This window comes from Dryas octopetala, chromosome 1, assembly GCF_963921425.1.
Source record: "Dryas octopetala chromosome 1, drDryOcto1.1, whole genome shotgun sequence".
In the NCBI taxonomy this organism is placed as follows: domain Eukaryota; kingdom Viridiplantae; phylum Streptophyta; class Magnoliopsida; order Rosales; family Rosaceae; genus Dryas; species Dryas octopetala.
In genome coordinates, this window is record NC_141366.1 from 29671218 (window position 1) to 29729121 (window position 57904).

The 57904-nt window shown below is 36.6% G+C and overlaps 5 protein-coding genes and 1 non-coding gene across 15 annotated transcripts; 1 reads left to right on the plus strand and 5 right to left on the minus strand.

Moving 5' to 3' along the window:
- Positions 1-3042: 3042 nt before the first annotated feature.
- Positions 3043-4104, plus strand: LOC147299615 (uncharacterized). Its single transcript, XM_086229640.1, has one exon. The coding sequence runs from the start codon at positions 3043-3045 to the stop codon at positions 4102-4104; it is 1062 nt and encodes a 353-aa protein (XP_086085766.1).
- A 6016-nt stretch (positions 4105-10120) lies between these two features.
- LOC147299616 (protein FAR1-RELATED SEQUENCE 9-like) lies at positions 10121-12046 on the minus strand. The gene is made up of 3 exons (XM_086231379.1): positions 10377-12046; positions 10222-10283; positions 10121-10164 (listed from the first exon to the last, which is right to left on the minus strand). Exons 1-3 carry the CDS (start codon positions 12044-12046, stop codon positions 10121-10123), a joined length of 1776 nt encoding a protein of 591 aa, XP_086087505.1.
- Positions 12047-17093: 5047 nt separating this feature from the next.
- On the minus strand, positions 17094-17732 carry LOC147299617 (protein FAR1-RELATED SEQUENCE 5-like). Its single transcript, XM_086231402.1, has one exon. The coding sequence runs from the start codon at positions 17730-17732 to the stop codon at positions 17094-17096; it is 639 nt and encodes a 212-aa protein (XP_086087528.1).
- A 4010-nt stretch (positions 17733-21742) lies between these two features.
- Positions 21743-23773, minus strand: LOC147299618 (pentatricopeptide repeat-containing protein At2g22410, mitochondrial-like). The gene is given in 1 exon segment (XM_086231413.1): positions 21743-23773. A coding segment is annotated over 1 exon segment (2031 nt).
- Positions 23774-43742: 19969 nt separating this feature from the next.
- Positions 43743-56734, minus strand: LOC147299619 (origin of replication complex subunit 1A-like). Of its 10 annotated transcripts, XM_086229125.1 has the most exons (22): positions 56552-56734; positions 56332-56392; positions 55916-56076; positions 55704-55800; positions 55054-55149; positions 53837-54074; positions 52527-53637; positions 52289-52424; positions 49869-50018; positions 49622-49762; positions 49386-49537; positions 49203-49302; positions 48951-49073; positions 48705-48866; positions 48485-48542; positions 48093-48271; positions 47857-47971; positions 45862-45932; positions 45152-45247; positions 44761-44837; positions 44409-44492; positions 43743-44061 (listed from the first exon to the last, which is right to left on the minus strand). In XM_086229125.1, the coding sequence occupies exons 7-22, from the start codon at positions 53564-53566 to the stop codon at positions 43998-44000; spliced, it is 2748 nt and encodes a 915-aa protein (XP_086085251.1). In that variant the 5' UTR covers positions 53567-53637; positions 53837-54074; positions 55054-55149; positions 55704-55800; positions 55916-56076; positions 56332-56392; positions 56552-56734; the 3' UTR covers positions 43743-43997. The 10 variants fall into 10 exon arrangements, with proteins under 10 accessions (XP_086085251.1, XP_086085250.1, XP_086085249.1 ...); XM_086229124.1 differs by lacking the exon at positions 56332-56392 and having other exon boundaries at positions 56026-56076; XM_086229123.1 differs by lacking the exon at positions 56332-56392 and having other exon boundaries at positions 55098-55149.
- Positions 49884-49961, minus strand: LOC147299620 (small nucleolar RNA snoR28). The gene has a single exon (XR_015120151.1). It is a non-coding gene; the product is annotated as a small nucleolar RNA snoR28 (small nucleolar RNA).
- Positions 56735-57904: the final 1170 nt, after the last annotated feature.

Genomic DNA, 57904 nt, shown 5'->3' on the forward strand with positions numbered 1-57904 from the left:
AAAAAAATACAAACCGTTATCTATTGACCATTGTCTATTTACATTATTGTAGTAGTGATTACAGATATTGCCCATGTGCATGGGTATGTGTTTATAAGTGACAAGTAGAAAGGGTTGGTTCCAACCATAGAGACCCTTTTGCCTAGTGTTGAACACATAATATGTGTGAGGCACATGCATATATAACAACTTCAAGCTGAAATATCTAGACCTTGCATTGAAGAACATCTTGTGGGCAGCAACAAGGGTTCCTTGTATGCCTTGGTGGAAAGCAGAGATGCAAAAAATGAGGATTCTATATGATAAAGTTTGGGGGTGGCTGAATGATAAACCTGCAAAGAATTGGTCTAGATCACACTTTGGGACACACACTAAGTGTGGTCTACTTTTGAACAATCTTTGTGAGAGTTTCAAATCTCCAATCTAAAATTGCAGAGACAACCCAATCTTAACCATGCTTGAGAGAATTAGGACTTGGTTGATACTGAGAATGACCAATAGGAAAGCAGCTTGCAAGAATTGGAAACATCCAATTGGTCTAAGGATTTTAAAGATTGTGGAGAAAAGGAAGTTGTCCATAGGTCTATTGATTCCAAGAATGTTAGGGCCAAGTATATGACGTGGAGGATATTACAGGGTTTCAATTTGGGGTTAATCTCAATGATTGGACTTGTATTGTAGAATCTGGGAGTTGAGTGAGATACCATGTGCACACGCTACTTGTTGCATTCTGATGAGAGAGGAAGATGTTTTGGACTTGTGCATGCATGTTACAAAAAAATGCCTACCTTAAGGCATATGATCTTATGATTTATCTCATGTGTGGAATGTATATGTAGGATGAAGGTGACAATGATAAATTTCTACCTTCTCCATTCAAGAAACAACCTGGAAGGCCTAAGAGAGTATAAGAACAAATGGGCCAGATGAAGTCCAAGTTCCTACAAACAATCCACCACCAAACCCATAATCCTTTACAACCAAACCCACCAAGGTATTGAGAAGGCTATGGGTCACTATAAGGTGCAACAAGTGTGGCATTCAGGGGCACAATGCAAAGACTTGTACAAGGGTGATAGGCAACCAAGTATTGTACTTGTCATGTGTTTCATGAGTTTAACTTTCCTGAGTTTAGGTTATGACAAACTTGATAATTAATTTTGTATGGATACAAATTGCACAAGGTGAAGAGAGTGGGACAACCTTACATGAGCAATCTCAACAGGCCACAACCACAACCCCAGCTTTACTTCAAACTGCATATAGGTTATGGTTGACTACTTGTGTATAAACCAATTAACTTGCATAATGTTGACTACCTATGTATTGTTTGATAGTTAACAACAAGGAGGGGTAGATGAAGAGGTAGGGGCACAAGTGGAGGTAGAGCTAGAGGTGGAGGTAGAGGAACAAGTAGAGGTAGAGGCACAAATGGAGGTAGAGGAACAAGTATAGGTAGAGCCACAAGTGGAGGCAGAGGTACAAGTAGGGGCAAAGGCTATGTGAAACTTGATGAGATTTCATTTTTGGATGATGATGGGAGTGTCTTTTGTGTATCATGATGGAAGCCCTGTGCACTTAGGATAGGTTTTGAGTAGTTGATAATGTTTTGATCAAATTGAAAGATTATGTTCCACATTGTTGCAGATAATGTGAATGTCCTCATCAGATAACTACATACCACATTTCAAATATTTATCTCCATAGATAATCATATAATATTAGCTAGATAAATACTCATTTTATTTTCCTGTATTTATCTTAGTGATAATGTATTTATCATAAGATGTTTATCTGATGTAAATGTTTATCACTTGAAGCCTATAAATAGAGGCTCTATGGAATGGAAAAAGACACACTGTTCTCCCATCTTTTCTCTCTAAAGTTCTTTATTTTTACAACACGTTATCAGCACGAGAGCTCTGGTATAATATTATTCTTTTCTTCTATTATTATAGTTGCAATATTATGCCGATGACAATTTTGAGGCTTTTATTAATAAGAAGCAAGAGCATGTGTGCTCAACTTGATTGCTCTTATTGTTCCTGTTCGTTTCTTTAATCAATGCTACTATGAGTGAGTGTTTTCTTTAATCAATGCTACTGTGAGTGAGTGCATGCATAATGATTGCTCAAATTGATATAAGGAAATACAGGTTATTATAATCTTTTTCCTTGTTTTCGTTTATGCTTAAAAATATTACGTTTATGTTATAAATCGTACAACTTGGTGCTATGCTTTTATAACATTGTTTCTTTCAAGTATTGTTTGGCTTTTGATTAATCTAATCAATTTATAGTAAGAGATATATTAAACAAATTAATAGATCATGACACTGCTTGCATGATTATCTAATTAATCAATTAGTCTTCTCTCATTTAATATTTTCTTATTATATCTTTGGATATCTACCATCTGACAAACAATTAATTGTCTTTAATCAATTAGATGTTCACAATTATGAATATTATTCCACCTTACTCACCGAATGCTTAATTCTAGTTTTCTTTATTTGAGAATAATTTTCAACCTGGAGTATTATTACGTATACAAATAATTAATTTAATTGTTTGTTTTGTATCAAATACTGTTTGATTCAAATTTTCTGTCAAGGCCGATTGCATGAATTTCTTTACATGAGTTGTTTAATTAAATTTCTTTATGCAATTATACTCATGTTTATATATGGCTATACTTTCATACGTGACTTATCTCCTATTGTTCCTAAGTCTTTTATTTGTACCATTACTTTATCAATTATTTATTACTCAGTTAATTCATATTTTGAACCTGAAGTTCAAATCTATGCCATAGAACCTGAAGTTCTAAATTAAATTTATATGTTCTTATATCTATGAACCTGAAGTTCGAATAAGATATGCGAAGACTTTAGAACCTGAAGTTCTAATTGTATTTATGGCGTCTTTTACCTTAAACCTGAAGTTTTTGGTATATGTGTATATATATTGGAAATATTAAGAACCTGAAGTTCTATAATTATTTTTCATGAGTTCTAAATATCTCATTTTCTTTATGTAGAAAATGACGAACTTGACCAAACGAGAATTTGTTGAACTCGACATCTCTGGAAAGAACTATTTGTCCTGGGTCCTTGATACTGAGATCCATCTTGAATCCATGAATCTTGGTAACACTATCCAAGAAAGCAATAAAGTGTCCCCGCAGGACCGTGCCAAAGCCTTGATTTTTCTTCGCCATCATATTCATGAAGGGCTGAAGAGTGAGTATCTCACTGTCAAGGATCCGCTGACTCTCTGGGATAATCTGAAAGAGAGATATGATCACCAGAAAACTGTGATCCTCCCTAAGGCACGCCATGATTGGATGCATCTGCGTCTACAAGATTTCAAGACAGTTTCTGAGTACAATTCTGCACTTTTTCGAATCAGTTCTCAACTTAAATTATGTGGTGAGAAAATTACTGATGCAGAACTGTTGGAGAAAACTTTCACCACTTTCCATGCTTCAAATGTGCTCTTGCAGCAGCAATACCGTGAGCGTGGGTTCAAGAAGTACTCTGAACTGATCTCTTGTCTTCTCCTTGCTGAGCAAAACAATGAGCTCCTGATGAGAAACCACCAATCCCGTCCAACTGGGGCGGCAGCATTCCCTGAAGTGAATGCTACTTTATCTCGTAGCCGTAGTCGTGGTCGTGGTCGTGGCTATGGGCGTGGTCAAGGACAAGGGAGTGGTAATGGGCGCCGTAATGGTCAAAGTGGCCGCAATAATAACTTGGGTCTTAAAAATGTGCAAGCATCACATACCCACCAGAAGTGGAACAAGCAAGACAAAGGGAAAGGTCAAATAGACAAAGCCCCTAAAGCTTCTGAGGGTGCCTGTCACAGGTGTGGTGGGACTGGACATTGGTCGCGTGCCTGTCGCACGCCCAAGCACTTGGTAGACCTTTACCAAGCCTCTTTAAAGAGGAAGGTTGAAGTCAATTATGTTGACCAAGTTCATGACCCAATGGACACTTCAGACCCAGTGGACATAAGTCATCTTGATGTCTCTGATTTCTTCACTGACACCGATGCAAAGTCTTTTGATGCTATGATTGGTGGTGGGGTTGTCCATCCCAATTAATTTGTCATTTATTTAATCAGTTTTATTGCTTTCCTTAGGATTAGTTTCAAATTTGCATCTATTACTTTTATTTAGTTGTTTTTCAGGTTTTGCACCTGTAAGAATAATTTTTATTATCGAATAAAATGTCGTGGTTATTTCTTTAAATTGAAAGTAATTATTTTCATTTATTTTATTGGAAGGCATTAAATATGGACTGCGGTGGTCAAAGTCATGGCGAAGATATTTGTCTTGTAGACAGTGCGACTACGCACACTATACTTCGAGATAGGAAGTATTTTTTCAATATAGCATTAACAAAAGCTAGGGTAACCACTATATCAGGTTCTGCAAACCTGATAGAAGGCTCCGGAAGAGCCCATATTACGTTACCCAATGGAACTCAACTGTCCATTAGCAATGCTCTATTCTCAAGCAGATCCAGAAGAAATCTGCTTAGTTTTAAAGATATTCGTTTGAATGGATATCACATTGAAACCACAACTGAGTATAATGCTGAATATCTTTGCATTACATCCAATATTTACAGCCAGAAGCGTATATTGGAGAAACTCCCTGCTTTCTCATCTGGGTTGTATTATACAACTATAAAATTTATTGAGGCTCATGCTGTCATGAACCCGAAGTTCATTGACCCAAATATTTTCATGCTTTGGCATGACCCGTTGGGTCATCCTGGATTCACTATGATGCGTAGGATTATTTCAAATTCCTGTGGGCATCCATTAACGACTCAACATCTGGTTGAATCTAATAAAAAACTTTGCACAGCTTGTTCACAAGGAAAGTTGGTTATCAGACCATCTCCCTTAAAGCTTGATATAGAATCCCCATCATTTCTGCAAAGAATTCAAGGGGACATTTGTGGGCCCATTCAACCATCATGTGGTCCATTTCGTTATTTTATGGTTCTAGTTGACGCATCCAGTAGATGGTCACATGTTTGCCTCTTGTCAACTCGTAATGTTGCATTTGCTAGGCTATTGGCTCAGATAATTAAATTACGAGCCCAGTTTCCAGATAATCCTATCAAGTCGATTCGACTTGACAATGCTGGTGAATATACGTCTCAAGTCTTTAATGACTATTGTATGTCGGTTGGCATTGATGTTGAACATCATGTTCCTCATGTCCATACCCAAAATGGTTTAGCAGAAGCTTTTATCAAGCGCCTTCAATTGATTGCCCGAACTTTGCTTATGCAATCAAAGTTGCCAGTTTATGCATGGGGACATGCTATTTTACATGCTGCGTCATTAGTTCGACTGAGACCAGTGAATGATTATCAATACTCCCCTTTACAATTAGCACTTGGGAGCCAGCCAAATATTTCACATTTACGGACTTTTGGGTGTGCCGTATATGTACCCATTGCACCTCCACAACGCACTAAAATGGGTCCTCAACGGAGGCTGGGGATATATATTGGTTTTGATTCATTCTCTATCATTAGATATCTCGAACCCTTAACAGGTGATATCTTTACTGCACGTTTTGCGGATTGTCACTTTGATGAGACAGTCTTCCCGCCGTTAGGGGGAGAAAAGACCACCGTTCCTGAAGAACGGCGTGAATTATCGTGGAATGTATCCACTATGTCTCATCTTGATCCTCGTTCTATGCAATGTGAAAATGAAGTACAACGGATAGTTGATCTTCAAAAGATTGCTCATCAAATGCCCGATGCATTTACAGATATAGCAAAAGTGACAAAATCACATATACCAGCTATGAATACACCCGCAAGGATTGATGTCCCAGTTGGACAATCAAATGTGCCAGCAAATGATTCTTCTGTTGCACGCCTGAAGCGTGGCAGACCAATAGGTTCAAAAGATACAGTTCCCCGGAAGAGGAAATTAAAAGTAAATTCCAGCGAAAATTGCGAACCCACACTTAATGATTGTTCAGTCTTAGAACAAGACATGGTCCATAATGAGACCCAAGCCCCAGAAGAGGCACAGGTACCTAACAATAAAGAAATTTCTATAAATTTTGCATGCAATGATGAATTGTGGGATCGCGATGAAATGATCATTGATGATATATTTTCATTCGCAGTAGCTACTGAGATCATTAAAGCTGATGATAATCTTGAACCTAGATCTGTTGATGATTGCAGACATAGGCATGATTGGCCTAAATGGAAAGATGCAATTCAGGCTGAGTTGAACTCTTTAGAAAAACGTGGCGTATTTGGACCTGTAGTCCAAACACCGCACAATGTGAACCCTGTAGGTTACAAGTGGGTGTTTACGAGAAAGCGTAATGAGAAAAATGAGATTGCAAGATATAAAGCACGACTCGTTGCACAAGGTTTTTCTCAAAGGCCTGGAATTGACTTTGATGAAACATACTCTCCCGTTATGGATGCAATCACATTCAGATATTTGATAAGTCTGGTAGTTTCAGAAAAACTCGACATGCAACTTATGGATGTTGTTACTGCATACTTATACGGAGATTTGGATGCTGATATTTATATGAAAGTCCCAGAAGGACTCAAATTGCCTGAAGCAATTAAAACAAAACCACGAAATATGTACTCTATCAAATTGAGACGATCACTATATGGGTTAAAACAATCTGAACGAATGTGGTACAATCGTCTTAGTGAATATTTGATAAGAGAAGGGTATATCAATGATCCTATATGCCCATGTGTGTTCATAAAGAAGTCAAATTATGGTTTTGCCATAGTGGCAGTTTATGTCGATGATATGAACTTAATTGGAACTTCTGAAGAGCTCATAAAAACTGCCGAATACTTAAAAGATGAATTTGAGATGAAAGACCTTGGAAAAACCAAATACTGTCTCGGCCTGCAGATCGAGCATTGTGACAAAGGAATCTTTGTCCATCAATCAACATATACCGAAAAGGTATTGAAACGCTTTAATATGGATAAAGCTCATCCGTTGAGTACCCCAATGGTTGTTCGGTCTCTTGACACTGAGAAAGACCCATTTCGTCCTAAAGAAGATAATGAAAGGGTCCTTGGTCCAGAAGTACCATATCTTAGTGCAATAGGTGCTTTACTATACTTAGCACAATGTACAAGACCAGACATAGCTTTTTCGGTAAACTTGTTAGCAAGATATAGCTCCACTTCAACACATCGACATTGGAATGGTATTAAGCATATCTTACGCTATCTTCGTGGAACAACTGATATGGGCCTATTTTATTCAAGTGAATCCCCCAATGGCCCAAAGTTTGTTGGATATGCGGACTCTGGATATCTATCCGACCCGCACAAAGGTCGCTCCCAAACTGGATATGTATTTACTTGTGGAAATACTGCGATCTCATGGAGATCTACAAAACAAACGTACATTGGTTGCTACATCTTCCAATCACTCAGAAATACTTGCCCTCCACGAAGCAAGTCGAGAGTGTGTTTGGTTAAGATCAGTAATACGACATATCCATAGTACGTGTGATCTACCTCTAATAACAGATATTCCAATTATCATGTATGAGGATAATGCTGCTTGTATTGCTCAAATCAAAGGAGGATACATCAAAGGTGATAGAACCAAGCACATTTCACCAAAATTCTTCTACACGCATGAACTTGAGAAGAATCGGGAAATCGAAGTCAAACAGATCCGTTCTTGTGACAACCTTGCAGATCTCTTCACCAAAGCCTTACCAAAATGTTCATTTCAGAAATTTGTACATGGTATTGGACTTCGTCGATTTTCTCAACTATCAAATTAATGGATGCAATCATCAGGGGGAGCATCCAAGTATATCGGACATATGTGCGTTGTACTCTTTTTCCTTCGACTAGGTTTTTATCCCACAGGGGTTTTCCTAGCAAGGTTTTAATGAGGCAACATAAGCACGCCAACGCTATTTCAATGATCAAGACAAGGTTGTACTCTTTTTCCTTCGCTTAGGTTTTATCCCACTGGGTTTTCCTAGCAAGGTTTTAACGAGGCAGCTTATCATTGATTTGCAGACATCCAAGGGGGAGTGTTGCAGATAATGTGAATGTCCTCATCAGATAACTACATACCACATTTCATGTATTTATCTCCATAGATAATCATATAATATTAGCTAGATAAATACTCATTTTATTTTCCTGTATTTATCTTAGTGATAATGTATTTATCATAAGATGTTTATCTGATGTAAATGTTTATCACTTGAAGCTTATAAATAGAGGCTCTATGGAATGGAAAAAGACACACTGTTCTCCCATCTTTTCTCTCTAAAGTTCTTTATTTTTACAACACACATGACTTTTTTTGTGAATGTGTAATGTAGGGCTGCACTTAACATAGATTATGCTTAAATGTGTTGGACAACAGAAATGTCCAAACTGCAATGATGCTAAATTGTTGAATATACAATTAATGATTTTAAAGTTCATTTTATAACTCTTAATGATAAGTAAACACACCCAAAAGCTTGCAATGACAAATAGGTCCACTTTTTGACAAATAAATCACGTTATAACAGACTTCGTGTTTTTTGTGCTGAGTGCTCGACATGTTGTTTTTTTGTTTTGCTGGTTAAACTAACACTGTCAAACAGTGGCAATTATTATCACTTTGAAATAGTGACAATTAGTAACAGTTATTTTTACGTTATTACACGCAGGTGGATGTGCCTTCATAAATAAGCTTGAATTTTGTGTTTTATGTTAGTTTCATTAGTTTTTGACATGTTTATGTAAAAAAAGACATAAGGTAGATCTATAATTATTATTTTTATGCATTTTCAAATAGACACTGTTGCACAGTGACAATTGCTGAGCACTCGGTGACTTCCGCGTTGCGCGCGTTTCATTAAAGTGGGTCAGCCTATCACCAGTTTTTTAAAGGTGAGTCGGCCTGTCCTTCTATTTTATGAACTAGACTGTAGAAAAAAATTTAAAAAAAAAAAAACTTATATTCAATGTAGGCAGGTATATATTGAATATAGATATTTCAAACTGCTATTCTGCTACCAAGTGTGATTTTTTTGTTTTTGGTCAAACACCAAGTGTGATTCGAACACACCTCCTTCGTATATTATAACCTAATGGGACGTCAAGTCATGAATTTATTTATGCTTTTCTTAGGCCTTTCAACCACCCCTCCCCCCTCTCCTAAACCCAAGTGTACCGAAAAAACATGTCACTAAACAGCAAATAGAAGATTGATTAGATTTATGGATTCTTTTTTGTGTAAAAAAACAAAATAAAATAAACTGCCTAAATGAACCGCATTAATTTAGTTCAATCAGTTAAATGTCCACACCAGCAGTGCTCTACTGCCAGACGTCTGGGAAGGGGATTTTGCGCGACTAAATACATCTCAGCCGCTCATTTGATTTTAATTGAATCATGTGGCTGGTAATTGATACAGTGTTTAACACAACTTTGAACTGCACGTGTCCCAATAAATTAAAATAATCATTTTCTCTCTCCTGCCCTAATTGAATCATCCTGGCTTCGGTCGTTGGTTAAAAAGTAAATACCCACTACACTCGTAAAAGTTTAGCCATGGTTGCCAAATCCAAATAACATTCTGTCCATTTAAATCCAAGAATTGAAATGTCTTCCTTTCTTTCAAAGCTCAAAGTGGTGTCTCATGCCTAAGCTTCTCTATGTCAACTATAATTCTTCAAACAGTCAATATTAATTCGTTACACAATTTGCAACCCAAAATATTGAATGTAGAAACAGTTGGGATTACATTCTCAAAATCAACCAAAACCAACACAGTGAGATTGGTCATGTTTATGTTCTTGCAAGCTTGAGAAATAGTACAGCTCCTTGTGAATTCCTTACTTCTAGTGCAGCAAGACCAAGACTAGCTATGAAAGAGGACAAGTTGACCAAGGCTATAAATCTACGACAACAAAAAAATAGTAGAAAATTAGCAATAATTTAACCAAATGGAAAAGAACAATCAGTTTAAAGGAATTCACAAGGTTCTAAAAGCAAAAGAAGCTTACTAAAATGCTTAATAAAATAGAACATGATATGCAGTTAAAAAAGTTTGAATTAATCATCTCACTAGTTCAAATCATATTCAAAATCTAAATGATTGAAATCAAACCCTGCAACACAAGCATATATAATGATTAGAGCAATTAGGAGAAATTATCAATATCTACCTGTATGTGGTATAACACCTGGTTGATTAGACTCATCGGGAGAGTGATCGTTAATATCCACCCTACAAAATTAAAATGATACATGTGTATGTGTTTATAATACCAGAAAAGTAAATTCACATTTTAAATAACAGTATCATCATTAAAATTATTACCTCTCATTCATTTTTGGACATTTTCTTTTGTCATGCCCACGTAGTCCACATCCATGACAAAGTCTAACTTTATTCATAGCCTTCTCTTTCAATGACTTATACCTCTTTTCACATCCTTTGGCCCTAACCGGAAGCGGCTCATTGATCATACGACTTTCTGAATTATTTTTCTTTTTCACAGCCACTCCACCAACACCTTTACTTGCATTAAGTTTTTTTATTTCATTATGAACTGAATCTAATGCTTTCGCTAAAAGTTCAGTACCCTCTTCTAAGAGGGAAGCATCATCAACCACAATTGAAGAAATTTGAGATAATTTTGTATGCCTCATAAGCAATGACTTATCTGCCACATCCTTCAATTCCACACCATCTTCAATCCATACTCTTCCAAATTTTGCTGTTTTTGACCATCTTTGCATGATATATTGATTTGGCAAATGTAGAACTTGTTGTACTCTTAAAAATGCCAGCATGTGCCTGCATGGGATTCCTAAAAATTCAAAGGTTTTACAACAACAGTTGACAAAATCCTTTGTCTTATTATACACAAGCTCCCTCACCTTACAACCACCTTCCTCCACCCTCTCAACTAGATAAACACATTGTTCACCATCATCCCAGACCATTTTAATTAGGTAAGCATGACTTTCAAGAAACTCATTCTGGAAGGTCAAGAACTTACTTTTTGTATAAATTTCAGCCACCTGCTTCTCTATAGGAAAATAAGATAACAGCTTTGGCTTTTCATTAATATCCACATGGTCAGAAATCAACTCCTTATGTCGTTGGTGCCTAAGTGCCCTGTTAAATCGTGTGATAAAATCCATCAATGAATGATTTTTTGAAATATACCTTTTAAAGAATGAATGAGAACTTTCAGCTTTTTGACTACTCGACATTCCTGCAGAAAATATGTGTTTGACATATGCAGGGACCCATCTGCTACGAATTTCATACATTGTGCAAAGCCATTCATTATCTTCCAATTTACTTCTGTGCAAAACATCTTTCCAACTAGATTCAAACTGTTCTGGAGTATCAGAATCCCATACGCTAGCTTTAAAAGAATGATAAGACTGTTGATGCTTGACTGGTCCAATCTTTTCTGAAAATTTGTTCATGATATGCCATATGCAATAACGATGGAATGTTAATGGAAGAACTTCAACTATGGCCTTTGCTATTGCTGGATCTTGATCTGTTATAATAATCTGGGGAGGACCCTTAGGCATAGCCTTGAGCCATTGCTTAAATAACCAAACAAAGGACTCTGTCTTCTCATCATTCAAAAAGCCACAGCCAAGGATTATGGTTTGACCATGGTGGTTAACCCCGGTAAGTGGAGCAAAAATCATGCTATACTTTTTAGTGTTGTATGTTGTGTCAAACACCACTACATCCCCGAAAAAATTGTATGCTCTTCTAGCAGTGGGATCAGCCCAAAAACAACGAGTCATTCGGTGTTCATCGTCTTTATCAAACACAAAATAAAAAGAGGGATTTTTTTCTTGTTCAGCCATGAAATACTCATATAATGTTTCTGCTAAAGAAGATACTTCAGGCCCATCATCTTCAAGCCCAGCCCGGTCTTGTACATCATAGTTATCTGTTGATTTCAGCATGTGGGTTTTATTCTTAGTTATTGCATCCCTCTGTAACTCTAGCATAGCTATCAGATAAGTTTTGTTGGCTTACTGATTACTATTGCTTATGCTATATGCTTTCTCTGTAAACTCCAAAACGTGTACAACACTTGCAGTGATATTATAAATACAATGCATCTAACCTCAGTAGTATTATCCTGAGGAAGTCAAATCGTTTCATGGTATCAGAGCAGTAAGTCACACGACAAAACTCTGCTTCTTTCTTTTCTTTTTCTCTCAATACTCTTGCCATATATCATGTCTTCCGCTTCTGAAACTCCAGTCATTAGTCAAAATCAAACACCTATCATACCAACATCACCGTTCATCTCTACTATGGCCAACGATGTCAATTCAACTATGTCCACTACTACCACCACAGTTTTTTCTTCAGCTTTCCCTACTGTTCCTGTCAAACTCACTAAACACAACTACCTGGCTTGACGTGCTCAGGTTACTCCTCTCATCAAAAGTAGAGGTTTATGGAGTTTTATTGACGGCTCTAATAAGTGTCCGCCTACCTTTCTTGAAGGCGATATGGTGAATCCTGCGTTTGAAGAATGGATTCAGAAAGATCAAACTGTTCTTATCTTTATTAATACTTCACTCTCTGAACCTATTTTGGGTGGAGTTGCTCTCAGTACTTGTGCGCACGATACCTGGACGGCCCTTGAAGCCCGTTATGCTTCTCAATCTCAGCATAGAATTCTGGCCTTGCGCAATGAATTATTGCGTACCACTCGGGGTGATGCTTCTATTTCTGCCTATTTTGACAAAATTAATCGTCTTGCCGATCTTTTATCTGTGGTAGGACAACGGGTTCCTGACACTGAACTTGTTTCTATTATTATGGATGGAGTTGGTCCATTATATGATAATGCGGTTAGCTCTGTTCAAGCTCGTGATGATTTGATTTCCCTTGAAGGTCTTGAATCACTACTCTTAACTGCTGAACGTAGGTATCGAAACCAAGGCCTTCTCAGTCATGAGATTGAACCACAGCTGCAAGTTATGGCAGCAAATCGTGGACGCGGCCGTGGAGGTCGTGGTGGCTTTAATAATCGTTTTCCCAGTGCTGGGTTTGGGCGAGGATTTAATACTCACCAGGGACCTTGGGTTTCTGAGTCTCCTTCTGTGTTCGCTCACGGACCTGCTACAAATCAATATTTTCCTCACCGACGCACTACTCCAGGTATGTTTACTGCAGGTGGTTCAAGTTCTTTTAGTACCCGCAATTCCTCTGTTCTTGGTCCCGCTCCACATGGTTCCTCCTCTTCTGGTTCATCAGTTGGCAGCCACTCCAACTCTACTTTCTCTCCTAACAGTGGGCGTCCTCAGTGCCAAATTTGTGGGAGACTTGGTCATTCTGCTATTGACTGCTATCAACGCATGAACCATGCATATGAAGGACGCGTTCCTACTAGCAAACTCTCTGCTATGGCTGCTACTACACATGGTGGACAGGATTCAAATCAATGGTTGTTGGATACCGGTGCTAATGCTCACATCACCCACAATCTTGACAACCTTCATCAGCCACGTGACTTCCATGGAGATGCTGTTGGTGGTGTCATTACCGGTTCAGGTTTGGATATTCATAAGATTGGTTCTCACCAATTCTTTCATAACTCCAAATCCTTTTCTCTTTCTACTCTTCTCTACTCTCCACATGCTTCTGCTAATATACTTTCTGTCCATCAATTTCTTAAGGATAATAATTGTGATCTCTTACTTTCTCCTGATTTCTTTTGTCTGAAGGATCGAATCTCGGGGAAGATCATTTTCCAAGGCTCGAGTAGAAATGGTCTTTATCCCATCATTCTTCCTGGTTCCTCATTCAAAGCTTATTTCTCTCATAAAGTTAATGCGCATCGGTGGCATGAGCGTTTAGGACATCCATCTTCTGCTGTTTTACATTTTTTGAGTTCTAGTCTAGGATATTCAATAAAGGATATGCCTTTTTGTGGCTCTTGTCCTCTTGGGAAATCTACGAAGTTACCTTTTGGCTCTTCAAATTTTATTGCTAAATTTCCTTTTGAGTTAGTGCATTCTGATGTATGGACATCTTCTCTTTTATCTAATGATGGTTATTTTTACTATGTTAATTTTGTTAACCACTTTACTAAATACACATGGGTTTTTCCTTTACGCAAAAAGCATGAGGTTTATGATGTCTTTTGTTTCTTTCTTAAGTATGTGTCTAATCATTTTTCCACTTCTATTAAAAATTTGCAAACTGATGGGGGTGGTGAGTATATGAGTGCTCGATTTCAAAATATTCTAAAAGACAATGGTATCTTTCATAAAATTACTTGTCCTCATCATCCTGAACAAAATGGTGTTGCTGAAAGAAAACATCGTCATCTTATTGACACCACTTTAACTTTACTTGCTCATGCCCACATGCCATTATCTTATTGGGTTGATGCTTTGCATTCTGCTACTTTTCTTATCAATCGTCTGCCTAGCTCTCGTCTCCATAATTTGTCTCCATATGAAAAATTGTTTAACCGCCAACCTGATTATTCGTTTTTCAAGGTTTTTGGTTGTGCTTGCTATCCTTATCTTCGACCTTATAATTCTCAAAAGTTTGCTTTTCGTTCTCAACAGTGTGTTTTTCTTGGTTATTCGTTAAATCACAAAGGCTACCGTTGCCTTGATCATGTCACATGTAGGATTTATTTATCTCGCCATGTTCAGTTTGATGAGACCCTTTTTCCGTTTAAATTACTACCTTCTTTGTCTGCTACAAGTCTAACTTTTTCTTCTTCTGCCCAGGTGGTGTCCCAGCCGGATCTGCTCTCTCCCATCTCGGCCTCGCCCCTCTCTTCTGGTCCAGGCCCATCCGTTTCTGACTCTCCTCTAGTTCAGTCTATCACTCGGACTGTTGTCTCTCAGCCACAGCCTGGGTTCTCTCCCTCCGTGCGTCCAGGATCCTCTCCACGGGTCAGTTCTTCCCGTGTTTCTTTGGGCTTCCCGTCTCCAGATTTTCGTTCCCCGCCATCTCCTGATGGGTCTGAGTCGGCTTCTCTTTCAGTTCCTGAGAGTGGGGCGTCTGTGCCTTGTTGTTCCAGTCCGGCAGTTGCACCACCGCCTGGTTCTTGTAGTCCGGCCGTTGCCTCCTCGCTTCCTACTTCCTTGTCTACTCATTCTGATCACGATCCACCTCCCATCACCAATACACACTCCATGCAAACTCGTGGTAAGGATGGTATTGTCAAACCGAATCCTAAGTGGGCATTAACATCTTTATCTAACTATCTTGATGTGGAACCTAGTTCTTTCTTACAGGCACACAAGCATGAGGTTTGGCGAAAGGCCATGCAACTTGAATTTGATGCTCTTCAACGTGCTGGTACTTGGACTTTAGTTTCTCCTCGGTCTGATGTTAATCTTCTTCCCAATAAATGGGTTTTTCGCATTAAGCGTAAATCGGATGGTACGGTTGAGCGTTATAAGGCTCGTTTAGTTGCAAATGGTTTTCATCAGCAAGAAGGTATTGATTATGGTGAAACTTTTAGCCCTGTGGTCAAGCACACCACTATACGGTTGATTTTGGCTCTTGCTGTTAGTTTTAATTGGCCGGTTAAGCAATTAGATGTGCAAAATGCATTCTTGCATGGGTATATATCTGAGCATGTTTATATGAAGCAACCTCGTGGATTTGAAGATTCCGCTAAACCCAATTATATTTGTAAACTCAATCGTTCTCTATATGGTCTTAAGCAGGCCCCTCGGGCTTGGTTCTCCTGTTTTTCTACTTACTTGGAGGAATTGGGGTTTCAGCCTTCCTCTGCTGATCCTTCTCTTTTTACATATCATCATGGTTCTGTTGTGGTCTATTTGCTTATTTATGTGGATGATATTCTTATTACTGGGACTGACATTGTTACCATTAATCATCTCATTTCTCAGCTTGGGTGTCTTTTCTCTATGAAAGACCTTGGGAATTTACATTATTTTTTAGGTGTTGCTGTCCAACGATCAGCTACTGAAATGTTTCTTAACCAAGAAAAGTATGTGCGTGATCTGCTTCTCAAAATGGATATGCTTCATGCCAAACCTGTTTCCACTCCCTGTACTACCACTCGATTGAGTATTCATGATGGTGTTCTTCTGGCTGACCCGTTTTCTTATAGGAGTGCTGTGGGTGCTCTTCAATATCTCACCATTACTCGTCCTGATATCACCTTTGCAGTTAATCAAGTGTGTCAATTTCTCCATGCTCCTACAACTACTCATTGGGCTGCTGTAAAACGCATTCTTCGATATGTGAAGGGCACTATTTCTCATGGCCTTCTTTATACTTCAGGTTCTTTACGCATTAACGGATTTTGTGATGCGGATTTTGCCGGTGATCCGGATGATCGAATATCTACTGGTGGTTATTGTTTATATTTGGGTCCTAATTTAATTGCTTGGCAATCTAAGAAACAACGTGGTGTTTCTAGTTCCAGTACCGAAGCTGAATATCGGCAACTTGCCTATACCGCTGTGTCTATATCTTGGTTACGGCACTTGTTTCGGGATCTTCGTTTGCCTCTTTCTAAGCCTTATTTATGGTGTGATAATGTCAGCGCTATTTCTCTTGCTTCTAATCCAATTTTTCACTCTCGCACCCGACATGTGGAGGTGGATTATCATTATACTCGTGAGAAGGTGGTCCGCAATGAACTTGCTGTCCGGTTTGTTTCTTCTCATGATCAACTTGCAGATATTTTGACCAAAGGATTGCCCTCTTCTCGGTTTCAAGAACTGGCCTCCAAGCTTCCTGTTCGTTCCGTCCCGTTCAGCTTGCGGGGGCGTAAAGAAGATACTTCAGGCCCATCATCTTCAAGCCCAGCCCGGTCTTGTACATCATAGTTATCTGTTGATTTCAGCATGTGGGTTTTATTCTTAGTTATTGCATCCCTCTGTAACTCTAGCATAGCTATCAGATAAGTTTTGTTGGCTTACTGATTACTATTGCTTATGCTATATGCTTTCTCTGTAAACTCCAAAACGTGTACAACACTTGCAGTGATATTATAAATACAATGCATCTAACCTCAGTAGTATTATCCTGGGGAAGTCAAATCGTTTCATCTGCATCATATCCTTTCAATTCTTCTCTCAAATCTCTTTCATAATTTCTAATGTCTTTTTCAATGCACCCAACATTTTGAATCCCACCTGCTTCAATCTCCATTATACCAATTTGCTGACTGGTAGAAACATTTACACTAGCAAAATGCTTTGTCAAAACCTTCTTCACTTCCGACACCTTTCGGTGTGACCTTAATAAATGAACTTTGGTTGGAGATGTACGTGCGTGATTGTGGTCCTCAACAAATGTACTAACAACCCACTTGTCTGATGAGCGACCCTTATATATGGTGATCTTTGCCATGCAACCTGTACGCTGTATTCCTCTATTTCTCCCAGAGTTGACGAAGTTGCTTTCAACATTGTTATCCATTTTAATTTTCTTTTTCTTCTGATAGGTGTCATCCTTACTGCCTTCTTTGGAACAACAATATTGCTTCCAAATTAATTCACCAGCCTTATTCCTCTTACTCGAATCCATCCTTGTACCAAAACCAGCTTCTTTTGCATATGCATTATAAAAAGCATATGCCTCATCTTCTGAATTGAATTCCTGCCCAACTTTGGGTTTTATATTCTCTGAAACTTGGGGAGTATACAAGTTAGCCACAGATTGTTCTTCCATCCTAATTGGTAAAACTGAGTTAATAAGAGAAAAGGTAATTTAACATTTGTACAAATGGTATTAATAAAAAAAAATGCATGATAAAGAATACTTAATCATAAATTCATAATTTTTTCTTTTTAAAGAACGTAGGAAGTCTGTAGGTTTTTTTACCCCTCTTTTTTCTAATACAGAGTTATTTCTAGCAATAATAACATTCTCTTTTCCCCTAACAAGATTTTCAATTTTTGTAGATAAATCACTGGAAGAAAGATTATGAACTTTGAATTAACAGTAACAAAATACATTATATTGGTCTTGATGAAACAAAGAAGAGCTTTTTGAAGGATGGAAAAGCATACCCGGCGCCAATTTAAGCTATTAACAGCAGAAATTAATATGTGTGTTGAGATAGTGGAGAGAACAGAAGCTAACATTGATTGAAAGAGAGGAAAAGATTTTCAATTTTGGATTCGAATGGAGAGAATGCTATTTGGTAGCCATGGCTAAAATGTTCTGGGTATCGTGGGTTTTTGACGAACGCGAGAGGGACAGAGGGAAAAGGCGGGAGAAAACTGTTAGAATTTTGGGGGAATGGCAAAAGACGGGATCAGATAGGGCAGCTGGGCAGGAGAGAGAGTGGGCAAGAGAGAGAAAAAAAGGTTTTAATTTTATTTTATTTTAACACTACATGAGGGAGAAAATGATTATTTTAATTTATTGGGACACGTGCAGTCCAAAGTTGTGTTAAACACTGCATCAATTACCAGCCACATGATTCAATTAAAATCAAATGAGCGGCTGAGATGTATTTAGTCGCGCAAAATCCCCCTCCCAGACGTCTGGCAGCAGAGCACTGCTGATGTCCACACTTGTACCGCGTTAAATGAACATGTCATTTTTTTTTTTTGGCCAGGAAATGAACATGTCATTTTAACAATAAGAAAACGATGTACACTGAATTCTGTGGAAGATCATTGGTTTCACAATATAAAGAATCAACTTAATCGAGCATGCATCATATCCACCAAGTCCTGTACATGTATAATTACATATGCACACTTCATGTTCACTTGCACTACACGTTTTAATCAAAAGCACAAGGGAGCGAGGGACGAATCTCAAATGCATTACCCTTTTACCCTTTTTTTTTTAAAACTGAAATGCATTTCTTTTTCAGATCAAAGGCCCTGACTTTGAAACAAGGCTTCGCATATGAAAATTTATCTTCAAGACACTCGACAATCAATAGCAAGCGATAAAACCATTAACCAAATCCTTGTTGCTCCTAAGTATAACGCTTTTTTGGTTTGCTAATGCCCAATTGATTCCTTTCTGCATAAATACAAGGCATTCCTATGAATTGAGACTAGACCCTCATACCAGCAACTACTATTTGGGAAGGTCATCTTTATGAAGGGGTAACATTGATTAATTTACAAGGGATGAACAATGGAAAATAATTTGTACAGTGCCACCTGATTCGAGAGAAAATGCTGCTTACTTCTGATGGACTAAGCCAGCTATCTTTGGGTGCCCTTCACAAAATTCCTGATTGATGAACATTTAAAATGTAATTGTAATTTCAGCATTGGCTTTTTCCTACTAAGCCTATGACACTTCCCCAACAATCACCACCCCTCCAGACTGAATTAACAAAAAATATTGAATTTTAGGTGAGAAGTTGATAAGTTTCAACATATCAATAGAAAATATTGACTTTAAATATCACTTTTACCTTTCGCCGGCTGCTCGATCCAAGGGCCATTCATTATATTCAAGATGCTGCATGCTTCACTGTATTCCAGATCTGGTAGCAACTTTGGGGTAAGCAAGAAACACCTGATTAACGTTGACAGAAACCAATGCTTAAGTCACCTTTTAAAACTTTGAATGCATATGAGAAGCAGAATTTGCTTTGTGAACTACAGTGTTTAGGACAATAATCGAAAATGCTCATACCCTCTATTGGCTTGTCACTAACCTAAATTCTGTACCATGTAAATTATTAGATTGCCCCTCAACATTCTGCTACATACAGCATAGACAGACCAGCTAAAAGAGAATTTGCACAATGGGACATTGACTACACTTGTTATCCTTGTCATGTATAGTGAACTACAATAACATTATTCCACAAGGTTGGTGATTATAGGACCAAATACTTCTACAAGAAGTTTCATTCTTGTACTCATTCTTATAATTGTTATTATGCACCTCTACCCTTCATGTTTATAAGTATTATGACAACCCCTAATTGGCAATGGTATGGACTATGGACTTGCTCACTCAGGCAAACATAATAATTTAACATTGCCTACATTAATGAAGATACATTATAATATACAAGTATTTCTAGTTTTTCAAGTAAAATAGTTGAGTATGAGAACAAAAAAGGCACCTTCTAAAACAGAGCAAAATAGAGACAGATAATTATCATAGGTTATGCATATCTACTCTTACTGTGGTGTATTTGGTTGAGATGCTGCTCTTACTAACTGCTGGAACATCTTTCTTTCATTTATAGGATCCATCCCTGAGAAAATATCAAATGCAACAATGACTTATTCTGAGATACATGGAGCTTGATCTAACGGAAAAAATAAAAAAATAAAAAATAAACACTCTTGTGTAACCAACCTTGATTTATCTCATCAACCACCCTAAATGGGCAGTTTGTAAGGTCTTGAAGAGAAACAAGATAAAGTATATTTGAAACTGAACGCTCCTAGGAAATGGAAATTTCAAGGCACGGTAAGGCAAAACAGTTGTAGTCAAATCAAGAACTGAATAATATAGTTAGTGTAATACCCGTCCAGATTGATGGTGGGCACTTAGAACTTGAAGCTGCCCTGCTTGTCTGATGGTCATAATGTGAAACAAAATAAAATTGTGAACATAATTATTCAGAAGCACAATTTCACATAACAAATCAAAACTATGAATACATAGCATTTAATGCAATAAGAGAAACCAGACACTTCGCATTAACCTAAGACAGACTTTCAATTAAGCAATAATTGGTACTAAGTGTATCAAATTAATTGGATTGACAAAGAAAACCAAGCAGTTAGGAAGAGATCTAATTTACATTATCTCAAATTTGGTATTAGTCATGGTTCCGAATCCAATATAGCTTATTAAGGGATTGTGCACTAGATTTCCCTTCTTCTCTAAACCAATTGAATACCTCTCACAAGACAGTAAAGGCAGAAATAATCCAATGAAAAAGACGTCTCTATCCTAATGACTTTTCCAGCTATAAATGGTAATCTACTATATCAGGTCATAAATTAAACTTCCAAACGCAAATAAGTAGTGCCATGAAAGTATATGTAAACAGGAACGAAAATGCAAGCACCTGAACTTTACTTTTATAAGTATCCCAAATTGATCGAAGTCCATTTCATGCTCATCTGAGAGAAAAAGTTCCCATAAAAATGACAATTTCTAGAAAGTGCAATATTGAATTCTGTGGCAAGTAATGGCCCATTACCTTGTGGAAATTAGCTTTGATAAATAGCAGCCCTTCAAAAGTCAATGAAGCAACTTTGAATACCTTGACAAAGGATGGAACTGAGATGTACTTGGCTAGCAACCTTGAAAATATTTTGGTGCTGGTGAAGAACAGCTATCATGTTTTCCTTGTAAGAACCCCTGACATTAGTGCAAAAAGCATGGTCAGTATAATAAACACAAAAACAAATTGCATTCAGGAAACTTGCCCTATTATTAATTTTTGTTAAGGAAAAATGTCAATCCAGAAGGAAGAGGGGCAAAAAAAACAAAAAACAAAAAAGCAGCTCCTAAAGGTTCATACCAGAGTAGAAGCACCAAAGAATAGAGAAGTTCTTCAATTGTTGCAATTGTATGGCTGTCCAGATTTTGTTCTAGATACTCTTTAATTTAGATCACTTCAAAGCAAACTACACTCTTAAAATGCATTCTTTGCACGTTGTCTAGCAGTTTGAAATGAAGGACACTTCACATGCACTCCTCCTTTACCTGCTAATTCAAATTTGTTGCCTAAATTAAGAACCAAGGAGAAAGTCATTTCAAACAGCATGAACTGCAGATATACAACCAACAAGCTCTATTTGTCTTGTTAACTGAACTAAACAATCATATATCTGTTTCGTCCAAGGGTGTGATTTGTCTCTGACAATAAACTCATATACAATGCCATTGACCTCAATTGAGCTGCAACCAGGAGTCTTCTCTACTCCTCTCTCCTTCATCATATTTTGCGCCTTCCCTGCCTCCTCCCACATATTTGATTCCCTATACATTTTTGCAAGCAAAATGTAAACTCCACTATCATGAGGGTCCAACTCGAGAAGCTTGGAAGCTGCTCTTTCTGCCATCAAAATATTTTTATGAATATAACAAGCAAAGAATAATGCACCCCACACCACAGCATCTGCCTTAATTGACATGCCATTGATAAGCTCTTCTGCTTCTTCCAAATGACCAGCCCTACCTAGAAGGTCCACCATGCAAGAGTAATGTTTAAGTATGGGACAAAGATTAAATTTAGTTTTCATTAAGGAAAAATATATACGACCCTCTTCAACCAAACCTCCATGACAACAAGCTGATAATACCCCAAGAAAGGTGATCTCATCTGGCATCAATCTTGTCTTTATCATCTCTGCAAAGTAAGATATGGCATCATGGGCATGTCCGTTAAGGGCTAAACCACAAATAATAGCTGTCCAAGTCAAAGTGTTTCTTCCTGGCAAGTCCCAGAAAACCTTGAGAGCCTTGGTGATGTTCCCACATTTAGCATACATGTCAACAAGGGCAGTCCCCAAAGCAACATTCAAAGAAAGACCATATTTTTCAATATAATGGTGAATCCATATTCCAATATCAAGTGCTCCAAGTTGTGAGCATGCCGATAAGCAGCTAACCATGGTTATTTCATCAGGATATATATTACTTGCTTGCATTTCATGAAATAGAGCCAAAGCCTTCTTGCTTTGTTTGGCTTGAACATAGCCACTTATCATTGCATTCCATGGCACAACATTCTTCTCTGGCATATCATACAAAAGCTTGCGAGCAATGTCCAAAAACCCAGATTTGGCATATCCCACTATCATTGTAGTCCATGAGACAATGGTTTTCTTGGTCATATTGTCAAATAGTGCTTGCGCTGCCTCAAGATTCCCACACTTCATATACATGTCCATAAGCGCATTAGCAAGAGGAACATTCAAACTTAGTCCGTTTTCTTCAATAAACCGATGAAATTCTCTCCCACGATTCAAATCCTCTAATTGGGCACAAGAAGAAACCATCCCAATTATTGTAACTTCATCTGGCTTAACTCCCTCCACCGCCATTTCTTGATAAATCCTTAATGCCTCGCACGCCAACCCACATCGAACATAACCATTAACCAAAGAATTCCAAGAAACCAAATCTCTCACAGAACTTTCATCAAACACCTTACGTGCCGCCTTTAATTCTCTACATGAAACAAGCATATGAATCACCGCATTGTGAACAAACATATCCAAATATAAACCCAATTGCAACACATGCCCAAGAACCTCACGACCCATAACATTCAACGACAAATTAGCACAAACTTTCAACAATAATGGGTAAGTATAGTTATCCGGTCTCGACCTACCATTTCCCAACATTTTCTTATACAACACAAGCGCTTCTCTCGGATTAACACTCTCCGAATACCCTCTAATGACCACATTCCAAGAAAAAACATTTGGGTTTTGCATATTGTACAAAATCTTAGTACCATAATCAAGATTTTGCGACTCGGAAAGCGCACAAAAGGTGATAAGGCGACTGGAAGCAAACCCATCTGAGATTAACCCGGTAAGGGTCATTTGGGTTTGGATTTGCTTCAACTGGGACATGGATTTACATGTTTCTAATAGGGAGAGAAGTGGGTTTGTTTGAACAAATGTGTGGGTTGTGTTCCAATTGGTGGGTTTGTCTTTGTGGGGTGAGAGAGAGCGGGTGTGGAAGAAGGAAAGGAGAGAGGCTGAGACATGCTTAGCAACCAAGCGTGGAGGTCTGAGGTTGAACATTGAGAGGATGACCAATATATTTGAGTGTCGGCATCTGGGTGTAATTGGTGGGAAATGCTGATAGGTAATGAAACCTGGCCCGTGGAACGTTAACTCACGGCTCAAAATACAAAAATTTCACTAACAAAACAAAGGAGGCGTTAATAATCGAACCAGAAAGTATTATCCATATCCAAATAAAAATTAGCGAAAATTTTAGCTAAATACTCCAACTATACCTCAAGCCTCTATTCAATATATGAATTTCATTTTGTGTCAACTGAAACTGAAGACTGAAATTTTCATTTTGTGTTAGTTAAGGACTTTTTTTTTTAGTTTTTATTTAAACTTTGGCCCGATGTTGAATTTATTAAATCTCCACCAAATTTAGAAAAATTATGTTAGGTTTAAAGATATGCATCTTCTCTTTACAACCATATAAAGATCACCCAAATCAGACATCTACAACTCCAGATAATCGACCCCAAATTAGAATATCTAAAACTGTCCAATCAAACATCTGGGAAAATATCTGGAAAATTGGACAATTTCTGGTATCCTAGTTTGGGGCCGATTATCTGGAGTTGTAGAGGTCCGATTTGGGTAATCTTTATATGATTGTAAGGAGGAGATGCATATCTTTAAATCCAGTATAATTTTTCGAAATTTGGTGGAGGTTTAATGGGTCCAACGTCGGGCCAAAGTTGAGATAAAAACTAAAAAAAAAAAACAAGGTCCTTAACTGACACAGACTCAAGTAAGCTTCACATCAACATTATTTGATTGTTCTTCAATTTAATTGTCACTTCTTTAAGGTTTTATCATTTTAGGGTTTTTAATTAATTTGGGGATTTTGATACTGGCAATTCAATTTGGGGAATTTGATAATGATTGGTTGCTTGCAGTTTGTTGTTTCTTTGTGCATATGGAAATGGAATCATGGATTGTTATTTATTAATTATTATGTTTGGTTTGGTGTGATTTTGCGAAGGTGTTAGCATGCCAAAACCTCCAAGGAAATCCTCCACCAACACCAACTACAACTGCAAGTGCACCAAATGGTGAAACTACTCATTCTTCAGTCCAAGCTTCCACCACCACCTAATCTATAGGCTGCAGCCCAACCTTCCCTTCCAAATTTTCAATTACAATTTACAAGCACTCTTGTTTAGTTGTTTTGTGTAACTTTTCAATTTTAACTTGTTAAGTTACTTAGTAATTAGTAATTTAGTAATTTAGTATTGCTCTCAAACATTATTTTTGGTGAATGCTTGAATAGTTGAATACTTGAATCATTCAAGTTGATGGGTGACTTGGAAAATTACAACTTGCAGGTATTATTAGGCAATATTGCCTTAGTTATTAGGTTAATAACTTAATATATTGGTGCCTTGGTGGTTATGTTTAGAGTTTAGACCTTTACAAAACTGGAATTTCAATGTGAATAATTGCTTGGCAGCCTTGGCTGCTTGCAGTTTGCAAGTTTTCATATTGTTCATTGTTCAAGTTAAACTTTGCACTTTGCAGGAATGTTAGGAAAAAAAAAGTCGGGTCAACCATCCAACCGACCCAACATTACCCGACTAAGTTGGTTGCCAACCAACAACCGACCCACCAAAGTCGGGCCGATAATGGTTTTGAAAAACCATCAATCTCGGTTGGTCGGTTGGGTCGGTTGTTTGGCTGATAATCAACCGACCCGACCAATTCCCACCCCTAATGCCATTCTTACATCACCTAATTGACTAATAAGCTGGAAATAAAGAAAATACATAAATGACATAAACCAAATATTGAAATATCCATCTAAATAGTTGTATTGCGCAGGGGAACTCATCAATTACTTTTTAATAGTGGCGATGGGAGACCCTAGTAGTGACTGGATGATGGCTTAGATCGAGACCGGCGAGGTGAGATCGAAACTCGAAGAGAAAAAGAAAGTTTCAGGTTCTGGGGTGAGAGGGTGGCGAAAGGGCGGCGAGAAGGCGGCAAGAGAGTAGAGAGTGAGGTTTTTGGGTTTCTTATTTCCAACATTCGAGAGTGACTTATTGGTGTGTTTTTTGTGTTTTAGTTTTTAGTTTTTAGGTTTTAGTTTTTGGATTTTTTTTTTTTTTTTTTGAGAAATAGTTTTTGGAATATTTAGGGTATTAACTAGTTTAATTAAAAACCTTATACTAAAACTATATACATTACATTACATATGTTTGAATTTATATGTTTTTTTATAATATATATAAAGCATATAATTTAATAGATATATATATATGTTTATAATTTATATAGATTTCATATAAAAACTAATTAAAAATACCTTATAGACTAAACCTATAAACTATATAAAGTTATAAACTATATAATATATAAACTATATAAAGTTATAAACTATATACTATATAAACTATAAAATATAAAGTATATAAACTATAGGCTAAAGTTCAATTTAGACACTAAACAATAGGGGGTATTTCAACTGCATCCATCATCTATAAAATCATTCAAAAACATACCCCATCTAAAATCTAAATTGAAAAAATGAATTTTTCTTTCTGTTTTTCTTTTTTACTCCTCTCCACCTCCACTCTCTCTTTCTTTTCCCTCTCTCCGGCCAACCCTCCCAACCCATCCCCTCCCGACCTCACCCCCACCACAACCTTCCCGACCCCAACTATAGCTCTTGGAGGGATGGCCGGCACCAAGGGACCCACCGGTGGCCTTGGCCGGGCTGAGATGCGCACAGGGAGGGAGTCGTGCGGGAGAGGAGAGGGAAGAGAAGGATGTCTGGGGGAGAGAGAGGAGACGCGGGCTGGTGGCTAGTGGTTCTGCACCGGTTGGGCTTGGCCGAAGTTGGCCTGGTAACGACCGAATTGTGCAAAGTCACACGAGAAAGAAGAGAGACACGGGGAAGAAGAAGAAAAATGAGAGAAAAGAGAGAGAGAGAGACTCAGGTAGGTGGAAGGGGAGGATCCTGCGGGTTGTGGTGGGGGTGGGGATGGGGATGGGGGTGGGGGTGGGGGTGGGGTTGGGAGGGGTTGGGTTGGGAGGGTTTTCCAGAGAGAGGGAAGAGAGAGAGAGTGGGAGGTGGAGAGGGGTAAAAAATGAAAAGAGAAAGAAAAATTCATTTTTTTAATTTAGATTTTAGATAGGGTATGTTTTTGAATAATTTTGTAGATGATGGATGCAGTTGAAATACCCCCTATAATTGAGTGTCTAACATATAATAGGACGTTAGGTTTTCTCTATAATAGATATTAAAACCATTTATAAAACAATTAATATCTATTATAAGTAGTGATTCGGTTCGGTTAAAACAAAAATTTTCAATATTGAAAACCAATACCAAACCGCTCACTTCGGTTTGGTTTGGTTAAAACAAATATCAAACCGCTTACTTCGGTTTGATAACAGACAAAAAAACAAAACAAAAAACTAAATCAAACCAATTTGATCGGTTTGGTTGGTTTGAAACTCGATTTTTCGGTATTTTGTGCACCCCTAGAGAGTACAATGGGTGAAGTCTACTGGTCCAAATAAGGATGTTAATTGGGATCAAACAAATGGAGAAGAAATTGAGTGGCTAAAGTCAGAAAATTTTGAAGCTAATATATAGATATATACATATATATTAGCTTGTTTCAAGAAAGAAAAAAAAAAAAAAAAAAAAAGAGCAAGGAAGGAGTTGGGTGAAGTTGTCGCCCACAGTCCAGAGCCAAAAGTTGGTTAATATATATATATATATATATATAAGAATGCTCTAAAGCTAACTGGTTAACAAGTTAATACAAAGCTAACCACTCTATTAAGCCCACCACACAATTTAATCTCAAAATTTGAACCATCCATCTTTTAGGCCCTACTTCAAAGATCATCTCTATAAAAAATCTCCAAAATAAGAAATCATTTAGCCATTTGATTATTATAATAGCTATTTATATGCTTTTCTCGAAAACAATGGTCGTTTATTTATTTGTTCACAATTTGATAACTAAATGATTTTCGATTTAGTTGATTTTCTGCAATGATGATCTTTGAAGTATGGCCTAAAAAATGGATGGTTCAGATTATGAGATTAGTTATATGGTAAGCCTAAAAGCATGATTAGTTTTGTATTAACTTGCTAACCAGTTAGCTTTAGAACATTACTATATATATATATATATATATATAGGCTCCTTCTATTGAGGTATACCTTAACTTATTTATGTTGAGGTATACCCTATTGGGGCCCACACGAGTCATTTGTGTCGATCCGAACCGTTCATTTTTTACATCTCCATTGATAGATCATCCTTGCAAAAAATTAGCCAAATCGGAAATCATTTTCCTATCTAACTTTGATCAAATAAATGGACGAACCAAATATTTTCGACGAAACTGTCCATTTGTTTTATCAAAGTTAGATAGGCAAATGATTTCCGATTTGACTAATTTTTTACAAGGATGATCTATCAATGAAGATGTAAAAAATGAACGGTTCAGATCGACACAAAATGACTCGTGTGGGCCCCAATAGGGTATACCTCAACATAAATAAGTTGAGGAATACCTCAATATAAGGAACATGTATTTATATATAGAGGAGTGTTTTAGAGCTAACAAGTTAATAAGATAATACGATGCTAACCATCATTTTTAGCCTACTATACAATATAATTTCATAATTCAAACCATTTATTTTTTAGATTTCTATTCAAAAATCATCCTTGTAAAAAATAAAAAAACTTGGAAATCATTTAGTCAACTATTAATAAGCTAATTGTGCTCATGTAAATGGAAAAACACAAGTTTTTCAATATAACATGAAATGATTGTAATGATAATTAAATGATTTCTGATTTGGTTGATTTTTTGCAAGATTGATATTTGAATGAAGACCTAAAATATGAACATTTTGGATCATGAGATTATATTGTGTAGTGGGTCCAAAATAATGGTTAACACCATATTATCTTACTAATTGTTTAGCTCTATAGCATTTTGGAGCATTTTATATATATATATATATAGAGAGAGAGAGAGAGGATAGGATGATGGCACAAGCATTTAGACAAACACTTTAACAAATATTTTGAGCCTTTAGATCTTAGAAGATCCAAGGGTCAAAAATAAGACTAATGTATAAGGTATTTACTCATTAAATGAAATGGCACATGATGTGGAATATAATTAATAAAAAAATTGAAATAAGAAAAACTGAAGAAAAAAAAAAAAGAGAGGGAGAAAGATAAATCAATCACACCCTCCCTCCCTCCCTACCTATTACCCAGTATATCATCGTCGGTCCGTCATCGTCGCCGGCCATCATGACGTCGACGGAACCCAGATGGCATGTCCACCATCTAATGCCGAGAGCGCTTCCACGTTTTGTGACAGATTTTCTATCACTAAGAGGTGAGAAATATGGAGAAAAAACATAGAAAAAAGGGGTTTGGGGGAGGAAGAAGAAGGGAGCGGGCGATCTGTTGTTGTTATTTTGGTTTTGTTTTTTTAATAAGGCAACCAATTTGAGCATTTCAGGCGGAGAAAGGTGAAAAGTCCCAATTCCCATCAACCTCAGTGGGTCTCTCTAAACCTCAATCTCTCAATTTCTCAAATATTGTCTTCTAATTCAATAGCACGCCAATAACCAAAAACCAAACCAAACAACGGCCACGAAAACTAGAACACACCCCACGGCACAACACACCCCACGGCACAACCTCAGCCATAACCCACCCCTCCACCCTCTCATCTCTCTATATAACCTCCATCCCCCAATCTCCTCCTCACACCCCCACAACCACAAAACACACCCACTTGCCCAAATCCTCATCTACGTATCTCAGATTACACACAAAAGCGTGGATCTTAGTGCTTGTTACTGTGTTTTATGGGGTTGTTGCAGAGATAGCTGAAAGATTGTTGCTGCTATGTTTTTCTGGTTTTTTCGACGTCATGGTGGCCGGCGACAGTGGCGGACCGACGATGATGTACTGGGTGAAAGGGAGGGAGGGAGGGTGGTGATCGATCTGTCTTTCTCTCTTCCTTTTTGTTTTTTTAGTTTTTCTTATTCCACGTCATGTGCCATGTCATTTAATCAGTAAATACCTTATACATTAGTCTTATTTTTTACTCTTGGATCTTTTAAGATCTAAAGGCTCAAAATATTTGTAAAGTGTTTGTCTAAATGCTTATCCTATGTATAGATATATCACGCACATTCCATTGAGGAATCTCTTAAATAAGTTTATTTAAGAGATCTTTTGTGGGGTTTACTCCATATTGTATTTTGAAGATTTGAATCATCTATTTTATTGGTCTCCATTTAAGGATCGTCCTTTTAAAAAATTAGGTTAATCGGAACTATTTCGCCGTTGATTAAATGATCACTATTTCAAGTGTTTATCGAAAATATTTTGTTAGTCTATTTATTTGATCAAAGTTTGATACTTTAATGGTTTTCGATTTGTCTAAATTTTTGCAAAGATGACATTTGAATATAGAATTAGAAAATAGACGGTTTAGATCGTTGAAATACTATATGGAGTGAACCCCATGAGGGATCCCTTAAATAAAATTGTTTGAGATATCCCTTAATAGAAGGGACATGTATATATATATAAGCTTGTTTACTATTGGTAGTCTGAAAGCTCCTAGCCCTGATGGGTTACCTACTTATTTCTTTCATCAATTTTGGGAGATTTGTAAGCAGGACATCTTTGATCTTGTTGTGAATTGTTTTGTCACAGCTACCTTTCCTACGGGGCTTAATAATACTCTTATTACTTTGGTTCCTAAAGTTCAGAGTCCAACTTCTGTTACTCAACTGCGACCTATTAGTCTTTGCAACACTCTTTACAAAGGTATCTCCAAGATAGTGGTATCTCAACTTAGGCCTATTATGGCCAACTTTATTAGTCCTAATCAAGTCAGTTTTGTCACTGGTAGGCATATTACTGACAACATAATTGTTGCCCAAAAGGTGTTGCATAAATTTAAGTTGACTAGAGGTTTGAAAGGTTATATGGCTTGGAAAATTGATCTCCCAAGACCTATGATCGTATTAAATGGGGTTTCATTAGAGAAGTGTTGTGGGAGGTTGGTCTTAGAGGTACTTTTTTGGAGCTTCTTATGCAATGCATAACTTTCTTGAGATTCCAAGCTGTGATTAATGGTGAGGTTTCCCAAGCTTTCTTTCCTGCCTACGGGGTCAGACTGGGCGATCCCTTATCTCTGTATATCTTTGTCTTATGCATGGAAGAGCTCTCTCATTTGATTGTGCATGAGGTTAATTCTTCAAATTGGCATCCTGTTGTGTTTGTCAGGGAGGTCATCTTGTGTCTCATTTGTTTTTTGCTGATAATTTGATCTTATTTGGGGAGGCTTCTCTTGATCAAGCAATGGTGATGAAGCATTGTCTGGATGTTTTTTGTGACATCTCAAGTCAACAGGTTAACTTTGAGAAGTCTAATATTTGTGTTTCCGCTAATACTAACACTGCCTTGGCTGATGAGCTTGCTTCCATTTGTGGCTCCCCTCTCACTGATTATTTGGGGAAATACCTAGGTGTTCCACTCATTCACTCTAAGGTGGTTAAGGAGACTTATAATGAAGTTGTGGAGAAGGTTAGTAAGAGGCTTGCTGCTTGGAACTGTCACACCTTTTCTCTTGCTGGTAGATTGACTCTTCTTCAAGCTGTTGCTGCTGCCATTCCTTTTGTATACAATGCAAATTGTGCAGTTACCTGTGTCTATTTGTGATAATTTAGATAAGCTTAATAGAAATTTCCTTTGGGGGAACACTGTAGATAATTATAGAGTTCATTTGATTAATTGGTTCACTGCTTGTAGGCCTAAGCAGCTGGAGGGCTTGGGCTGAAAAGATCCTTGTTTATGAATCAAGCTAATGCTGGCTAAGTCTAGTTGGAGGTTGTTGCAGCATGAGGATGGGCTATGGGCTAATATCTTAAGAGGGAAGTATCTCAGACATTGCAATTTGCTGGTTGCTAAAACATGCAGTATGCTAATTGTTCTTCTACTTGGAGGGGTGTGTTGTTTGGGGCTAAGCTTTTCTCTGCTGGCCTCAAATGGAGAGTTGGGAATGGAGAGAAAATTCTTTTTTGGTTGGACAATTGGCTTGGGATTGGTGCTTTAAATCAGTTCTCTATTATTGATCTTACTGAGGAGATGTTGCAGCTCAATGTGTGTGATTTTGTGGATGATGATGGCTGTTATGTGGATTGTTTACATGAGTGACTTCCTATTGATATTATTCAAAGGATTCTTTCTGTTCAAGGTAGGGCTGTGGGTAGTGGTGAGGATAAATGTATATGGAATTTCACTTATAACGGCTCTTTCTCTGTGAAAATTGTTTATTTGTCTTTTTTTTTTTTTTTTTTATAATGATGTTGCTCACTGGGATTGGTCTTTTATATGGAAACTTACTCTCCCTCCTAAATTAAAGACTTTTCTTTGGACTGTTTGCCATGGCAAGCTCATGACTAATGTCCAGAGAGTTAAAAGGAGATTTTCTTCCAACCCTTTCTGTCATAGATGTGATGGCTAGGAGGAATCTTTGGACCATCTTTTCTGAGATTGCTGCTCTTCTCAAGCCATTTGGAGTGCTTTGGATGTTCTTATTAGTATCCATATGGCTTTGGATGGTCACTTTGGTGCTTGGGTAGCTGGTAATCTTAAATGTGGTTCATTCAAAAATGGTATTCTTTGGCATCTGCTTTTTGTGTCTTCTCTTTGGATGATTTGGAAATAGAGGTGCAATCTGATTTTTGATGTCAATTTTGTGATGCCTATTCAGTCTTAAGTGTTAATTTTTCAATTTTCTAAGGATTGGTTTTCTGTTAATATGGTCTATGGGGTTAAGCCTGCTCGTCAGGTTGCTTATTTGTCTTGGAAGCATCCTGCTGGTGGTATTTTGAAACTTAATACAGATGGTTGCAGGAGTGTTGACCTTGGTCTGATTGGTGCTGGTGGTTTGATTAGAGACTCGACTGGTAATTGGATAAGAGTTTCTCAGTCTATTTGGGTGATGGGACAGTGTTGGAAGCTGAGCTTTGGGGCTTATATTGGGGTCTTAATCTTGCGATGGATCTTCATTGTGCAGCTTTAGAGGTGGAGTGTGATTCAGCGCTTGTGATGATGTTGGTTTCTAATCCTGTTGTTCCAACTCATCCGTTCTTTAGTTTGATCAATAGTTGCAAGGTGCTGCTTGGGCATTTTAGAAGGGCTACAATCTGTCATGTTTTCCGTGAGCAAAATTCTGCTGCTGATTGCTTAGCTTCCCTTAGCAAGGAGCTTAGCTTGGGTATTCACTAGTTCGAGGTAACTCCTAATGTGGTTTCTTCCTTTCTTGTTGTTGATGCTTCTGGCTCTGTTAGAGCTAGAGCTGTTCTAGTCTAGGGTCTTTCTTATCTTTTGGGCTTTGACCTCCCTTGTACCAAAAAAAAAAAAAAAAGATTGGGCTGGGTGATTTCTACCTATGTCATCGGCCTAAATTCAAGCTATTTGTGTGAATGAGTCCCGCCAAGACTTTGTGTTTAGACAAGAAATGTTGGTCGAAGTCTGATCGAATTGTGAGACAATAAAGAAGGTCAAATTGAATAAGTCATCAACCGGGTACATGGAGATAGTGGCCAAGATATTTCGATCGACCACGTCAATTTTAGTCCGGCCAAAGCAATCTGATCGACTTAGTAAAGATTTCTTCTGATTGAATTTATTTCAATCAGTGTCTTGGGTAGCAAATAAATTCTGATCAATTTTATTTGAAGAAATATGGACCGACCTCATTGGATTTATTTCGATCATCAGTTTCGATTGGATTGGTTAAAATTCATCTTGATCAACTTTTACTGAAATAAATTATAATCGACTTTTTTATTGGAATCGTTATGAAAGTAGAGGGAGTTGGCCCAATTTAATTTGATTTTTTAGGCCACGTTATTCATTATGAGTGAAAGAAATAATTTTGGTTGGACTTGAGGCCGGATTATATATTTAAATCATGAAATTGGCCCGATCAAGGATAATAGAGGCCGAAAAATTTAATTATGATTATTATCGTACAAGAAAAATAAAGGAAGTGATTCCAGCTTAGTTTGGAGGTCGGATCATTACTTTTTATTTTTAATTAATTAAGCTTTGGGTCTTAATATATGGGCAAGATTTTATTGATTAAGCTTAAAGACCCAATGAATCTGATCGAACCCAGAAGTTTCTTGATTCAAATTGTCAAGCCAATAATGGCTCAACCTAAGTGATAGAAGGTTTTGAATTCACCCCCAAGTCCCACTTGAGCTAGGATTCTGCCATGACCATATCCAAATTTGAGTTGAAGTCTTTACTTGGACGAAAACTCAAAAATTAAATACAAGATCAATTCAAATCCTACCAAGGGAAGAATTCGAAAATTCTTGGAGATTAAATTTTTTGAGTAAATCAAGAAGCCAAGACATGCAAGTAAAGAGTCCAAATAGAGGAAGAATTTTGATCAATCATCAATGCTAAAGATCACATGATTAATAAGGAAGAATCAACCAAGAATCCGGTCGAATCCTGAATTCAAGAGAGTTTGCCACTACACTTACTTTTGATTGATTTCTAATTTTTCAGATCTGAATGGAACAGATGACTTTACGCCTATTTCTTAGGGCGTTTAAAGTGCGTGACTGTTTGAAGAGAATAATGGGGCAAGTAATGGCCCATTGCCTAGAATTGTATCCTAACCCCTATAAATAGATGCATTCAAAAGAGAAAAAGGACACATAACGCTTACAGGCTCTAAAGTCTTAAAAATCACTTAAAGTTCTTTTGCTTTCAATTTTTCCTTGTTGCTTCTGTTTGAGATGCTTTTAAGTTTCTCATAGCTTTTAGTTTTAAGTTCACTAGGTTTGTAGCTCTGCCATCATTCTTCTAAAAGCTTGTGGTATTGATTTGGTTTTCGTTCTTTGTTTTTCATGCAACTTCAATTATTCTTATTTTGAGTTTAATGCAATTTTCTTTTATTCGCTTTCAATCTAAATTCCTACTATATTCATTGTTGCCTTGAATCTTGAAATCAATTTGGTTGGTGAAGATCGCATTGAGTTTCATTATATTTTTATTATTCATAGCTTCTTTATTTTATTTCAACAATTATGACACTATGTGCACGAATTCGATCACGGAATTCTTAGAAGGTCTACTTGCGATTCAGACTCTGAATCCGACTAAGCCTATAAGAGCCTTGTCCCCGAGGCTGAAAAGAACCTAGGCCAAGAGCGATTCCTAGCTTGGTCGCAAAATTGTTTAATAGAATCAATTTTTAGGCACAATCACTCAAATAACCACATTCTCATTCCAATTGAGCCAAAATTAGCTTGACAGTGGCACGCCTGTTGAGTGCTTAATTTACATCATTTTTTGCATACCAACTGTCTCACTTAAAGTGCAAGAACTCAACATTTTTTGTGTGTTTTGGTTTGTTTTTGTGTTTTGTAGGTAAATAGGAGGAAAGATGAAAAAATAAGCTAAAAGGAGCTATTTTTGGACATTTCATAGTCAAACTAGGAAAATGGGAGAAATCCTAGTCAAATGAGGATTCCTAGTCACACAAGAAAAGTTGAAGCTTGAAAAAGAAGAAATCATCATTGTCCAAATCACATTTGAGAAATCCTAGTTGAAGCAGAAAATCATGGTTAGACTAGGAAACCTAATCCTAGTTGAAGAAGGAGTCCTAATTCTATTGGGAGTCATGATAAGTAAAATGGTCAAAGTCAAATCCTAGTTGGAAGAGGAATCTCAATTCTACAAGGAATCCTAGTGGGATTAGGAAAGGAAAGTCAAAGTCAACATTCAAGTCGGCCTTGCATTGGGAGTGCAAGAAAGTCCAGAGGAGAGCAAAAAGCAAAGTCAGCCTTGCATTGGGCTAACTAGGAGTGAATTCTACCTTTGGTGTGCGACATGGGCTTTGGACCATGGGTTTTGTATGTTATTTTAGGTCCATGAGGTTGAGTGACCAAAATCTCATATCGAAAATTTAGCAAAACCTCAATCCTAAGGTTCCCTATAAATAGACTTTCACCCCTCGTCATTCACCATTTTTCACACCTTCCTTTCTACCAAACCCTAGCCTTCCCACGCAAGCAGCCCCCCTCCATCTAGACCTAGAATTGCCGAAACCCTGGAGAGGAAGAACCCTAGTTTTGCCGCAAGCTTCGAGCCTCCTTTCAAGTTCGAGCCGCCACCATTGTTGCTTCTCAAGGCTGTCGTGCTTCATCCATCCATCCTTCCATCGGTTTTTTTTAGTCCTTTAATTTATTATGTTTTCTTTTGCTTTTAGTTTAATTATGTGTAACTAAATCCCTAGCTAGGGCTAGGATGAAGCCCTAACTATTTTATTTATTGTTATCATGAATTATTGAGTTCTTAATTGCAAGACGTGTTAATAATTAAATCTTTGATCTCCATTTTAATTGATTCTATTTGTATGTTATCTCTGACTAATCACTTTAAGTTTCATGCATCTAGATTCTGTTATGGAAGTACGCAGATGATAATCAAATTTCAATTGGCAACAAGTGGGTATCCTAAGAACGTACTCATGAGAAAAGGGATCTTAGATGTTCATAGGTTACACTAAGGGGAGTCCATTTTTGCTCACCACATAAAAGTGGTGGTGAGCATTACCACCATGGTGGATGGGTGACACATACATGTCACAAAAAGGTAATCAGGTGACACGTGTCACTCATCCACCATGCTAGTAATACTCACCATGGTGAGCAAAAATGATTCCACACTAAGGGTGGGTCTATGCTCTATATATTTTTCAATATTCCCACATGTGTATAATGCCTCTCACATGGTTAACATGGGCCTAGGGTATGCGATAATTAAGCTCTAAGGACACATGTGTAGTTAATTGGCTAATATGAGATAATCAATCTATTAGTTTATGCCTTAGGGGTATGATTTCCACAAGTGTCCATAATCAAGGCCTTATGTGTAGGCAAACTTTATCAACTTATTTTGTATTTTGATTGCTCATATCCATGGTGTTTTAGACAGTATGTTAGTGGTGGATTCCAATCTCTAGTGCTTTATACTCATTGTTTTTATTCCAGTTATTTAGGATTTGTATTATTATGGGACGAACCGTCAATTCCGCTACATTTTTCGTCCAAATGAGGGATAATTTGGTCATTTTATATTAAATAAAACTTTAATTCAATTTCTAACTTAATAAATATTAAAACTTAAAAACTAAAAATATTAATACTAAAAAAAAAATCAAAATATTTAAAACTAATTTTTTTTTTTTGAATTACAAAAGATTAAAACTAAACAAGGGGAGGTGGTGGAGCAGCTTGTGTGCAGGGGAAGGGGGTGCTGGGTTTTTTTTTCAGTTTTTATTATTTTTTTTTTCATAATATATAGGTGAATTGTCAAATTTACCCCATAAAAATTGGTCATGTGCGTGGCACATGGGCTATTTTTAACAGAATTCTTAACGGAGTTGAGGATTGTACCACAATAACACAAACCATAAATATGTGTTTTACACCAACACAAACTCAAACATGTGTCCTAAAATAGAATTGACCCCAAATTATGTGTCATTTTTGAAAAAATTTCTCATCTCAAGATTATTGGAGACACCAAGGAGAAAGTGGAAGGCCTTGGTGGTCTCGTGATTTGTGGAAAAACTGTTGTGACTGGTGGAAAAGTGAAAAGAATAATATTAAAATATTTGGAAATAAGGGATGAACGGGCATTGGCTCATATTATAAGGCATTCGGAGCCCCAGTAGTAAGATGCATGGTATGAGATGTGCATGCTTGCTTGTCTTATGTATGAGTCAACATGAATAGATAAGGAATGAGTACATGCATTATTCATCTTTGCATGAATGTCATCTGACTGTAATTGTTTACAATTTTATTAAATATTGATTAAGCATAATAATTATTCATGAGGAACTAAAAGTTCCTACTGAGCTTTAAAGCTCACGCTGTTAACAGATATGTGTAGGTGTCAATCCTGAGGTGGAAACAACAAAGTGAATATGCCAAAAATGTCGTGCTTGCTATCTTGTTATTATTATAAATACATGAGTGTAATTCAATAAACAATTACTATGTAGCTCAAACCACATATACTCAAATTGAAATTATAAGTTTATGTTTTCTTATTATGGAGACAAGTTCAAATTTACAGGCCGGATTATATTAATTTATGCTAGCAGTTTATTATGTTGTGGTTGGAGAAATTTTATTTAATTCAATCAGGATGTGATTCACACCTCAATCTGAGATATTTTGATATATTCCGGATTGGGACGTGACACAAACATTTATTCTGCAACCGATGTGACCAAAGATTGAATTGGTACCAAAGAACTAGGAACTACATAGTGATGAGGAAGAAGTTCCTTAATGTTTCACACTAAGCTCTTCAATGCTTTTTGATGCATGTGTTTTGACTCAAAATCACATTGAGTCCTCTGATTTAATTTTTCTGAATTTGGTCCTTCTGTTTTATATCGTTTAGAATTTTAGCCAATTTTGAAATTTCGTCAAACACCAATATTTTCAAGAGATAATTAAGCTTGGGTCATTTAGAAAAACATTTTTAGATGGAGACCGGGGGTGTTTTAAAATTTATAAGAAAATCCTTTTAATTCTGTTGAACCATAAAAATTCAAAAAATATGGTTGGGGATATAAACCCCACATTGGATGCATTCAAAATGAGAGGAAAAGAGTTTTAAAAAGGAAAGGATTAGATCCCAATTCAAAAATAAAGATCAGATCATGTTATTTGAATAAGGGATTGGCATTTGATTTTGAATTCAAATAGACTCAATCCTCATCATTTAAGCTTCTCATTGTCTCTATAAATAGAGTAGAGTGGTTGAGAAAAGGGAGGAAAAAAAAAAAAAAAGACACCGAAAGGCTACAGAGAGAAACGTGTATCTGCCATCACCAAAGCTTTGCCACCACTAGGTAGATGTCACTTCTTTTATTCATTGTTCATTCAATATTTGATTTTGGCTGAAACCTCAAAAAGTTTATAAAAGGCTTCGGCTGAATCCATTTTCTCTCAATCGGTTTTGGCTGAAACCACAAAAATTCATCAAAGGATTCGGCTGAATCCATCTCTAAATTAGTTTGAGCTGAAACCATAAAGGATTCTGCTGAATTCATATATCTCAAGCACCGAACGATTTCAGCTGAATCCATGGTGTATTGAGTTTCACAAAGAAAAAAATGATGATGTGGCCTTTGCTTCTTTTCGATGGAGAGTACAAGAACAAAAAATGTGTTCTCTTAACTCAAAACAAAAGAACAAGTTGAAGCCTCTGCCTTTTCAAGTCACGGCAAACAAAGTCCTGCCTGCACATCATGAAAGAAGAAGCCAAACAATGATCCCTGACTCTACCTTTGCAGTTTGCAGCAATGGGTCCTCATTGTTGTACTTCAAGCTTTGAAGATAGAAGAAAGTTTGCAGCACGTTGTCAAGAGAAGGAAATAACAAAGAAGAAATAAGAGCTTCCTCTGGCCTTATTGGGTGAAGCCCACGTGTATGGCTGCCGCTGGTCTTAAACTCTTAGTAAAAAAAAATAAAAAGCTACAAGCTCATTTGACTAGAGAAAGTCAGGAGCTTTAGTCCTAATCTTCTCAGCCGGTCCCAAGCCACCTGACTCATATCTCACTAGTTGATGTTTGCATGAAGAATGGCTTTTTAACTTGGAGTTTAACCAAAATTACAAGTACATGGACGACAACAGTCAAATTTAGGCCTTAAAAGCCTAGTAAAATCAATTGGGCTACTTTCCAAAATTAATCAGCCCGTCCATTAAACAAATGCCAATTAACAAATATTTGGTATAAAATTAAACAAAGTCTATTGGACTATTTCCTCAAAATTCATTTTTGCCCATTAATAAATAAAAAGTGTGTCAATTAATAAATAATTGATATAAAATAATTAGTGGGCACATATCAAATTCAATTCTTCCAAATTCATGTTCACCCATTAAAAATAAGAACATGTGTCATTTAAAAAATATATAATACGAAAATATTAATGGGCACATTTTCTTTCATCCCAAATCTCAAACACAACTTTCAAATGGTATAAAACCATCTCCACCAAATTGGTACAAAACCAAATCTCTCAAATCCAAATCCTAAATTCAACTCCAAAGTGGCACAAAGCTAACCAAGTCAAATCCTTTAACGAACTACATTCGGTTTGATCCTATCGAGGTATGTAGGCAACCTACCAAAATTTAGGTACAACCACAACTAAATCAAATCCGTTCAAATTTTCCAGAAATCAATTCTGCACACAAAAGTCATGAATTGATTTCTCAAAGTCAAACTAAACTACCCAAATTATACAAATCACTCAAAGTTTTCCGAAAAAACCTGCTAGTGGAGGAAGACCTCCTAAGGATAAGAGACATAGGGCTAAAGAGAAAGCCAAAAAAGGATTTGCTACCGGTGCCACGAAAAGATATGTTTTTAGATCTCGTATTTTAAATACTTATCCTTCTTTACTTTATTCGTTATTTTAATTGTAAGCACTTACTCGAAATATCACTTATCAGATTCCATTGTGGAAGACACAATTTTTTCTGAAGAATTCGCCATGATATATCTGATGCATGCATAATATCATGAAAAAATGGATACAAATTTAGTTTGGGTAAAGCCGGATCTAAATGTTGGCTAGGTAAGCGTCCTGCAGTAAGAGGAGTTGTTATGAACCTTGTAGACCATCCCCATGGGGGTGGTGAAGGGAGTAAATTTATTGAGCAAATTATAACTTCTTCAATTTCAATGAATTTATAAAAAATAAAAAATAATAATAATAATAATAAAATTGAAAGTTTTATTAGATTAAATATTTATTAGATTATTCGCCCAGTAGCGAAGGGTTTGAATCAAGATTTCCAAATGAATGGGGTAGGGTATTAGTACATCTGATACATAATTTAAATGTGGGAATTTGTCCTCTAAAAAAGGAAAATGGTTATTTTGGACGATTGATCTTCCAATATGCTAGTTTCAACAATTCTCGTTCTTTACATTTCTTCCTAGCTGCTTGGCCTATAGTAGGTATCTGGTTCATCGCTTTAGGTATCAGCACTATGGCGGGAATTTCTCTTGAAGTACTAACGCGTTGATCTAGTTGCCACCGGAGCCACAAAGGGCGATCTAAATTGATTCTTTTCTGGCGATAAGCTCCAATTGCATCATAGGAATTACAAAAAAAAGGTTTTTTCGTATACTTATAGTTATTATCGTCAATTCTTTCATTTTAAGAATTTCGGCGATTACGTGGATTATACCTATAGCTGGAGACACGAGATTCATATGAGACAACATAAGTAAACGGGCCTCCGCTTGAGCCTCCAAAGATAAAGGTACATGAACAGCCATTTGATCCCCATCAAAGTCTGCGTTGAATCCTTTACAAACTAATGGATGTAAACAAATAGCATGTCCTTCTACTAAAATGGGTTGGAACGCCCAAATGAGTAAATGACTCATTTAATTTCCAAAATACCGAACTACGTCCGGTTTGATCTCATCATGGGTACGTAGGCAATGTGAGTGAAATTCATACTCAACCACATTCCGAAAATTCTCCAAATTCCTTTAGGAATTAATTCATACAAGTTTCTTTGAATTAATTTAGCACCAAATCAAATCCGTCTAAATTCTCCAGAAATTAGTTCTATACACAAAAATCCCCGAATTAATTTCTCAAATCAAACCCAAGAACTCTAAACCCTCACTACAAGAAAAAAGGGTTTGGGAGAGGAACGAATTTCGTCGCCCAAAGTAGATTTTCGTCGCCCAAACGTTTGGGCGACGAAATGCGTTCGTCGAGCATTTGGACGCCCAAAATGTGACGCCCAAGGGTTTGGGCGACGAACTTCTAAATTTCGTCGCCCAAAGACACCTGGGGCAACGGATTTTTTTCGTCTCCTAACACATAAAATTCGTCGCCCAAAGCAAGTTTAGGCCACGGACAAATTTCGTCGCCCAAAGAGGGTTTGGGCGACGAACACACTTATTCCTCGCCCAAAGCATGTTTGGGCGACGAAATTATCCGTCGCCTAAACAAGATTTGGGAGAGGAATAACTAATTTCCTCGTTGGAACGTGCTTTGGGCGACGGAATTTTTCGTCGCCCAAAGGGTGTTTGGGCGACGAAAAATTCCGTCGCCCAAACATTTTTAAAAAAAAAAATTTTTTTTTTATTTAAATTTAATATTTTAAAAAAAATTCTTTATTCAAAAACTATATAAAACAAAATTCATAAATTTATATATCAAAATATCCATACAAAGTAGTAATTAACCCTAATATATATAGTCAATCTATTCTAAACTAGTAGCATCATCATCATTCATATCTGACGGAGGTTGATGAGAAGATGGTGGCGGGACAAAGTTACTTTGGGTGACGAAATGTAAGGTTCCTCGCCCAAACCATTATTACAAAACAGGATGACGCTTTGGGCGACGAACATAATTTCGTCACCCAAAGAGTCTTTGGGGGAGGAATATGTATATTCCTCGCCCAAAATGAGTTTGGGCGACGAAATATTTTGTCACCCAAAGTAAGTTTGGGCGACAAATTTTCGTTTTCCTCGCCCAAAGGCACTTTGGGCGACGAACATGTATATTCCTCGCCCAATGTATTTCTCAATTAATTGTTTGTTGTTAATGTTTAGGCGACGAAATGTGTTCGTCGCCCAAAGTAACTTTGGGCGAGGAACGTGTGATTCGTCGCCCAAACCTTTATGACATTGAGCGACAAATTTTCTTGTTCGTCGCCCTAAATTGCTTTGGGCGACGAATATATGTTCGTCGCCCAAAGTGTGGTCGCCCAAATATGTTTTTCTTGTAGTGCCTACCCAAATTACTCAAATCATTTAAATGGGTCATTCACCCATTTAATTCCCAAAAGCTTGGAACTACGTGTGGTTTGATCCTACAATGGGTACATAGGCAACTTAAAATACAGGTGCAACCGCAATCACAAATAAATTTCATTTCAATGAGTCGTTTACCAATTAGAAATCCAAACACTCACAAAGTGATCTATTGGTTTCATTGCAATTGGAATCAAAGGGTATTCCCTTGAATCAAGGGACTGTAATTAAGAGATGTGCTCCATCTTGAATGGGTTGTACCCAAAACAATAAAACCCTTATTCCATAAATGAATTTGGGCGAAATTATATTAAGTAATATTATTATTTATTAACCATTTTTGTTCAACAAATTCATAATAAACTCCTCCCCCGATTTGAAGGGTATTTGCTCTCCTAAGGTATAGAGTGAGCTTTTTAAAGGCTCCATGTTAAATTTTAACTCCAGAATTTTGAGCGGAGCCCAAAATTCTGAAGTTAAAACCTAATATAAAGCCGACAAAAAAAAAATAAAATGACTTGATTAAAAATCTTAAATCATTATCGGTCCCAATCTAATAAAAACTCATAAAATGAACTAAACTCTAAATCTCCCTATTTTCAATTTGGAGATATAATATCCATTTGTTTTCGACAAAATTTTTTTTGGGAGGTGAAAGACCATCTTATAAATTTCCTAAAACTAATTTCAATTTTCATTTTCATGTTCATTTCATAGAGAAATTGAAACTCGCAAAATTTTTAAGATTTGAATTTAAGTTTGGGATTTCTTTAAATTCTTTTTTGAAAATCAAATTCTAAACTGCATACATAATTTTCGATCATTCTTGAATAAAACTCGCAAGTTTAAACAAGTCATTGGTTTCAATTTGAGAAAAATTTCCTTTGGTATAGAATGTCCTAAGATTGCAAACAACATTAAATACAAGGACCAAATGTGATTTTGGGTGAAGAAGAACACACTGACCAAAAATGTAGTTTACCCTTTTATTTGCCCTTTAGTTCATCTATGGTTAATATAACCCTAATCAATCATCGAGAAAATGTATAGAAGAATTTGCCTCAAATTTTGATCCATCCATACCTTGAGTAATATATTTCTTAAGAAATAAATATGATATCCCTATTTCTGTCAGAACTTCTCAAAGCTTCAAATACATAATACAATAAATAATTTTAACATTTGATTAGAACGAGGATGATGGTGATGTCCAGACTGGATATGACATACACTTACGACGAGAATGTACAATTACAACAAATGATGAGAATCAGGGTCAAAACTGTTCCACCAAATAAATTGGAAATTACCGAGTCTAGAATCATAGATACTTGGCTAACCAAGGTGGCTCCTTGCTGTCCTTCAGTGCAAATGCTACATCGTCACTGAAACGTAGCCCATACAAAATCAAATGAAATCACAAATGGTCCAAACTTTTCTGATAGTAATGCAGCAACATGGAAGGGGGTGAATGATCAAACCAAAAGTTCAAAGTAGCTTTCTGTTTTTTGGGTTAAGGAGAATTCTATTAGAAATCAGCAGCTGCAGTTTTGGGAGAGAGGGATGAACCTATTGTGGTCATGGTATACCACAATAAGTTTATTATATGCAAAATGCTCTCTTTGACCTATAAATCGACAACTGGTATGATATAACTAGTAAGATATGCAAATGGCGGACAACCAAGTCTAAACAGATGCTGCAAGGACTTGACACTTGAAAGGGAACAAACCTTGGAAAATTGAGCTGTAACTTCTGCAACCTATGCTTTGCTCCTGATTCACATAAGATTATTCTGCATTCACCCAGCTTACAACTGCCAAAACAGTAAAACCAAGAAACTATATTGATTTAGAACACTGTTGGTTTTACGGTAGGAAATCACAACTAAAGTAGGGGAAGAGTTAAGAAAGAAGAGAAGGGGAAGAGTAGAGAAGGGTCAAAACTCAAAAGCCAAACACAGTGCAGGCTTTCAGGGCCACAACACCCCCATTTAACAAGACAAAAATAATGAACAGAAAAGATCAACAAATTATATTTCTCCATATGTATATAGAAGTTAAATATTATTATAACGTATGTACCCAATTTTTAATAGGGCGTCATGTCCAGGAAATGCTTCTCCGTTGCTTGTACAGAGACAGGAGATTGTCATTGCCAACTGCAATCCAAAATATAACTTCAATGAAAACACTATTACACACAACTGATTCTTAAACCTCCAGTACTAGAAGTAAACAGTGCAGGCATCAAGGAGACTGGTAAACCAAAATCAAAATACTCTGGTTTCTACTTGAGATGCACTATTGTGAGAGAGAATCATATTTTATTGGTCATTATGTCAATTGTCAAAGTTTTCTGCCTAAAAAATATCACCTTCTGTGTTAAATACTAAAATTTAAATACAAAGAATTCTGAATGCACCGGATAAAAAAGTAAATACACATATCATTCAGGGAAGCTTGAGAAGTTCACCTTTTCGAAAGTAGTTTCACCCATTCCTGTTTTATAGAGTTCATGCACCATAGCAGTCAAATAGATTTTGCTCAGTTTTGAACAAGTTTTCATCACCTGAAAAGGAAAAAGAAAGGGAAGATTCAACATTAATATATCTGTCAAAAAGGTTACAATTCTTTTCCATCTTCCAGATGCAACATAAATAATCAAAACTTCATTTCACCCAAACAGAACTGGAAATGACTGGAGCTAAAAACTTAATAAAGTAGTATTGAGTTAAATTCACAAATTCACAAAAAAAAAAAAAAAAATGAGAGAGAGAGAGAGAGAGAGACTTAAAACCAGCACCAGTAATTTAGTTTTTAATGATTTATGATAATTTTGGTCCTCTAAGCATTTTTTCACAAGCTAGGTTTCTTACAAGAGTGGCAGCTATATAAAGATTTAGAAAATGCCAACTGCCACAATTTTCGCAGTGCAGGAGGATCAATTCTTAAAAGCTACCATTTTCATCTTTTTTAGGCACCATTAAAAATGTGTGGCCATCTAGACCTCAGTATCTCATGTTAGGATAGCATATTATGTAATAGTCACTGTGTTATAAAGTAATTCAAGAGCATTGGTTCCCTCTTCTAAGAAATAACTTAACATAATAATAACTGAAGTTTCAATTCTCAACAACAGACAAATAAGTATTTATTATCATAATAAGATATAATTTGACTCACTTGAATATGAGGTGCCTGGAACATTTCTTGTATGGCTGCTTCAACCTCTGCCATACCAACAAGTGTTTCTCCTACAAAGTGGATACATATAAATCCAGTAAGTTACAAGAACTGAGGCTTCAGGAACATGAAACAACAATTCAAAACAAAAGAAGCACATAATTTTGAAGCTACATGAGATGTTGGTATTTTATCATACCAATGCAGCAACTTAGTAATAATTCAAAACTTTGGGTTACAAGAAAGAAGAAAAGTTAATCATTCTAATTCTTTGCTTTAAAGAAGAGTTTTCATTTTGTAAAGCAATGAGAAAGCTATTGATTTAACTGAACAGGCAGGTAGAAGGAATTCAAGTACAAATTGCGGAGTATATTGATGGAAAAAAATTACAAGTGTCAAACGGATCAGAGAAGATAGGTATTAGGTATAATAGATTACTGTTCCTGTGTAGCTTGAAATATCTATGGGGTATTAGGTATCAAAATTTAAATATTTGTAGACGAGGAATAATAAGCACTTACTTGACTTGTATTTAGTTCTATCTGGTGATAAAACAAAAAATGGTGGAGATTTTCAGATAAAACGCTGCTTCATTAAAAAGGAAAATAAAAAACGAAGGAGAACCACAAAACAAACAAAAAAACAAAAGATGCTACATTTGGTATTCAAAGTAGATCTTCCATGAAACTAGCTCTAATTATTTGACAGCTGATCTTTTTTCCAATGAAAGGCAAAGTTAAATAGGAGCATAAAATTAAACAAATTTACAGAAAGTGGATATACAAATTTTAGTTTAAAGCTTACTTTGGGAGAATTCATTCTGAATGTAAATTTCAATATGACAAAACTGAAATGAAAACAACTGAAAATACAACTCCTGTAAACTAAACTACAACGAACTTGCTGTAAAATAACACATCAAAACAAATCAATCTTGAGACCGTGATGTAATAACAATGGGATTGGACATCAAAACGAAGTGTCAATATTCTGAGGAAGTTCCAATATGGGGATGGTGGAGGGGAGAGGCATGGCCAGAATTTCCTTCAAAAAGGGCTGGTATATTTCTAGAACCAAATAATTCAAACTTCAATGCACCACCGAACATCAAATATCACATGACTTTTTATCTAAAAATGACACAATTCAAGACCTCCAATACAACTAATTCAGATTTCTAACTCTTGTGCATAAATAGTTTACATATCTTCCAGTTCCCAGTTTCTAGTAATCAATGGAAGAGGCAATCTTCAAATAGAAAGATAATACTTGCAATAAGTAGTCTTTACTACCTCACTATGAAGTGATGATCATAGAAGTTTAAATAATCATACATTATCTCATGTTTTTTTTTTTTTTTCTTATGCGGTCAGGCGAAACGGGAAACCAAGATTTAGTCCATCCTTAGGACAAAATGAAGGCAATCAATCAGAAGAAATATCTAAGATATCGAGTTCGAAGGTGCCAAATATGATTGAACAGCAAGGTGCACAGTTCATTTTTTGGCCAATTGCAAGACTGGTAGGAGAAGGCTTGGGGAAAAGAATGCTTAAACTGCATCAGTGTAGAAATAATAGAGTTGAGGACAACAGCAGAACGCTTCCTTTCACTTCTAAAAAACCACCAAAAATAAGCAGCATAACAAGGTTTCTCCACAATAACAAAGAGACATTGTCCTTTCCAAGCAGAAGCAGCCCAATAAATAAAAGAAGGCCAAAAAATATTCAACCATGGGACCCCACACTTACCACTTGCTTCCAAAGATGATCACTGAACAGACACCCACTGTTGCATGAGCATTCTTAATATGATTAACAGATATTTCTGTCTACTATATAATTCCAGCACTTATTACTTGCCAAACATGGTGATACAAATTTAAACGGTCGTCCAAATCAAGTTTCCTAAAATTAAAGGGGTTGTGGCCTCATTCTTTTCTTTACAGCATTTTGTGAAGAAGTCAGTCTGGTAAATCAATGGTTGAAGTTTGTATACCTTCAGAAGCATTATTGGGAGCTGAGGTTAGTTTCTTTAATTGATAATCCATGATTTCTGCTGCACGCCTGCATATCTCCAATGCACGACGGGCATCTCCTGAAATAGCTGCCACCTGAATATATGTTCAAATAATAGAAAAGACTGAGCGTCCAGTGTGAGCATCCACTATGGCCAACCAATAAATAGGAAACAAAAATTGAAATTCATGATGAAAGAGATAAGATACAACTAACCTTTCTTGAAGCAAATTCTACAGCTTGTTTTTCAAATGCATTAATTCCTTTAAGGCGACTCGAGATGATTTCTTGAAGCTGCTGGTAATTATAGGGGCCAAAGCGAAGCCTTTGGATTCCCATACGACTTGAAATACACGGAAGCAACTTCTCTGGAAGATCCATGGTATTTGCTATGCCTGAATATATTTATCAAAGGAATTAATGTTGAAGCCATCAACAATCTCATCGCCCTCATCATTGTTTCTACTAGAACCGTTTTAATTTTTTCCTTTTCCCTTTTTTATGTATTCGAGTATCCCTTAATCTCATAAAAGAAACATCATTGTCTACTGAAGGAATGCAATCATCATTCAATAAGGAAAGGAGACCTACTAAAGATAAGAGTATACCTATTACAACTAATTTTGAGTGTGATTTAGTAGGCCAGTCAAGAATGTTGTATAGAACCTGAAACGAAGAGGGCACTACAAGTATGTAACTATGTATAATTAACAAATATTCATAGTAAAACTTGGAATAATTATAAAAATACATGACTGGAATAGTTGTTAACAAATATTCACATCACAAAATGTACAAGGTACCAACTGATAGGAGAAAAATGGTTACCGACTGGTTTCTAGTCACAAGAAGATCAAGTTCATCAATAAGAAGAATACAAGGCTTGTCATCCTCTTTGCCAATTTTCTTTCCATCAGAAAATCGCTCATTTAGCAAGTGAAGAGCCTTTTTCCAACCAACTCTGTACCCACTTAATGCTTCATATATAACCTGTGCAAACACAAGGTGTATTACAGGGCAAAAAAGGCATGCCATCATGGTAAGCATAGAGCATTAAATTAAATATAATTTTACCCGGTAGATATTCTCTGGTGATGCCAACTTAAGACCATTTATCTCCACAAAACAGTAGGGTCTTATACTTCCTGCATCAACTTCAGACCTTAGATTCCTCATTACTGTCAATACACTCATTGTCTGCAGTTACACAAAGATACTGGTATAAGTAAATTTCAGTTCATGCATGAAAAGCACATAAATGAAATATATAGGCCCTCTGAATTACCATAGCTCCTGTTAATAAAAAGAAAAATCAACAGATTTTACCTTGCCAGTTCCAGGAACACCATGAATGTACAGACAACGTCCCAGACAATTATCATCAGAGATGGCACCTTTGATAAATGCAGTTATCTCCAACATTTCTCTACATAAAAGCAGGTCTACTTGATTAAAATGTTAAAATAACGCACATCAAAGAAAAATTTTAGTGCACTGATTCTCACATACTTATCCCTGCAAGGTAAAGACTTTGGCAATGATGACAACAGAAGTGTTGCCTTTGCTCTCTCAAGAGCAGTCTGTTTGTGGCATCTTACATACTCTGGGATTTTCTTCATTCCTATCTTTTGAAGTCCAAAAAACCGCCCCTTCTGTGAATTCTGTACATACATAATTGACTACTTTAATTTTGGACAGAAAACAAGCTAAAGCCACAAATATGAGATAGAAAGTAGTGTCCATACTGCAGCCAACTCATGAGCTCGAGATGGTTTAGCTTGTATATTTTTGACACTCTCCTCTTCGTAGTCCATGTCTTCTTCTGCATCAAAGTCTGAGTCTCTGCAAAGTTTCCAGTCTTCATCACTTTCAGCTTCATCATCATCCTACCAAATGGTTAAAACCCCATAAATTTTGGCTGAATTTTTACTCCACTTGGAATTTTGCATAATTTCCAAATGCTGCTTTTGATTTTCATGTAATATTGCTTACCTCTTCGCCATCATCAATATCAGCAAGGCGCTTGAAACTGTGCCAATGAATATCATATTCATATTCACATAAAAAAATATCATCCCCTTCATTCGCTTTGGCATATTCCTTAGGGTTCATGACAAAACAATGTCGAAGAACAGATTCCATCTGTAAAAATATAAATCAGCACAGTTATGATCTTAAGGATGAAAAGTTCAACCTCTTTTCAACATAATATCTGATTCATAATTGAGTGAATATTAAGCAACAAAACAAGATTTCAAAAGTATTTAATTATAGCTAGATATGTACAAAGCAAGACCCTATTAGCCCATACCTAAAATTTTGAAAAAGTCCTGAAGCTCATCCAAACCAAACCTAAAGAATATAGAGAATAACAGGATCACTTGAAACAAACAAGAAACAAACAAGAAACAAAGGGTGGGGAAAAAGAAAAAAAAAAAAAAAAAAAGAATTCCTTCCAAACTGTATTACATTTAAAGTGTCCATCAAGACTGCTGGTTTTTCTTTCTTTTTTCTTTTTTCTTTTTTCTTTTCATTTTCTAGGCACTGCTCATGAATTTTGAAATGTACTTTGATAGGTTGAATACCCTAGTCTATTGCCATCAAGGCTCAATAGTTTATAGAGTGCTCACGTGGTGAATGCTTGAAATGATTGGCAGAAACCACATGAACTTACTGTTAAAAATTTCACTTACTCTGCTGGAATCAAGTCCAGAAAAAGGTAAATTCGTGATGTGTCAGTCAAAACCAAAGTACAGAGAGTAAAGTTTTGGTGTAAAAGGAGTAATCATATGTGTATATATATATATATGTGTGTATATATATCTGCAATATGATAATAAGCATTTCCCTAGAGGCTGGTAGGCCTTGCAATTAGCTCAATATTAGTAGGCACAAAAAGCATCCAAGTGAGAAGACCCTAACACAGAAGCCAGTTTAGCAAATAGTTAACAGTCAAAGAAATTCATTTCTCATATCAAGTTGTTAAATTGCAATCATTCATTAGATTTTGGGACTTCTATAAAAATGCAGCAACAGCACAATCATCCAACTTTCCAATGTCATTGTAAGCTCTCAATACAAGAATGCAAATCACTGCACACTAGCCTTTCCCTTCCAACTTTGGCATGCTCTTCCAGCTTTCAATACCTTTTGAAGCTACCTAACTATAGGAATGAAAAATACTGATATACCAGCCTTTCTATTCCAAGGAAATCTAACTTCTCACAAACCAAATCATGTCCACACCATACAATTGATCCTTCCTCTAAGCTCCTCATCATGTACCGTATTAGAATTTATAAGTTACGTGTTAAAGTAGAGACATCATTGCTTGCTATATGTGATAGAGATTGGACTTCATCCATTTTGATGTTTATCACTTTCATGTCTATCCATTTTTATGATCTTGATGTATTTTCATTTATGTTTATCCTGGTATTCATCTAGGCATTTTCTTAGTGTTTATCTTAATTCAAAACTATTTATATGATTGTCTTGCCCTGATTTTCTACTTCCGCGTCCTCCCTTTCGAGTTCTCTTCTCCTTTTTTTCTCTATAGCTCTCTACTGGTTCTAAATCAATATGCTCCTCATATTCTCTCCTATAAATTTTTTGCAACTTCATCAGCATGATCCTATAAACTGAATCAACATGTTAAATCCTTAGTCAGGGAAGACCAATGCCAACTTTCTTCAAAAGAAAAATGAAAGTTTTCACAATTTTACACTAATTCCAACTAATTTAAGGTACATGAGAGCTAGTGAAACCTCCAATTGTCACTAATAGAACTGATGGACTCGCCTGCCAATGAAAATGGTCAGAATTGCACAACCTGGGGCAATTTGAAATGCAGGCTTTTCCATGCCATGGTCATTGAGGACAAAAAATTTACTAAACTTAGAAAAATTGGTTAGTTAGGAAGATGCTATGGAGTATGAGGCAGAGAATGATGCTTTAAAGAGAAATGGCATGTATACCCTTTCCTCATGCAGACTCAACTCCATTGAACTAAGAATTAATCCTAATTCGTCAGGGTTGGCTATATCGCATGAACAATTATACATATTTTTGTTAATTTATTTTTGCTTTGTTTTTTACCCTTATGCTAAACATATCCCATGAATATTTATTTTCTTTTTGCTTAGTTGCTCTTTTTGACAATTCTAATAATTCATTACTAACAGAAAACAAAAACAAAAAACAAAAAAACCAAAGCATAAAACAAGTAGGATGTCACCATTTCTATCATGTGGGTCTGACAAAAGTATTCTTTCTTGCAGGACAATCACTGCGTCCCATCATTCACATATTTATTCAAACATAAAGAACCTTTCTGTGACATGAAACAATCATAGTTATAATCAATTCTTCAATCAGTAAATGAACAATTAAGGTTATATATCATTTATCACCTCAATGTCAGCGAAATCATTTGTGCGATAAATCTCTCTCCTCAAATTATGTGCTTGTCTTCCAACTGCAGTCTCTTCCGGGATTGTATACCAACGTACTCGACACCAATAGCTACCATCTACTTCTTTCCATATACTGCATACCTCCAAAAACAAAAATTATCAAAATCCAAATACATTATAACCAAAACAACAGACGCATGCATCATTTCCCAATTAAATCAAGATAGACATCCACCTTTCAATGTGGGCAGCCCATAAATCACTTGAGAGAAGCTTCTCCCTCAATGTTCTAATCAGTTTCTTCCCTTTTGGAGGTATCGGAAGCTGGACCTCTTTACCCAATTTGCGAGCCTCACAAAAACTGCAAATCCAATCTCCTTCAGGAACCTCTTTCAATGGAGGTTTCAAGCATTTCAAATGAAACCCACCTAAACAATCATCACACTCAATCATCACAGCCTTCCCAGACTTAAAGCATACCCTGCATTCCTCCACTTCAACAACTTCATCATCAGAGCTTGCATCCTCTCTCCTCTTCACATATACATCATCCCCAACCCCAAACTCACCCCCATCATACACAACCTTCTTGTAGAAAACCTTTCTCTTCGATAATGCTCCACTCTTGTTCTTCTTCTCCAAATTCACATTTTTCGAAGCTCTAGCTCGTGTAACAACCATGTTCTCATGGCCTCTCTTCCTCTTCTTCGTCTCTGATTGCTCCGGTGACACAGGAGAGAATGCAAATTCAACCTCAGTCAATTTCTCCTCCTCGTTATGCTTCAACTTCTCACCATTGTCAGCAGATTTTGGGGTTTTTGGAATTTCCCTGATCTTTTCCTTCCTGCGTGTTTTGGTAGAATCATTTTGCAATTCTTTGACATTAGCCAAATCTTCGAAGAGTTTCCGAGAAGTGATGGAATCAAACTGTAGTGAGGCTCTGCGTGCTGATCGGCGAGGGGTCAGGCTTTGTTGAGTTGGAGGAGTGAGAGAAGGCAATGGTTTGTGTTTTTTGGCCGAATCAGTTTGCAATTCTTTGACGTCACTGATCAAGCCTTGAGGTGTCGCGTCATTCAACCTCTTCTTTTCCGGATCTTCAAAAAGTTTCTGAGGAGTGGCGGAATCAAACTGTAGCAAGGCTTGGCGTATGGATCGGCGAGGGGTCAGTGTTTGTGGAGTTGGAGGAACAAGAGAAGGCAAGGGTTTGGGGTTGAAACGGGATTGTTGCTTGGATCTTTTAGTTGATTGCAGTTCTCTCTCTGGAGTTTCCGCCATGATTGTACAGAAAAAAAATGGAGCCCTTTCTAACAGTCTTTACAAGGGATATTGCGCTGAGTTAAAAAGACCTGCACTGAAATAAGTCAGACTTTTTTTTGGCCAAAACCATGGGTTTTAACTATAATAAGCATCTATTGTATAAATGTTGCAGCAAATTAACCATTTGATATGTGATGAAGATAAGTTACAACATTCATTTATAACGGAGTGTTCAGCATAATGCACAACATAACCAACAAAATAATAAACAAGCAGAATCGCCATTACCCCAAAAGCGCAAGAGCCTCGAAGCCACAGGTGTCGTCCGATGAAGCCCTATCCAACGGCTCGAATTCGTCGGAGAAAGAGCCGATCAACGACGAGGAGGAGCTTGAAGCCGTGGCTCGCTCCGCCGACGACTCCAACGAGGCCGCCGCCGACAACTTTCCGGGCTCCGATGACGACGTGCCGGCCACGGAGAACGGCGATGATTTGGAGGAAGCGGATGAAGCTAATCTGAGTAACGCTGAAATTGGAAAACGTGAAAAGGCCAGGCTTAGAGACATGAAACAGTTGAAGAAACCAAAAAAAAAAAAGGGGATCCAACATTTCCCCAAATTTAACAAACAAAAAAAAACAAACGAGCAGAACAACCATTATCCCAAAATTAAAAAACGAAACTGTATTAAGGAAAAAAAAAATTGCCATAGATCACAGCAGTAGGAAAAGAACGAAAGGATTAGGCCCCATACCCCCAAAGCAAGCAAAATCACAGTATCACCAAAATAAATAAACACAAATTTGTGGGTAAAGTAAAATCAATCATAGTACATACTGCAATCTTAGTTAGCATCTTAATCTAGCTATTTGAGTGGCCTCAATTGATTTAGGGATTAAGCTTCTCAACTTTCAGTTGTGATGAAAATTGAAGACAATGGAGGCAGATTTCGTCACTGAATAGAAAATGGAAGAAGAGCTGAGAAAGAGTTAGAGAGAGAGAGTTCCAGTCCTTTAGGCCCTGTTTGGTATCCAATTCAAAAAAAATATTCAAAAACATGGATCCATTTTTAAAATGTGAAATTTTAATCCAGTTTTTAAAATTTGGAAACTTGTTTGGTATGGAACTTAAAAATTGTCTTTAAATTTTAAAATTTTTGAAAACCTGTTTGGTTGATATTTTTTAAAATATATATTTTTTTTCAATATATTTGTATAAGGATTTAGACTTAGAGTTTGAACTCAAGACTCAATACACAACCCTCGAGACCTAATATCCGAAAACCAAGGCCCAGGATCTTGGACCCGAGACCCGAGACCCAGGACTTGAGATTCTATACACAAGGTCCGTAACCAAAGACCGATAACAAAATTTCATAGCACAAATTCAAGAATAATTCAAAATAATACAAAGTTTACTTCAAATTAACACAAATTCAAGAATCATTCAAACATCCAAGATAACAAAATAATAAACGTGAGTGATGTTCACGTAGATTTGTAATTACGAGCAACTCTTCAAGTGAATCCTCTAAATCAGTGGATGAATTACTTTCAGAACTTGAATCATCAGTGTCAATCTCAGTTAGGTTCATCACTTCACCCTATAAACACACACAAATAAGCTAGTTATATAGAAACATGTGTTGTGGCAAAAAAAAAAAAAAAAACAATATATAAACATGTGTTAAAAAAAAAAGTTTGATAACAAACATAATTATAATTTAGATAATAATGACCAAATCAATTGCCAAACAATTAATTTAGATAATTAATGTTGTCAAGCTGCTCAAGATACAAACATATCAGCTTGACAACCATATCATCATCTAGTAGTATATTGCTTGGCTTCAAATCACAATGGACAATAGGCATTGAATAACCATGGTGGAGGTATTCCAATGCCAATGCAACATCAGTCATTATGCTCAACCTTTGTAGGATATTCAAAGAACAGTTTTCAGAATACAACCAATGACTCTCTAGCTCCTAATGCAACCTTTACATAGATTCATGACACATCCACACCAACAAAATGGCAACAATAATGGAGAGACCATGCACATATCAGATAGAATGCAGCACACAACCAAATAAGCATATAATGAAAGTACATCAATCTCAAGTGCAAACACAGTGCAAGGTAATTTATGCATACCTTAATGTAGAATGCCCAAACCTCTTCAGTTGCAAAAGACAAACATGACTGGCTCAATTGGAGAAAGATTGTTGATGTAATTAATTACTGAGGAGTCCTGCAGATTGACAAGCAGTAATTCTCATTGCATAATGGTCTTGAAAACATAATAAATTTTAACTCATTGAGAAAAATCACAAAGGGGTTTATAAATAAGCAAACTAATAACTTACAATTGTGTGTGTTTTCAATTTAAAATTAGTAGCTTATAATTCTCAATTATAAGCTACTGTGAAAAGACACGGAAAACTATTCTCTGTATATACAACCTACAGGGCACGACCTCTTTTGTTGGTTCTTCCTCTCTTCTTGCTTATTGCTTTTTGTGTGTTTACTATGGTGCACCAAAAGATAGCAATAGAGCATCCCACCAAACAAATCATGAAAAGGGCATAAAAGCAAACAGAATGAGTCTGCATTAAAGCTCATCAGAACAATAAACAACTAATTAAGGACTAAGATGATAAACTGAAGAGAGGCCTAAGAACATATACTAAAGCAAACTCATTATCACAAAGAATTTAGCAAATGACAATAAAATATGGGAAAAAACACGAAGAGAGGCCTAAGAACATAAACTGAAGCAAACCCAGATTGTCAAATTCAAGCCCCCGTGAAACCCAAAACAACCAAATAAATTGAACCTGAAACTATACAAAAAACCCATATAAACCAAATAAATTGAACCTGAAATTAAATAAATTATTAAAAACCCAGTAATTCATTGTCTCAAGAAACCTAAATCAGAAAATTAAAACCAAAATCAATAAACAAAAGAAAACCCAATCTCTGGGTGAAAATCTATTTACCTTGATATTGGAATTGGAAGAGACTGCAACCATACAGAAGGAGGTAACCAAACGATTTTGATTTTCTTAGCAACCAAACATCGATGTTTGAGGCTGGAGAGAGCGATTGGGTTGATGCCGGAGACGGTAGGTCGAGGGGAGAGAGAACGGGTCGAGGCAGAGGTTACTTGAGAAAAAAATGGAAAAAACGATGTTTAGTCATTTTTATAAAATGCCCGGTTTTTGAATTTTTTTTAAATATTCATTTTTCAAAATTGGCTACCAAACGCATTTTCTAAACTTAAAAATGATTGTGGGATTTTAAAAACAAAAAACTGGTTTTAAATAGATTACCAAACGGAGACTTAGGGTTTTGTCCGTTGATCCAAAGTGAGGGCGGGAAAATGAAAAGAAACGAATGAAGTTTCTCTTTTTTTTTTTTTTTTTTAATTAGGGGGCCAACAGGCCCACGAACGAAAGAAACACCACCCAAACAAAAAAAAATTTACATTTGCCATCTAAACTTTGCACCGTATAATAATGTGACACCAATGTCACATTTTCTATTAAATTAGACAATTTTTTCTCCAAATTTTCTATTTTATCCTTATATAAATTTTAAAAACTTCCATTTTCCTCACTAATTTTATTTAATAAAAATATTTATTTATTACTTAACTAACTAAAAGATTTTAAAAAATAAAAAATAAATAAACAAACAAACCACCCAATACCCCTTCCCCCACCCAACTGCACCTCACCACCATCCAATCGTCCTCTCTGATCACCACCATCACCTCCTCTTTTCTCTATTTTTCTTCTATCTTCTTTTCTCTCTTTTAGTCTTTCTTTCTCTCTTCCTCTCTCTATCTTAATGCATATCTGGATCAAACACTTAACCAAACCTCCTACTACTCGATGTCACCACTATCATCGTCAACAACATGATCGCTGGTGAGTACGTGAGCTTGCCGCAAAACATCGACTATATAGCCCTTGTTTTAAATGCTCAAAGGTAGTGCGAGAAGGGTCAAATACGGCCCAAATGGTGTCGCACAAAGAGAAATAAAAAAGGGGGAGACAGGAAGAAAGAAAGAGAGATATGAGGAAAAAAAAAAAAAAAGAGGACAGGGGAAATATATGATGCGGATTCACCGGTATCACTGAGTGTCGATGAGAGGGGAGGAGTTTAGGGTCATCGAGGGTCGGGAGAAGGGAGAGGGGCCAGGTGGTGGGATGTGCAAGGTGAAGGTTTAGGCAAGGAATGAAATTTCGAAAATTTCGCCGAAATTTTCATTTTTGCGATTCCAAAATTTTATCAGATATCCCTTATTTTTTGTAAAAATTTCGGCGAAATTTCGATTATAGAGCCAG

What these genes read in the sequence shown, in the direction of transcription:
- LOC147299616 (XM_086231379.1), bottom strand. Translation starts at nt 12,046, where the DNA reads ATGCTAGAGTTACAGAGGGATGCAATAACTAAGAATAAAACCCACATG. An exon ending in TGTCCAAAAATGAATGAGAG is followed by an intron (nt 10,284 to 10,376) that starts GTAATAATTTTA and finishes TTAATTTTGTAG; the next exon opens with GGTGGATATTAACGATCACT. An exon ending in AGGTGTTATACCACATACAG is followed by an intron (nt 10,165 to 10,221) that starts GTAGATATTGAT and finishes CTTGTGTTGCAG; the next exon opens with GGTTTGATTTCAATCATTTA.
- LOC147299617 (XM_086231402.1), bottom strand. Translation starts at nt 17,732, where the DNA reads ATGGAAGAACAATCTGTGGCTAACTTGTATACTCCCCAAGTTTCAGAG.
- LOC147299615 (XM_086229640.1), top strand. Translation starts at nt 3,043, where the DNA reads ATGACGAACTTGACCAAACGAGAATTTGTTGAACTCGACATCTCTGGA.
- LOC147299619 (XM_086229130.1), bottom strand. Translation starts at nt 53,566, where the DNA reads ATGGCGGAAACTCCAGAGAGAGAACTGCAATCAACTAAAAGATCCAAG. An exon ending in TCTTTACCTTGCAGGGATAA is followed by an intron (nt 49,303 to 49,385) that starts GTATGTGAGAAT and finishes GCTTTTATGTAG; the next exon opens with AGAAATGTTGGAGATAACTG. An exon ending in GTGAAACTACTTTCGAAAAG is followed by an intron (nt 44,838 to 45,151) that starts GTGAACTTCTCA and finishes TTTGGATTGCAG; the next exon opens with TTGGCAATGACAATCTCCTG.